The sequence below is a fragment of the Schistocerca americana genome, chromosome 6, assembly GCF_021461395.2.
Source record: "Schistocerca americana isolate TAMUIC-IGC-003095 chromosome 6, iqSchAmer2.1, whole genome shotgun sequence".
In the NCBI taxonomy this organism is placed as follows: Eukaryota; Metazoa; Arthropoda; class Insecta; order Orthoptera; family Acrididae; genus Schistocerca; species Schistocerca americana.
Genome location: NC_060124.1, coordinates 44,864,720 through 44,936,808, shown reverse-complemented (window position 1 = coordinate 44,936,808; position 72,089 = coordinate 44,864,720). Strand labels below are relative to the sequence as shown.

The window sequence follows — 72,089 nt, the reverse complement described above, 5'->3', positions numbered from 1 at the left end:
ATGTGAATGAAATATTTGATATGTCGGTTCTCAAAGAAATTTTTTCAAACTGTGTGAGATGTATTCATTGTAGTGAAGTTGGTCTGGAACTCTCCATAATAAAGCACGTAGGACTTGCTAGTGAAATACAACTGAAATGTGATAAGTGTTCATACATAACCACCTTTTGGAACAGTGTTGCAGTAACTGCAACTGAAGAAAATGGTAGCAAAATCTACGAACACAACAACGAGCGATGCTTGCATTAGACAAGGAACGCCTTCGGGCTGCAGACAGGGCTGTAAAGAGTCTAGAAATACAAGCAAGAGTAAACAGGAGGAGTAACAAGAGGAAGCTGGAGGAGGAGTTTGCAGAGGATGAAGTTAATCCATCCTATGGACCTGGAATGCACTAAAAAGTTAATCCAATCTTTGTCGCTCGATTCCCAAAACTTTTATTTTCTCATACTAATTACATATTTTCTAAGGATCTTCCAAACATATTTGTTTCAAACTTTCAGTAAATGTTACACAGTACCTTCTGCATAATTTAACACAGCCTTTTTCCAAAAAAATGTATATTTTTGAAAATATAAATAAAAAATTGCAAAAAACTTGTGAATTTTCATTACAATTGAAAAAAAAACATCTTTAATAACTGAACTAAAATTTTGTAAAATCCCTGTGTTAAGTTGTAGCCCATATTCCAATAAATAATCTGTAAAGAGTTCAACTTCCTACCTCAAATAAGCGTTATTTTAACATTGCAAGTATAGGGCGTTCCGGAGCCCCTTAATCAAACATCAGGAAGGAACGCTATATAGGTGTTCAAAAAGGTGTTCAAGTGTGTGTGAATTCCTAAAGAACCAAACTGCTGAGGTCGTCGGTCCCCAGACTTACATTTTACTAAAAATAACTTATGCTAAGAACAACCACACACATGCCCGAGGAAGGACTTGAACATGAGGCGGGAGGGGCCGCGCAATCCGTAACAAGGAGCCTCAAACCGGGCGGCAACACTGTGCGGCTTATAGGTGTATGATTGGGATGAAATAAAGTGTGAACCAGTTTCTTTAAAGTTCAAGAACGATTATTAAAACACAGTTTAAATTCATGGCTCACGCTGTACAAAAGTAAAATAGAAAAAATTCTTATCTGGGGACTGTAGGCGTGGGTTTGGCGAACAGTTATGGCGGCTACACTACCCACAGTACGGCCTGCAAGTATATTGCTGTACGGGCTGAATTTCTCTTCTTGGCGTCGTTCAGATTTACATACAATAGTCCAACAACTCGTAGGTATGCCGTAAGCGTTTCCAGTTTTCATCCGAGGCAAATTTGCAGGCATACCTTCTCCTCCTACACAAGAATGTTGCCTCAATCACTGCTGCCTATAATCTGCGCGTCTCATTTCCCGCGCTTGCTCTAGTCAGCGCCCCAACTCGCCCTTAGCATCTTTTCCTCTGCCCAGAGCCACTTTCGTTGCAAACAAAAGCGCATTGGCTTCTACGTAACATCTATTTCATTATTTTTTTTCTAAGCGTGCCTATTTCTTACAATTGTGAAATTTCCATCAAAGTGAACAGTTTATATACACCAATATTTTTAAATACAAGATGTCTTAAGAAAATTATTTAACGTAATAAACAATTTACATAGTATTTTTATACATTTACTACATTGCAAAGAACGTCACCCAAAAGTATAGCAGACTTGGTTTACATATACAGAAGATATAGCATCAATATGCGAAAATGTTAAAGCAAATATATATATATATATATATATATATCCCTCCTGGAAATTGAAATAAGAACACCGTGAATTCATTGTCCCAGGAAGGGGAAACTTTATTGACACATTCCTGGGGTCAGATACATCACATGATCACACTGACAGAACCACAGGCACATAGACACAGGCAACAGAGCGTGCACAATGTCGACACTAGTACAGTGTATATCCACCTTTCGCAGCAATGCAGGCTGCTATTCTCCCATGGAGACGATCGTAGAGATGCTGGATGTAGTCCTGTGGAACGGCTTGCCATGCCATTTCCACCTGGCGCCTCAGTTGGACCAGCGTTCGTGCTGGATGTGCAGACCACGTGAGACGACGCTTCATCCAGTCCCAAACATGCTCAATGGGGGACAGATCCGGAGATCTTGCTGGCCAGGGTAGTTGACTTACACCTTCTAGAGCACGTTGGGTGGCACGGGATACATGCGGACGTGCATTGTCCTGTTGAAACAGCAAGTTCCCTTGCCGGTCTAGGAATGGTAGAACGATGGGTTCGATGACGGTTTGGATGTACCGTGCACTATTCAGTGTCCGCTCGACGATCACCAGTGGTGTACGGCCAGTGTAGGAGATCGCTCCCCACACCATGATGCCGGGTGTTGGCCCTGTGTGCCTCGGTCGTATGCAGTCCTGATTGTGGCGCTCACCTGCACGGCGCCCAACACGCATACGACCATCATTGGCACCAAGGCAGAAGCGACTCTCATCGCTGAAGACGACACGTCTCCATTCGTCCCTCCATTCACGCCTGTCGCGACACCACTGGAGGCGGGCTGCACGATGTTGGGGCGTGAGCGGAAGACGGCCTAACGGTGTGGGGGACCGTAGCCCAGCTTCATGGAGACGGTTGCGAATGGTCCTCGCCGATACCCCAGGAGCAACAGTGTCCCTAATTTGCTGGGAAGTGGCGGTGCGGTCCCCTACGGCACTGCGTAGGATCCTACGGCCTTGGCGTGCATCCGTGCGTCGCTGCGGTCCGGTCCCAGGTCGACGGGCACGTGCACCCTACGCCGACCACTGGCGACAACATCGATGTACTGTGGAGACCTCACGCCCCACGTGTTGAGCAATTCGGCGGTACGTCCACCCGGCCTCCCGCATGCCCACTATATGCCCTCGCTCAAAGTCCGTCAACTGCACATACGGTTCACGTCCACGCTGTCGCGGCATGCTACCAGTGTTAAAGACTGCGATGGAGCTCCGTATGCCACGGCAAACTGGCTGACACTGACGGCGGCGGTGCACAAATGCTGCGCAGCTAGCGCCATTCGACGGCCAACACCGCAGTTCCTGGTGTGTCCGCTGTGCCGTGCGTGTGATCATTGCTTGTACAGCCCTCTCGCAGTGTCCGGAGCAAGTATGGTGGGTCTGACACACCGGTGTCAATGTGCTCTTTTTTCCATTTCCAGGAGTGTATATATATATTTAGATGAACCGTACACTAGTAGTGCTATAATCTGGCATAGTTCGGTACTCTCACGTAGTGACAAAAATACGAGCATAAGAACTATCAGATCAAATCTATGATTAGATCGAGCAGTTTGTGGCAAACAGAACACAGCACGTCAGCAGGCTTCAGACAGAATAGTAACTTGGGACGTGCACCAGCCGAAAGTTATGGGGCTATTACTTTTCACAATATGTATAAGTGACGTAGTAGAAAACGTTAGAAGTTTCATGACATTTTTCGCAAGTGATGCTGTTGTATACAGAGAAATCGCAACTATGGAAATGGTAGCGAAATTCAGCAGGACCTGCAGAGGATTCGTAACTGGTGCAGAAAGCGGCAATTAACCCACAACATAAACAAATGTACCGTATTGCGAATACGTAAACGAAATACCGACTGCAGAACAATCACTGGAAGTCGTTACTTCCACAACATATCAAGCAGTACGAATACGGAGCAGTTTGGGAGAATGATTTCATAAAATTAATTGCGGATAGAGGAGACGTCATACTGAGATTGATTCGAAGAATTTTCAAGAAATGTAGTCCATCAACAAAGGAAATAGCTTACAAAATACTAGTTCGAAAAAAATGGTTCAAATGGCTCTGACCAGTGTGGGACTCAACATCTTAGGTCATAAGTCCCCTAGAACTTAGAACTACTTAAACCTAACTAACCTAAGGCCATCACACACACCCAAGCCCGAGGCAGGATTCGAACCTGCGACCTTAGCAGTCCCGCAGTTCCGGACTGCAGCGCCAGAACCGCACGGCCACCGCGGACGGCTACTAGTTCGACCAACTGCTGAAAACTGCTCGCTGTTGCTTGAGCGTTACGTGGCAGGGCTGCTGAGGAAATAGAGAAGACCCAGAAAAGAGCAGTGCGCTTAGTTACAAAGTCCCCAAAAGAGCAATGGATTTAGTTACACGTTGATTTATTAAGCACGAAAGCGTCGCAGAAATTATTAACGAACTTCAGTGCCAGACTCTGCAAGAGAGGTATTCCGCATACGATGTGGGTAATTGTTGAAGTTCCGACAGCGTATGTCCCTAGAACAGTTAACAAATACATAGAAGGGAAAAAAATCACAACACCAAGAAGGAGTTGTAAAAGATAAATGACAGCTGGAAAGTGTGTTTCTGCCATTCGGATAAGAGACGACGTCATTATGAAGATGCAAATCAGATAGGCTTTCAACACGCGCTTTAACGATCGTGAGCGTTTGTTACCTTCGTGGTTGGACGTAGTGAGTTGATGTTAGCGAAGAATGATTTTAAGACACCGACGAAGCCATTATCAACAGCTAACTGAGTTTGAACGAGATCGTGTAATAGGGCTACGAGAAACTGGATGCTCCTCCTGCGATATTGCAGGAGTACTTGGCAGAAATGTAGCCACTGTACATGGTTTCTGGCAGTGGTGGTCATGGTAAGGTACGGTAGCATGAAGACTGTGCTCCAGAAGGCCACGTGGCACTACCGGGAGGGAAGACCGGCGTGTTCAGCGTGTGGCTGTGGCGCATTGTACTACAGTAATTCGAGCAGCGGTTGGGACCACAGTGACACGGTGAACTGTGGCAAATCGGTAACCTGAAAGACAGTTCCGAACCAGACGTCCTGCAGTGTTCATTCCACAAACTTCAAACCACCGCCCTTTGGGACTTCAGTGGTGTCATGCGAGAGCTCATTAGAGGACAGGCTGGAGATGTGTTGTGGTTCAAATGGCTCTGAGCACTATGGGACTCAACTGCTGAGGTCATTAGTCCCCTAGAACTTAGAACTAGTTAAACCTAACTAACCTAAGGACATCACAAACATCCATGCCCGAGGCAGGATTCGAACCTGCGACCGTAGCGGTCTTGCGGTTCCAGACTGCAGCGCCTTTAACCGCACGGCCACTTCGGCCGGCAGATGTGTTGTGTTTTCTGACGAAAGCCAGCTCTGCTTCGGTGCCAGTGATAGCCGTGGGTTGGTTACAAGAAGGCTAGGTGAACGCCTGCAGCGCACTTATCTGCGCCCTAGACACCCTGGACCTACATCTGGGGTTATGGTCTGAGGTGCGATTTTGTGTAATGGCAGGAGCATTCTCGTGACTATCCCACGCACTCTGACTGCAAATCTGAACGTCGGTCAGGTTATTCGACCTGTTGTGATGTCGTTCATGATCAGCATTCCAGGATGCGTTTTCCAACAGGATAGCGCTCGCTCACCTATCCCTGTTGTAACCCAACATGCTCTACAGATTGTCGTCATGTTGCCTTGGCCTTCTCGAACATCAGATCTGTCTCCAATAGAGCACATGTTGGTCATCACCCAGCGACAACTCCAGTGTCATCCACAACCAGCATTAACGGTTGCTGTCTTAACCAAGCTGACATCCGGCACCTGTACGACATAATGATGCACATTTTCATGCTTGCATTCAACGTTTTGGTAGTCACACATGTTATTAATGTACCAGCATTTCACATTTTCAGTGGTTTATCTTGAGCTTTCATTAACCTGTGATCTTGTAAATTAATCACTTAAGTATTTTAGCTAGACAAATTTCTTCCCGAAATTTTAATCACCACACATTAAATAATTTTTTGTGTTGCCGTTTCTTTTCGTAAATGTGTATTGCTTCCTCCTATGCACATCTCGTGAGAAGAGCGTGAAGATAAAATGAAAAAGATTCTAGCCCAGATGGAGATTTACTGGTAATCGTTCTGACTCCGAACTATCCGCGAATGTAACAGGAAAAGGAGGAGATGACAATGGGACATAAATTTCCGTCCACGACACACCGCAAGGTACTTGTGGAATGTAGATGTAAATTTAGATGTTTGTCTACGTTTCATTGACGTTAGAGTGTGAATAGATTGACCGAGAATGGTTCGGGAGCCTATTAACGCTTGGTAACGACACTAAATAGCATTAATGGTCATTCTACCCATCACAGAGAATTGCAACTTCATTCATTGAGATATACGCTAATGGTATATACACAGGGTGGTCCATTGATAGTGCCCGGGTCAAATATCTCACGAAATAAGCATCAAACGAAAAAACTACAAAGAACGAAACTCGTCTAGCTTGAAGGGGGAAACCAGATGACGCTATGGTTGGCCTGCTAGATGGCGCTGCCATAGGTCAAACGGATATCAACTGCGTTTTTAAAAAAATAGCAACCCGCATTTTATTACATATTCGTGTAGTCCGTAAATAAATAAGAATGATTTCGTTGGACCACTTTTTTCGCTTTGTGATAGATGGCGCTGTAATATAGACAAACGTATAAGTTTCACGTAACCATGCGCCATTGCGGACGGTGTTTGCTTTGTGATACATTACCCGTGTTAAAATGAAGCGTTTACCAATTTCGGAAAAGGTCGATATCGTGTTGATGTATGGCTATTGTGATCAAAATGCCCAACGAGCGTTGCAATGTATGTTGCTAGGTATCCTGGACGACATCATCCAAGTGTCCTGACCGTTCGCCGGCTAGTTACGTTATTGAAGGAAACAGGAAGTGTTCAGCCAAATGTGAAACGTCAGCCACGACCTACAACAAATGATGATGCCCTAGTAGGTGTTTTAGCTGCTGTCGCGGCTAATCCGCACATCAGTAGCAGACAAACTGCGCGGGCATCCTGATTTAGGTTTTCCGTGATTTCCCTAAATCGCTCCAGACAGATGCCGGGATGGTTCCTCTGACAGGGCACGGCCGACTTCCTTCGCCGTCCTTCCCGGATCCGACGAGACCGAAGACCTCGCAGTTTGGTCTCTTCCCCCAAACCAACCCCTAACAAATTGCGCGAGAATCGGGAATCTCAAAAACGTCGGTGTTGAGAATACTACATCAACATCGATTGCACCCGTACCATATATCTATGCACCAGATATTGCATGGCGACGGCATTGAACGTCGTGTACAGTTCTGCCACTGGTCACAAGAGAAATTACGGGAAAATGACAGATTTTTTGCACGCGTTCTATTTAGGGACGAAGCGTCATTCACCAACAGCGGTAACGTAAACCGGAATAATATGCACTATTGGGCAAAGGAAAATCCACGATGGCTGTGACAAGTGGAACATCAGCGACCTTGGCAGGTTAATGTATGGTGCGGCATTATGGGAAGAAGGATAATTGGCCCCATTTTGTCGATGGCAATGTAAATGGTTCAATGTATGCTGATTTTCTACGTAATGTTCTACTGATGTTACTACAAGATGTTTCACTGCATGACAGAATGGCGATGTACTTCCAACATGATGGATGTCCGGCACATAGCTCGCGTGCGGTTGAAGCGGTACTGAATAGCATATTTCATGGCAAGTGGATTGGTCGTCCGAAGCACCATTCCATGGCCCTCATGTTCACCGGAGCTGACATCCCCGGATTTCTTTCTGTGAGGAAAGTTGAAAGATATTTGCTATGGTGTCCACCGACAAGGCCTGACAACATGCGTCAACACATTGTCAATGCATGTGCGAACATTACGGAAGGCGAACTACTCGCTGTTGAGAGGAATGTCGTTACACGTATTGCCAAATGCATTGAGGTTGACGGACATCATTTTGAGCGTTTATTGAATTAATGTGGTATTTACAGGTAATCACGCTGTAACAGCATGCGTTCTCAGAAATGATAAGTTCACAAAGGTACATGTATCAGATTGGAACAACAGAAATAAAATGTTCAAATGTACCTATGTTCTGTATTTTAAATTAAAAAGCCTACCTTTTACCAACCGTTAGTCTAAAATTGTGAGCTATATGTTTGTGACTATTACAGCGCCATCTATCACAAAGCGAAAAAAGTGGTCCATCTATAACATTTATATTTCTTTACATACTACACGAATGTGTAATAAAAATGGTGGTACCTATCTAAAAAAACACAGTTTATATGCGTTTGACCAATGGCAGTGCCTTCTAGCGGGCCAAGTATAGCGGCATCTGGTTTCCACCTTCAAGCTAGACATTTTTCGTTCTATGTAGTTTTTTCGTTTGACGCTTATTTCGTGAGATATTTGGCCCGGTCACGATTAATGGACCACCCTGCATATGTACGAAGTTACACTGACATCGGACCAAGTCTTCTGGGTGCTTCACATTTTTTGTCAGGCAGTGTAACACGAAGAGTCACGTTCGATAAGTCGCATAGCGATAATAGCTGGAGGCCCGCTCATTGTCTAAATGAACGAAAGGCTCGTCTGACGAATTACACCGAGCCCACGTGTGGGAGCCGAGCGGGGAACAAATGTCGGGTTCCGCCACAGAGGGGCGCGCGTCACGGCCTCGTACGTACTGAGCCGTCAGCGGGGCGACGCGTGCTAACAGCATTAGTTTCATTACGGCGAACGTGCTCGGCATGCCGCAGCCGGCGGGCGACAAGTTGGCGCGGCCTGCGCGCTTCATTGGCCGTGACGCGGACCGCCGCAGCGCGCTAAGAGGATTCCGCCGCCAGCCGCGACCTGCGGCCCGGACAACGCGTGCCCGGGAGCACCGTGCGTCGCAGCCGGAGGTGGGGGGGGGGGGGGGGAGGCGCAGGGGGGGTAGGGGATCACGAGGGCACGTGAGCAGCGCGCATAAGCGTGAACCGCGAGGGATCTCGGCGGGAACCGAAACGAGTCCGACACACTTTCGATAATGGAGAAAATTATAGGTACATCCCAGTCTGTAAGATCTCTTGGATGTTGTCACTGAAGGTAAAACACTTTCTGTGTTGTTGGGCCACGTCGCATGATCGACGTTTCGACCCTTCTCCCTGGGATAATGTTCAGGATATTCTGGTGTCCTCGGTTGACTGGTTGGTTGGTTCGTTTTTTCGAATCGAAGGAACCAAACTACGAGGTCATCAGTCCATTTATCCCATATTGAACCAGTTATAGTCCTCAGAGGGAGGGTACAAAAGGAAAATCGTGGGAAGTCCGATTGTAACCTAGACACAATAAGACAGAGGTAAAAGCAAGGAGAACTACGATAGCCACTCAGCGCAGAATGCAGTTATAGGGCCCCAGAGCATGGTATGTAGTGGGAGATGCACCCTCTGCATCCGATCAGTACTACCTCGCCTTGCCCTCTGTTACTCCATGAAAACGAGCAGCACGGACAAAATGATTAAATTGAATGAAAGATAAACATTGAAAAGAGTAGTAGAATAAGGAGTATTAAAAGATGGGGAGGTTAGTAGCCAGAAGAGACCGCCGAGTAAGGCAGTCAGGGATTCCCCGGACCAGAGCAGGCGAGGGGAACCCCGTCAACCCCTCAGGTGGTCAGTGTGTCTCACTTAACAGAGAGGAGTGGAAACCACCTTCGCGGGTAAAAAGTAAAACGCGGTCATCCTCTCTGGCATTGTCCACTAGCAATAGAGGGGTCGTGTCAGGAAGTTTAAGATAAAGCAACAAAGCGGTTAAATTTGGGCAGTGTATCTGGATGTGGGCCACCGTCAGGTGGGCTCCATATCGGCAGAAAGGCGGGTCCTCACGTCAGAGAATGAGCCCATGGGTCAGCCAAACATGGCCAATGCATAGCCGATAAGGAAGCGCGACGAGACAACTGCCACGTGGACCTGGTTCCTTATTTCTCTCAATTTGTTTGGGGACTGCAGGGCAGGCCATTACAAGTTCCACACGTTTAACACTTGAAGGCGTATAGTCGATCGAAATTCCAGATGTGGGACTTCCATCATCTCCAACATAGGTATCCTGGTTGCTTGTCGGCATGTACATTCCCTGAGATCCCGGCATCACCAGCGGCCCAAATAAAGACGACCGGCCATCCAGATTGATCGTGAGAAGGAAGATCATGCATAGTCGTGGCTAATAGGGGACGACTGTACCACTGGTATGTCTACATCTACATCTACATTGATACTCCGCAAGCCACCCAACGGTGTGTGGCGGAGGGCACTTTACGTGGCACTGTCATTACCTCCCGTTCCTGTTCCAGTCGCGTATGGTTCGCGGGAAGAACGACTGTCTGAAAGCCTCCGTGCGCGCTCTAATCTCTCTAATTTTACATTCGTGATCTCCTCGGGAGGTATAAGTAGGGGGAAGCAATATATTCGATACCTCATCCAGAAACGCACCCTCTTGAAACCTGGCGAGCAAGCTACACCGCGATGCAGAGCGCCTCTCTTGCAGAGTCTGCCACTCGAGTTTATTAAACATCTCCGTAACGCTATCACGGTTACCAAATAACCCGGTGACGAAACGCGCCGCTCTTCTTTGGATCTTTTCTATCTCCTCCGTCAACCCGACCTGGTATGGATCCCACACTGATGAGCAATACTCAAGTATAGGTCGAACGAGTGTTTTGTAAGCCACCTCCTTTGTTGATGGACTACATTTTCTAAGCACTCTCCCAATGAATCTCAACCTGGTACCCGCCTTACCAACAATTAATTTTATATGATCATTCCACTTCAAATCGTTCCGTACGCATACTCCCAGATATTTTACAGAAGTAACTGCTACCAGTGTTTGTTCCGCTATCATATAATCATACAATAAAGGATCCTTCTTTCTATGTATTCGCAATACATTACATTTGTCTATGTTAAGGGTCAGTTGCCACTCCCTGCACCAAGTGCCTATCCGCTGCAGATCTTCCTGTATTTCGCTACAATTTTCTAATGCAGCAACTTCTCTGTATACTACAGCATCATCCGCGAAAAGCCGCATGGAACTTCCGACACTATCTACTAAGTCATTTATATATATTGTGAAAAGCAATGGTCCCATAACACTCCCCTGTGGCACGGCAGAGGTTACTTTAACGTCTGTAGACGTCTCTCCATTGATAACAACATGCTGTGTTCTGTTTGCTAAAAACTCTTCAATCCAGCCACACAGCTGGTCTGATATTCCGTAGGCTCTTACTTTGTTTATCAGGCGACAGTGCGGAACTGTATCGAACGCCTTCCGGAAGTCAAGAAAAATAGCATCTACCTGGGAGCCTGTATCTAATATTTTCTGGGTTTCATGAACAAATAAGGCGAGTTGGGTCTCACACGATCGCTGTTTCCGGAATCCATGTTGATTCCTACATAGTAGATTCTGGGTTTCCAGAAATGACATGATACGTGAGCAAAAAACATGTTCTAAAATTCTACAAGAGATCGACGTAAGAGATATAGGTCTATAGTTTTGCGCATCTGCTCGACGACCCTTCTTGAAGACTGGGACTATCTGTGCTCTTTTCCAATCATTTGGAACCCTCCGTTCCTCTAGAGACTTGCGGTACACGGCTGTTAGAAGGGGGGCAAGTTCTTTCGCGTACTCTGTGTAGAATCGAATTGGTATCCCGTCAGGTCCAGTGGACTTTCCTCTATTGAGTGATTCCAGTTGCTTTTCTATTCCTTGGACACTTATTTCGATGTCAGCCATTTTTTCGTTTGTGCGAGGATTTAGAGAAGGAACTGCAGTGCGGTCTTCCTCTGTGAAACAGCTTTGGAAAAAGGTGTTTAGTATTTCAGCTTTACGCGTGTCATCCTCTGTTTCAATGCCATCATCATCCCGTAGTGTGTGGATATGCTGTTTCGAGCCACTTACTGATTTAACGTAAGACCAGAACTTCCTAGGATTTTCTGTCAAGTCGGTACATAGAATTTTACTTTCGAATTCAATGAACGCTTCACGCATAGCCCTCCTTACGCTAACTTTGACATCGTTTAGCTTCTGTTTGTCTGAGAGGTTTTGGCTGCGTTTAAACTTGGAGTGGAGCTCTCTTTGCTTTCGCAGTAGTTTCCTAACTTTGTTGTTGTACCACGGTGGGTTTTTCCCGTCCCTCACAGTTTTACTCGGCACGTACCTGTCTAAAACGCATTTTACGATTGCCTTGAACTTTTTCCATAAACACTCAACATTGTCAGTGTCGGAATAGAAATTCTCGTTTTGATCTGTTAGGTAGTCTGAAATCTGCCTTCTATTACTCTTGCTAAACAGATAAACCTTCCTCCCTTTTTTTATATTCCTATTATCTTCCATATTCAGGGATGCTGCAACGGCCTTATGATCACTGATTCCCTGTTCTGTACATACAGAGTCGAAAAGTTCGGGTCTGTTTGTTATCAGTAGGTCCAAGATGTTATCTCCACGAGTCGGTTCTCTGTTTAATTGCTCGAGGTAATTTTCGGATAGTGCACTCAGTATAATGTCACTCGATGCTCTGTCCCTACCACCCGTCCTAAACATCTGAGTGTCCCAGTCTATATCTGGTAAATTGAAATCTCCACCTAAGACTATAACATGCTGAGAAAATTTATGTGAAATGTATTCCAAATTTTCTCTCAGTTGTTCTGCCACTAATGCTGCTGAGTCGGGAGGTCGGTAAAAGGAGCCAATTATTAACCTAGTTCGGTTGTTTAGTGTAACCTCCACCCATAATAATTCACAGGAACTATCCACTTCTACTTCACTACAGGATAAACTACTACTAACAGCGACGAACACTCCACCACCGGTTGCATGCAATCTATCCTTTCTAAACACCGTCTGTACCTTTGTAAAAATTTCGGCAGAATTTATCTCTGGCTTAAGCCAGCTTTCTGTACCTATAACGATTTCAGCTTCGGTGCTTTCTATCAGCGCTTGAAGTTCCGGTACTTTACCAACGCAGCTTCGACAGTTGACAATTACAATACCGATTGCTGCTTGGTCCCCGCATGTCCTGACCTTGCCCCGCACCCGTTGAGGTTGTTGCCCTTTCTGTACTTGCCCAAGGCCATCTAACCTAAAAAAACCGCCCAGCCCACGCCACACAACCCCTGCTACCCGTGTAGCCGCTTGTTGCGTGTAGTGGACTCCTGACCTATCCAGCGGAACCCGAAACCCCACCACCCTATGGCGCAAGTCGAGGAATCTGCAGCCCACACGGTCGCAGAACCGTCTCAGCCTCTGATTCAGACCCTCCACTCGGCTCTGTACCAAAGGTCCGCAGTCAGTCCTGTCGACGATGCTGCAGATGGTGAGCTCTGCTTTCATCCCGCTAGCGAGACTCGCAGTCTTCACCAAATCAGATAGCCGCCGGAAGCCAGAGAGGATTTCCTCCGATCCATAGCGACACACATCATTGGTGCCGACATGAGCGACCACCTGCAGATGGGTGCACCCTGTACCCTTCATGGCATCCGGAAGGACCCTTTCCACATCTGGAATGACTCCCCCCGGTATGCACACGGAGTGCACATTGGTTTTCTTCCCCTCTCTTGCTGCCATTTCCCTAAGGGGCCCCATTACGCGCCTGACGTTGGAGCTCCCAACTACCAGTAAGCCCACCCTCTGCGACTGCCCGGATCTTGCAGACTGAGGGGCAACCTCTGGAACAGGACAAGCAGCCATGTCAGGCCGAAGATCAGTATCAGCCTGAGACAGAGCCTGAAACCGGTTCGTCAGACAAACTGGAGAGGCTTTCCGTTCAGCCCTCCGGAATGTCTTTCGCCCCCTGCCACACCTTGAAACGACCTCCCACTCTACCACAGGTGAGGGATCAGCCTCAATGCAGGCAGTATCCCGGGCAACCACAGTCTTAGTCCGATCAGGGGATGCGTGGGACGAGCTGGCCGTCCCCGACAAACCCCCATCCGGACCCCCACAGTGATGCCCATTGGCAACAGCCTCAAGCTGTGTGACCGAAGCCAACACTGCCTGAAGCTGGGAGCGAAGGGATGCCAACTCAGCATGCATCCGAACACAACAGTTGCAGTCCCTATCCATGCTAAAAACTGTTTTGCAAAGAACGTTTGAACTAATCTACAGAGAGCGCAAACAAATCGACAAAATTTAAACGGTTATTAAAATACAAGATTGCCTAGTAAATGCAGTAATGCTGCTACTTGCGCACTGCTGACACTGCTCGGCGGCGGAAGGAGACTAAGCGAAATTACACTATTGAGGTACTAAAACACGATGCTACACTCTCAAATACTATAATACGCCCAAAATTTATGAATTAAACAATGCAAGTACCAAAAACACGCAAAGAAATTAAGAATCAAACTATGTAGCAAATGAGTGAGCTAGGAGTATACGACTTGCTGCTGCAGCTGCTTATCCAACGGCGGCAGGGAGCACACTGACTGCGACCAACCGACACTGGCCGTTCAAAACAAAAACAGTAGACAAACGACTACGCGAATATACACTATTCAGGTACTAAAACGCGATGCTACAACTCTCAAATACTATAATACGCCCGAAATTTATGAATTAAACAATGCAAGTACCAAAAACACGCAAAGAACTTAAGAATTAAACTATGTAACAAATGAGTGAGCTAGGAGTATACGACTTGTTGCTCAGCTGCTTATCCAACGGCGGCAGGGAGCACACTGACTGCGACCAACCGACACTGGCCGTTCAAAAAAAAAACAGTAGACAAACGACTACGCGAATTTACACTATTCAGGTACTAAAACGCGATGCTACAACTCTCAAATACTATAATACGCCCGAAATTTATGAATTAAACAATGCAAGTACCAAAAACACGCAAAGAAATTAAGAATTAAACTATGTAACAAATGAGTGAGCTAGGAGTATACGACTTGCTGCTCAGCTGCTTATCCAACGGCGGCAGGGAGCACAGGTTGAAGATCGCTTAAGGAGTCACTGCAGACAGAAAGCATCTTGTTGGTGCAAGGACGAGTATGGCTGTGGGCTTGTTTGATGGCCACTTATTCAGCAGTGAAAACACTGCATCCATTCTGCGGAGAGCATAGTTCACTGCAACTTACATGTCTGCATACAAAACCGCTTCGTCCATCAACCGTTGAGCCGTCGGTGTAACGGTTGACTGAACACTGTCAGAGACCAGTGTCGTGCTCTCTTGTGAAAGGGGAGTTTCTTCAATCTTATTCTGGGGAAATGGGAATATTAGGTAAAATCCCTGTGACTACTGGTATGGTGTCCATGGGTACCAGCTGCAACACACATAACGCCTATCACGCGATACCCATACCAGCCACGCGAGGTTTTCAAGTATGCCGCCAGACAGCTAGGCGGTGCACCGAAAGATACAGACTCCAGGAACCTCGCCAGGCCACAGCAAGAGGTCACTGGCCTCATAGCAAAACCACGCCAACATCTGGCCACGAATTAATAGGGGCGTCACAACTCTTCTTGGAGAAAAGCTATTTAAGGGACCCCAAGGATCACTGCGGACATTTCCCGTCAACGAGAGCTTGTCCACTCATGCACCGGCTCAATTAAGTTCTGGTCAATGTGCCAATGGTGACGACAGCCGAGCTCCTATAATGAGGCTTCTACACTCAAAAAGAACGTTCATCGAGTGTTAGTTTTTTCAGTGTTCAGTTCCGGCTCCAAGGAGTTAGGTGGATTCAAATCCAAAGAATTGTATTTTGTTTAGAACCGCAGAAGAGGCGGAGTTCATTTGTAATTATAAACTGTGACGAAAAGAATTTTCGCTTTCGGAAGGACAATAGAGACGCCATTGTACTGATAATTTGACTGTCTTTGAATTAGAAGAAACAGACAGATTTTGCAGCTACTATCGATGGGCCACCGTCGTTAGACAGAAAGTTGTTTTTCCCTCACTTATTCTGGAGAACAGTGATTGATTAAAATTCTTCCCGCTACTAATGGTGGGCCACCGTTAATAGTTAGAAGCGAAACGGGGAGAGCTTGAGATATGCGAATGTTTACCAAAATTATTATTTTCCCCAGAGTTGGCTTCCTGGATGTTGTTTTTATTGGTGGCACGCCGTGGCCACGTATTAACTTCCTTCATGACGGGAAGCCAGGCAGCTGGAACACTAAAGCCTTCGTTTTGTATTGAAGTTACAGTCTTTCTCAGAAATTTCAGTTGCTTCACTGATTTTTCTTTTATAGATGTCAACAAAAGTTTTGCATCACCTCGGTTCCCACAGTTCCGGAACCGGTACAGAAAATTGGAACAGAGATCAACACAAACATCATTTCTGCCCTTTTTCTTGCTCATGAAAACCACACATTGCTTGTCGTATCACCATACAACGAGGCCTTCAGAGGTCGTGGTCCAGACTGCTGTACACACCGGTATCTCTAATACCCAGTAGCATGTCCTCCTGCAATGATGCATGCCTGTATTCGTCGTGCCACACTATCCACAAGTTCATCAAGGCACTGTTGGGTCTAGATGGTCCCCTCCTCAACGGCGATTCGGTGTAGATCGCTCAGAGTGGTTGGTGGGATTTCAGTCTATCCCAGTCATCTTCGACAGTGTTCATGTCTGGAGAACAGCTGGTCACTCTAGTCGAGCGATGTCGGTATCCTGAAGGAAGTCATTCACAAAATGTGCACGATGGGGATGCGTATTGTCGTCCACGAAGGCAAATGCCTTGCCAATATGGTCCCAATATGGTTACACTACCGTTCGGAGGATGGCATTCACGTATTGTACAGCCTTTCCGGCACCTTCCATGACCACTAGCGGCGTACGTCGGCCCCACATAATGCTACCTCAAAACAGCAGGAAATCACCACCTTCCTGCATTCGCTGGACAGTGTGTCTAAGGCGTTCAGTCTGACCGGGTTGCCTCCAAACAAGTCTCCGATGAAGGCATATGCGATACTCATCAGTGGAGAGAACGTGATGCCTTTCTTGAGCGGTCCATTCGGCATATTGTTGGGCCCATCTGTACCGTGCTGCATGATGTCGTGGTTGAAAAGATGGACCACGCCATAAACGTCGGGAGTGAACATAACTCAGTCTATTGCGCACAGTTTGAGTCGGAATACGACATCCTGTGGCTACGAGAAAAGCATTATTCAACATGGTGTCTTTATTGTCAAGGTTCCTCCGAGCCATAATCCGTAGGTAGCGGTCATCCACTGCAGTAGTAGCCCTTGGGCGGCCTGAGCGAGGCACGTCATCGACAGTTCCTGTGTCTCTGTATCTCCTTCATGTCCGAAAAACATTGCTGTTGTTTACTCCGAGATTCCTAGACACTTCCTTTGTTGAGAGTCCTTCCTGGCACAAAGTAACAATGCGGACGCGATCGAACCGCTGTATTGACCGTGTAGAGATGGTTGAACTACAGACAACATGAGCCGTGTACCTCCTTCTTGGTCGAATGACTGGAACTGATCGGCTGTCAGACCCCATTCGTCTAATAAGCGCTGCTCATGCATGGTTGTTTATATCTTAGGGCGGGTTTAGTGACATCTCTGAACAGCCAAAGGGACTATATCTGTGATACAATTTCCATAGAGAACGAGTATCTTCGGGAGATTTGGGAACCGGGCTGACGTAGAACTGTTTTTGATGTGTGTACATTACTGAGATCAATGTCAAGCCGGTATTGCCACGATGTTCTGCTACCGTCATTTTAGCACTCCCTTAATTTGTTCTTTAACAGTCTTTCCTGTTTCCCCCTTACACACTTCGCGTCAGCGCAAATCATTTCATAGACAACCGCAGTGTGAAGGTAATCAGGTGCATCTAATTTGGAGCATCCTATTCGCGTCGGAAATATCATTTATTTTGTTTTGACTGACGAAAGGGTAAAGAATTCTTCTTACGTGATCAGTGACCCCAGAGACAAATGATAGTCTAACAGAGTGAGAATGCAGTTCTTCAAGATTACTATCAACAAAATTAATTTTTCATTCGGAAGTCGTACATACCGGAAAACATAGCAACTGGATTTCACTGTCTTCTTTAAGGAATCGAATTACAAGTTGTTCCCGTCGATGATACGGAAGGCACGTGTAGACATAGTGCTGAGCACTGCTGGTCTCTGGGCTGGGTGATGGTTCAAAGTGACATCTACTACGTAAATACATATTTTAATGGGCTTTTTATACGCTCTGTGCCCTAAAGTGTTGTCAGATGTTCTCTATAGCAACACATCTAGAATCGGAAGACTGACCTCTCTCTCAGCTTCCAAGATAAAATTTATTTTGAGATGAATCTCACTTAAGAAGTTATGAAAAGCTCTTGTTTTATGTTTGGTCATGTAACAAGCGCGTCAATCACATAGCGGAGTCAACAGGAAGGCTTTAAAGGCCTTACTGCCTGTTGCTCAGAATGACCCATAAAAATGTCAGCTGCAAGTGGCGACAATGGCGAGCCTAAGGCTACACCGCGAGACTTCATATAATTCTCCTCTATGTTTACAAAGACATTAGGGTTATAGCTTGGTTGACAGCCGTGCCATACGCTTCAGCCATGTAGCCGGTTATATCGGTACTTGGTTCCCTGAAGTTAATGCACCGTGTCTGCATTGTTAATGTGGCATTTCACGTCGGAGTGTGAAAGGAAGTAAATTAACAACAGAAAACACGGGAGTATAAAAGCACATTTTCTGAATCCGTGTTGTGGCGTCACCGCCAGACACCACACTTGCTAGGTGGTGGCCTTTAAATCGGCCGCGGTCCGTTAGTATACGTCGGACCCGTGTGTCGCCACTGTCAGTAATTGCAGACCGAGCGCCGCCACACGTCAGGTCTAGAGAGTCTTCCTAGCACTCGATCCCAGTTGTACAGCCGACTTTGCTAGCGATGGTTCACTGACAAATTACGCTCTCATTTGCCGAGACGATAGTTAGCCTAGCCTTCAGCTACGTCATTTGCTACGACCTAGCAAGGCGCCATTATCATTTGCTATTTATCTTGTGATGCATGTACCGTCCGACCGATGTTCACCAATTATGGATTAAAGTTAAGTATTCCAGCAGCTATGTACCTTTTTTACTAGACTCAACTCCTTTAACTGTTCCAGACCTCACGCCAGCCTGCGTGAGCTTAAACGCGTGCCTTTCGGCTACCTCGTAGTGGCTTTGCTGTCTCGCCAAGTCACAACACGTGTAATGCCAGGGCGACGTCTGCGTGCAAAGATTAATCTGTGATCAAGGCCACACATGTGAGCAGTGGTGGTCATCCACATACCATATCGAAAAATTTCAGTATTTTCACCAGAACTTGTCTCCCAACCAGTTTATACTCTCTTATTTTGATGATTTCCCAGACGGTACGGTAACAGCTAAACACTAAATGAAAAATCTAAATGCTAAATTCCAATCGAAAGCAATAACTGTAAATTTTAATAACGAGGGTAACCCTAGAAATCAGTTGTCAAAACTGACCGAAAACATTAAGCGTTAAGGCTTAACGTCGATGTTACGGCATACAGGCCACATCAAATTTGTGTTTCTGTGTGGTTGGTTATCCATTGTTCCTAAGTATGCAGTTAGTTTGTTCAGTTACCATCACGCTTCGGGCTTACAGCTTAAAACATTCGTGCGAGCTGAGGGAACTGTTGACCTCTGTTAACAATAAATTTATGCTCAGGACTTCAGTGTTAAAAAGTCAACTAGTGGCTGGGGATTATTAACTGATAACACTCCGTCACCAGTCACAAACTATTTTTTAATTGACTTCAAAAACGTTTGGGATTCCATCTATATTGTCGGGGAAACATTGCCTTGTAGATCTGTATTACAAAAAAGTTTATTCAGAGGTTTCCGGTGTAAAAAAAGTCGAATAGTGGCTAGGAATTATTAATTAATAACACCACGTTATCAGTCACAAATTATATATTCAATTATATATTCTAATTGTTGTCCAGCGCTTTTCGGGTTTACAGCTCTATTTTCAACGACTGTAATGGATATACTAGGAGCTATATCTGCTTCAGTTTTTACCTACGACATGACTTTCGTCTTTTGCGTTGACGAAAAGCTACCACGTTTGCAATTACATTCTGAAAATGTTTAACATATTTATTATGGCACTACATGACATGTGACAAACTGAACCAAATGTAACGTTCAGGATATCCATATAGTCCTTGAAAGTGAAGTTGTAAATCCGAAGCGCGTTGGACAGCAATTCCATCATATAATTTGTGACTACTGACGGAATATACAATCAAAAAAAGTATTGCCTCAGCTCGGTTCATAGAGTTCCTGAAGCTGTACAGAAAATTGGAATGGAGATTAACATATACATCATTTCCGCCTTTCTTATTGCTCATGAAAACCACACTTTGCATGTTGTACCACCATACAGCGACCCTTCAGTGATGGTGGTCCAGATTGCTGTACACACCGGTACCTCTAATACCCAGTAGTACATCATCTTCCATTGATGCATTCATGTATTCGTCGTGGCATACTATGCACAAATTCATCAAGGTACTGTTGGTCCAGATGGCCCACTCCTCAACGGCCCGGTGATTTTGAGGAGATCCCTCAAAATGATTGATGGGTCACGTCGTCCATAAACGGCGCTTGAAAAGCATGTTTGATAGGCTCCATGTCTGGAGAACATGCTGGCCACTCTAGTCGAGCGATGTCGTTATCCCGAAGGAAGTCATTCACAAGATGTGCACGAAGGGGGTGCATATTGTCGTCCGTGAAGACAAATGCCTTGCCAATATGCTGCAGATATGGTTACACTACCGGTCGGAGGATGGCATTCAGGTATGGTACAGCCGTTACGGTGCCTTCCATGACCACCAGCGGCGTACGTCGGCCCCACATAATGCTACCCCAAAACAGCAGGGAACCTCCACCTTCCTGCACTCGCTGGACAACGTGTCAAAGGCGTTCTGCCTCACCGGGTTTCCTCCAAACACGTCTCGGGCGATTGATTGGTTGAAGGCATATGTGACACTCATCAGTGAAGAGAACATGATTCCAATCTTGAGAGGTCCATTGGGCATGTTGTTGGGCCCATCTGTACTGCGCTGCGTGGTGTCGTGATTGCAAAGATGACCTCGCCCTAAACGTCGGGAGTGAAATTTGGTATCACACAGCGCACAGTTTGAGTCGTAACACGACGCCCTGTGGCTGTACAGCCGTTACGGCGCCTTCCATGACCACCAGCGGCGTACATCGGCCCCACATAATGCCACCCCCAAAACAGCACCGAACCTCCACCTTCCTGCACACGCTGGACAACGTGTCAAAGGCGTTCTGCCTCACCGGGTTTCCTCCAAACACGTCTCCGGCGATTGATTGGTTGAAGGGATATGTGACACTCATCAGTGAAGTGAACATGATGCCAATCTTGAGAGGTCCATTGGGCATGTTGTTGGACCCGTCTGTACTGCGCTGCATGGTGTCGTGGTTGCAAAGATGACCTCGCCCTGAACGTCGGGAGTGAAGTTTCGTATCATACAGCGCACAGTTTGAGTCGTAACACGACGTCCTGTGGCTATACAAAAAGCATTATTGATCATGGTGGCGTTGCTGACAGGGTTCATCCGAGGCATAATCGAGGTAGCAGTCATCCACTGCTGTGGTAGAATTTCCTTCATGTCCAAACAACATCGCTTCGGTTCACTCCGAGACCACTGGAACTTCCCTTGTTGAGAGCCGCTCTTGGAGCAAAGTAACAATGCGGACGCGATCGAGCCGCGGCATTGACCATCTAGGCATGGTTGAACTGCAGATAACAATATCCATGTACCTCCTTCCTGGTGGAATGACTGGAACTGATCGGCTGTCGGACCGCCTCCGTCCTATAGGCGCTGCTTGTACATGGTTGTTTACATCTTTGGGCGTGTTTAGTGATATCTATGAACAGTCAAAGGGGCTATGTCTGTGATACAGTATCCACAGTCAAAGACTATCTTCGGGTGTTCTGGGAACCGGGGTGATGCAAAACTTTTTTTGATGTGTGTGGTTAATTAGTAATGCCTAACCTGGAAGTTACAGTCATGGAAAGCTCACGACTTAATGTCTACAGGATTAAAACTAGCGGTTAATTTCATTTGCGTTCGACTGCGCAGATTTTGGCTATCGGCACTCGTATGGTGACTTTTCTAAGGCTGTAAAATTGAGACACTGAACAATAAGACAGATTATCGCTGGCAACATCTCTAAAAACTTGCAAGTTGGCTTTTTTGTTTGCGCATTAGTTAACATACAGTACATTTACGGAAAATTTACAACTCTGTATTAGTTAGCGATTGCTACCAACATAGTTTAGAGCAGTCTGCTAGGTGTTCTGGAAGAGTTGAGTCGCACCTTAGCGGACCAGTAAGGTCCACAGGTGTACACATTCAGCTTGTAAGATGCCTGACGGAGGCACGCTGCAGCACGTGATCAGTAGAAAGTGCAGGCTGGTCTATTCCCATCGAAGTCAAGCTATGACCAATCCAAGCAGACTATAGAAGCCTTGCTCTCCTGTGTGTCTTACCTCTGTGCTGAGCGACGAGCAGTTCATTCCGTACGCTTGCACTGTAGTGTTAACAGTAGGGTTCGGAAGTCGATGAAAATATCCGAGTATCGCAAGACAACTCTTAATGAAATATATATTCATTTTGGGTCACTGGAAACCGCAAAAGGGCGGACCTTGTTTGTCCTTCTTTTCCTTTTTTTGCGTATTTCGGGCATTTTCATTAATTTTCTCTGCGACTTCAAGCTTTTTCGGCCAGTACTGGCCATTTTCAATTCGAACCATCACCTCACCTCTAATACATGTTTTCTGTAATAATGAGAACCCTCTCTGAAAGTCGAGATCCTTTGCACATAAGAACCTGATGATGTCTATTGTACTGCAATGGCAACTGATGTTTTCGGTGAATACATTGAAAGTGGCCAAAACCGTTCTTTCTAAATTCCCCAAATGCATTTTAGCGAACACGAAGTTTGTTTTTCATATTACGTTAAATCTAAAAGATCCATGTCTGAAAGAAGAAGCTTTTCATTCATACTAAGCTTTCTTCGCACTACGTTGCATACCGCCAGGATGTGGTTTTTCATATCCGTTGTGCCACATTTTTTATCCCATTTAAATCAACGTGTTTCCTGAATTTAGAAAGCACAAATACTACCAAGTGGCCTGAAGTCCTTAGCACGTATTTTCATACACTTTTCAGCAACTAAGTCTTTGTCGTCTTTCAAGACATTTACTGAGTGAAGAAACTGCCTCTCAAATTTGCAAACAGTCATAATATACTCGAGGTTCCCGAAAAAGTATTTAGCTACTTTTTACACAATTTACATTGCGAGACACCTGTCGATTTATTTGGAGTTGTCTCATAAACACGCGACACCTTTTGCCCCCTGGACTTGCACTTTTTTTCATGACTGTTATGTCTGATAACGACATGCTTACTCTAGTCGATGCACAAAATAGCAGCTTATAATAAGTAATATTTATTTACGACAGACCGTTTCGGCTTTATCGCCATTTTCGTGTACGTCTAGATTGATGTGACGTCCATATTACGACGTTAGTGGATTGACTTATAACTGTCACTGTCTTAGTAAGATGGTAAATGATGTAAAGATGTAGAAAATAACATGTTAATTACGATGTGACAGTAGTTTCATAGTTCCACTCTTACGACAACCATGTCGTTATCAGACATATAAAACTCTGCTCGCCCTAAAGAAAAAAAATGACTGGTATGTATTGCACAACTCTTAATTTCTACTCAATGCCCTTTAGTTTGGTTTGTTCATTTTGTTGCACCCATCATTAAGATAAATGAGTCGCAGTGAAAATTCTTACTGAAACACATCGTATACCTGACCAGTCACGTTGGGCTGATATCATAACCTGTAGTGAAGCGCGGTAGGGTGAACGCGTCTCATGACGCTTGCGGCAACACAAGAAGGCCTGTTTCAAACCACTATGTTTCAGTACACATGTACTCTTGTGTCACCGTAGCATCTGGCTAAGCTGCTTCAATTGTTGTGCGCAGATAGGGGCAGGCAGGTAAGCTGGAAGGAGAATTTGTACACTTCTGGTGAGGTCCGAGCCCACCTCGCTGTAAACGCTGGATAGCGAGTGCGAATACACTTGTTGTTCTGATGTGCTTGTTTGGCAGCCTGATGGGCATTTTACTGCTTGCAGCTCTAAGGTATGGAAGATGCAGTTTCGTTACGTGTTAGAGGAACACTTTTGCAATACGACGTTGTTATTCAATCACAAAGGTCCTAGAGGTCACCCGAAATTATTTCCTTGGTTCCGTAGCAGTGTGGCTGACTGATATGCAGAGGACCGGTACTGGCGGGGATGTTTCCTTGGTGGGTGGTCTAGAACGGAATGCACTCAGCCTCAAGATGCCAACTGAGGAGCTACTTGACGTAGCAGTAACGACTCAAGATCCCGAAAACAGACAACGGCCGGAAGAGCGGCGTGCTGACCTCACGACCTTCCAACCCGCATCCAAATAATCTACTGGCAGAGGATGACAAGGCGGTCGGTCGGTACCGATGGAGCCACCATGGCCTACCAACGAACAAGGAAATCAAGAGCAGAATAAAACTGGCCAAAAGTTCTCTACGAAATAGAAACATATTCAGCATGCAAATCAGCTTTCACACTCAGAAAAAATTTGTAAAGAACTTTGTGAGGAATGTCCTAACATATGGACGTGAAAGCTGGACGTTAGCGGAGGAGGACAAATCTCACCTCGAAGTTTCGGGAATGTGGTTCTGGAGGATAATTGCTGGAACTACCTGGAATGACAGAAAATGGAGTGAGATGAATCTACAGGATATTGTAGGGGCCGGCCGGAGGGGCCGAGCGGTTCTAGGCGCTACAGTCTGGAATCGCGCGACCACTACGGTCGCAGGTTCGAATCCTGCCTCGGTCATAGATGTGTGTCGTGTCCTTAGGTTAGTTAAGTTTAAGTAGTTCTAAGTTCTAGGGGACTAATGACCTCAGAAGTTAAGCCCATAGTGTTCTGGGCCATTTTGATATTGTAGGGAAGAAAGAGCTACTAAGAGTTTGGCCAATGGAAAGCAAATCTTGTTGGACACTTTATCAGAGATGGTATTTCTTCTGTAAAACATTTTGTAAGGCAATAACGCAAGGATGAAAACGAGGGGACGACCGAGAACATTCTATATAAAAAATACTATTCGCGAGACAGGATATTCTTTATGCGTGGAGATGAAGAGGACTGTTGAAGAGATGAAGCTACGGCTGCAGAGACAAGGCTTAGTCTTTTAAAGGAAGGATAATAAAATCGAGAAATACTTCTCATTAATGTATTTAATATTCCAGGTGTTAACCATTACTCTACTACATACAAGTGGTAAGTAAATAAATTCAAATTAAGAAGTATCATCAAAAATCAATTACAAAATAAAAACATTCTGAATTAGAAGCTACAGGCAACAAATACAAATTAAAAAAAAGAGAAAACTGTTAATACACTAAAGAAAGTCAGTTCATTCGCAAGTATCACGTGTTCTACGGTAGAATCTGTTCTCGTTTAAAGGTTCAAGATGATGCACGACTGGACGCAGTATGGCTTAACCATTCATGCCTTTTTTTCTAGTTTGAAAAATATAAGAATTTTGCAAACCATAAAACTCTATAATTAAGAATTAAAAATACCCACCACGCAGGACTTAAATTTGCTGCGCAACCTTATATGCCACAACAAACAAGAACAGCAAAAAATTCTGGAAACCGCTTATAACGGATTTTAGTGCTGCATTTTATCATATGATTCTAAAATCTGTCATTAGATTGAAACACCAGCCCGGAAACATCATGCCTTCCTAGGTACACTATCGTCCAGGTTCGCCAGTGTCCCCTACAGTATCACCAATGACCGCACATGGCGAACAGCGTTTCGCGGCCAGGAATCAAACGGCTTTCACTTCACGACCGATACGCGACGGCACCACCGCCGTTTAACAGCACAGGCGCAACCAGCCCTAACGGTAAGTCGCTTCCGCGTTAGCCCCAGCAACGCCAGCCAGCGTAGATACGGACAATGGCAACCTTCCTACTACGGGCCAATCACGCCATGTCACGCCGACGCAGGCTCACGAGCGTTCTGCGTACAAATGCGCGCGGACGACAGTGAGAAGTCAGGCTACGTTCTCACTAAGGTTTTGGACTCACCGCTTGTAAATACGACCATATGCAGACTTGAAGTGACAGTGTTGTATGATTGCGGAAGGGACTCAGAGTTCAATGCCAGCTGATATTCATATCGTGTGTGAACTTCAGATGTTAAACATGTTTCTCCCCTCACGCCTCCAGTCTTTCTTGTTCCGTACTTCCCTGATGCAACATCCCCTGCTTATAAAGTTTTAATTGTTAAAAAAAACTCCTCCCGAACAGGCCACGAAGTCCCAAAGGAACCGACCGGCCGCCGTGTCATCCACAGCCAACAGGCGTCACTGGATGCGGATATGGAGGGGCATGTGGTCAGCACACTTCACTCCCGGCCGTATGTCAGTTTCCGAGACCGGAGCTGCTACTTCTCAATCAAGTAGCTCCTCAGTTTGCCTCACAAGGGCTGAGTGCACCCCACCAACAGTGGTCGACAGACTGGATGGTAACCCATCCAAGTGCCAGCGCAGTCCGACAGCTCTTAACTTCGGTGTTCTGACGGGAACCGGTGTTACCACTGCGCCAAGGCCGATGGTTTTAATTGTTAGCTCGAAAAAGACAATGTTGCATATACTTCTCTTTTCTTTTTTTTCTTTTGTTTGTGTTTATTTGTTTTCAGGTATACCACTGCGTCCCTCTTACACATTGCAGTCCCGGATCACAGAATCGCAGCATCCACACAGTAGCGCCAAAACAAAGTGGCAGCACTCTAACACAGTGAAATATCAAAAACTAATTCGTTTTCTACCATTGAAAGGGAACCCGCCACGTTGAGTTTGGTGAAGTGTATGGGAACAATTCACCACTAAACAACAAAGTGGTGGAGTGGCGCAAACGCTCCCAGTATGGTCGGGATTGTCATGGAGTGATACTATCATATTGTGCTCCTAAGCGACGAACCATCATAGAATCATACTAACTGTTGTGGGTTGGCAGGAGAGCCAGCACCAGGTTACAAGAGGAAGCCGAAAGGCACGCGTTTTAGCTCACGCAGGCTGGCGTGAGGTCTGGAACAGGGCAAGGATATTAGAATTTAGAAAAACGAACGTAGCTGGTGGAATACTTAACTTTAATCCATTAATGGTGAACGTCGGTCTGACGGTACAAGCATCACAAGATCAATAGCAACTGATAATGGCGCCTTGCTAGGTCGTAGCAAATGACGTAGCTGAAGGCTATGCTAACTATCGTCTCGGCAAATGAGAGCGTATATTGTCAGTGAACCATCGCTAGCTAAGTAGGTTGTACAAATGGGGCGAGTGCTAGGAAGACTCTCTAGACCTGCCGTGTGGCGGCGCTCGGTCTGCAATCACTGATAGTGGCGACGTATACTAACGGACCGCGGCCGATTTAAAGGCTGCCACCTAGTAAGTGTGGTGTCTGGCGGTGACACCACACTAACGAAATCTCCTAGGTCACAAGGTGTCGTGAAAACTGTCCAAAGAGGTGATCTTTCTGCACGACTACGTCCCAATTCATTCCGCACGGGACTCTGACTCGTGCTGCTTTTCTGGCTGTCAAATTTAGCCTCACTCGTCGCATTCTCCACACTGTCACCTAATGATCCCCTCCTCTTTCGTCGGATCAAGATACCATTGCGAGTCAATCACTTCCAGGATTACGATGAGGTGATATTCGATTTGTAACGCATATTGAACAGCCTAATCAAGGTCTCTGTCAAGTCATGCATCATTGGTAAAAATGTGTCACATCGCAGGGTGAATATTTATAGTAGCATTAAAACCATCGCTACGTTTCATAGTCACAGCTTCTTTTTTTTTCTTTTTCCAAGCTATAAAACTGTTGACTGAACATCGTATACGCATCGGAGCCGACAAATATGAATGCTGTATTCTTCTTTATTTTCTTCTTCTCCTTTACCTACTGTTTATTGCTGACCGAATGTCTCCCTCATATTGCTCTGCTGCAGTTCATTCTGTATCGTATCAACGTGTTCCAACAGCCTTTTTGTATTCTCTGAGCCATCTCTTCCAGTCCTTCTTTTGTGTCCCATCTCATTCATCCAAATATTGGTATCTGCCTGTCTACTTGGCCAGATTGCATTTCCGCCCTGTGACTCTCTCCAGAATGTCATCTATTTAACTTTCTGAAGCTGATGTCCAATACCCGTCTTACATGGTCCTTTCTGCATATTGTAGTTATGAGCGTTCACCTTTGTCAATCTGCATTGCATTCCAAAAATTGAATTTTGAATTACGTGAGCATATTATTTCGTCTAACTACTGCAAATGGGATGAATGAGGGCAAAGGAGATTAATTACAAAGTTTTTATTCAATTTGGCAATAGGATCTGTTTCGGTGATTCCCTGTAACTTGCGTCATCCGCACATTATTTAAGCAGAAGGTATATAAAAAGACTAGCGCAAAGCATTACTTTATTCGCATTACCCTTAGCGCTTTTGAGCGACGCTTGTGTGGTTTGAAGGACAGTGTTTCAGAGTCGTAACTCTTCGTGACATAGATGAAAGTGGTTACCTGCATTACAGATATTATTGTTTACTTATGAGTTACACTACTCTGTTAATTTAGATTGGACAATAATTCGTATCATTTAGTCCTATATCTTGCGGTTCCCCAGTTCCATTAAAGAGGACAGAGAGTATGTTAGGTGAATGAAAACCAGAACCCGAGAGTTGCCCTTCCGAACGAGCGATAAAGTTATAAGGTGATAACGTATTGTGAGATAGCGGGTTTATCAACTCATGCACTCAGATAGCGCAACACAGACACTAAAGAATGTACACACTTTTATAACAGCTGAATTTCCCCTGTCACTGATAACGGATGTAGCAGATCGTTTTTCTTTCTCAGACCACTATTCCTGGAAGTCACACTGCTGAAAATACATGCTTCACGATCATCTCGCCTTCAACCGTTGAACATTTTCTTGTTCGGTCTGACTTTGAGAAGTTGTGTACTTCTTAGGAGAAAACAGCATTTTTAATTAATATTTCCCTAATTAGGGCTGAATCACACACAGTTTTCTTTGTTCTTATTATAACTCGCAACACGAGCAAGGACGTGAGTTCTCCCATCCAACACCCCCATCCCCCCCTTCACACTCCAGACATTTAAGTTCCTAACAGTTTAGTTCCTGCGTAACGAAAGGCAGTGTAGATTGACAGTATGAGTTAAGGAAATGTCTTCAGATGTCCATAGTTCGCCATTTGAAACGTTTTTTTGTTGTTTTTTTGTTTATAAATCCCAAATTCGTTGGTAACCTGTTTTTACCGTATTCCGATTCAACTTCTTCTCCTACGTAATCTTTTCATCTTAGAACATCGTCAGCAATATTTGGTGCAGATATTCTAGACGATATTCTTCTACAGCTTTTTCCCTCTATGCTTCCCTGTAGTACCAGGGGAAGCTATTCCCTGAAGTCTTAAAATACGCCTTACCATTCTTTCCATTAGTTATGTTCCTTTCCTCATCCATTTTCTGGAGATTATCATTTTTACCGCATCAGTACACATAATGAGATAAAGATGTTTATTATCAATATATTGTTTCATTAAACTTTCGCTCTCAGTTGAAAATAGTAGCTGTTTTTCTTCCAGGAAGAATAATGTGATCCACGGCAAGGCAGGAATTCACGAGGTCCAGTGCGAGTGCATATGATTTAATGTATCAGACAGACGACGCGGGCAATAGATGGAAGATGCACAAATCATTATTGGCATCACATTGACAATGCAGTCACACACCCTTAAGAATTTCATCGACTGAACATCTAATTTACACGTTGCTCTTGTCTAGTTTATAGTGCATGACAGCGTCAAAATTCTGGCATTAACTTCAGCCTTCTAATATGTGGTTTTGAAATAAGCTGAATCAATTTGCCTGGCGAAGTATTTAATAAATCCCGATAGCAGTTTCAGCCTCGGGAATTGTGGGATGCGAATCGTGCTTGGATTGTCTCTCCGAATGTTTGCTACACCGCCGCTTTCCTTGATGCACCGATATTTAAGAATGTTTCGAACATCTGGCCACGGTTTAGTTACTCTCATAAATTCAACAAGTTCATATAAACTTCTTTGCTGCCCAGATAATAAGCATCTGTGATGATATTCTGTGGCTGCTTATGCGGCAGCACAGGCCGCAGGTTCGTATCGGTTCCAGTCGGAAGGTGATTGGGAGATACAAGCTACGTGAAAAGTATCGGGAGCAGATATGTAGTTTCTCTGGCTGTATTCTGTAAATCTAGTAGGTCATCTCACTAACGCCTGTTTTTTAGCACCAGAAGGCACAGTTTGTTGAGCTTATCTGTAACGCTTTCGCTCTTCCTCGTACTAAACGTAAATGTTTCGGTTAATTGAGGTAAAGCATCATCGGCATTCAGTAATTAAACATATTTTCAATTTGATTTGACTTTAAGATCGAAAAAGAGTTCGTTGACAATTTATTGGCTTTTTCTTCCGTTGATTTCTGCTTAGTTTCTCGCATACATCAGGAAATGCCATCTGCTAGCACGTCATTTGTGTCTTTCTTCATTAGACTCTGATACCTGCAGTGTAAATTTTCGTCGCTCTGCAGAACTTGCATTTGTTACGTTTTACACAGCCCACTTTTTCGAACACCAGTGTTTAATGTTTGTTGCCTCCATTTCACTCTCCATCACATTGTTATGCACTTACCTCCACTCCCAAAATAAAAAGCCATTCAGTCGCTATTGCTTCACTACTCTTACAGTGTATAAATACAAAGCAACATAACTAAAGAGAATAACACACATATAATCAACTAAAAAAGAATTTGCGTCAAATACACAATAGTGGCAATGTCAATCTGGCAACACTAGAAAACGCAAGATACAATTACAAGTGTGAAAATGAAACGTAAACAGTGATGTACGGAAAAGGGTAGAGAGTAAAACGTAAAAAATTCTTAGTTCTACTGAGCAACCAAAAATTAGACTACATATATCAGTAATTAATGAAGAAAGGCGTCAGAGAGGTGCTGGCAGACGGCATTTCTTGATGTAGGCGAGATATCAAGCTGTAATCAGAGAGAGTAAAAGCCAACACATTGTTAAACAACTGTTTACATATCACAAATACGAATCATATTATAAATATCTTTAATTACAGGCCATTGGTCATGCTTTACCTCAATAAAGCGAAACCCCTCTGGCGAGATGAACACGCATTTTCTTGTAGTTGTAACGACGGAACGAAAATACTCTGAGGAGTTTTAATTTTAAGTTTGAAGTCAGATAACAAATGAAAAAAGAATTTTTTCATTTGATACAACAAAAAATTCACATATTCTCTGATTTTTTTTCCCTTTATTTTTACGGGGAGCCTTGATTCTTTCCTAGTATCAAGGTTTTGTCTCAATGGAAAGCACCTTATAACTTTAGATGAGTGAGTTTACGAGTATCCAAATATGTGGCAGAAATGGCCATGTCTGTTGACTGCATTAAGTTAGAAACTTCAGTTTTTTAACCCGCGAAGGGACCATAGACCTTGACATTTGACATAAAGTTCAACTTGATTCGGCTACCCGTTCCTAAGGAAAAGGCGTCTTAACAGACGTGTGGGCTCAACAAACGGATAAAAAGTGACAAAAATGTTTTTTCGTGTGCTTTAATTGCAGACCATTTACTTTTACTGTGAAATCTTGCTTGTTGCCAAATTTCACGGTTTCGGGTCAACGGGAATACGCCATACGTTATAATTAGTGTGTTTGTGGATTTCCAAATATGTGACATAAATGGCTGAATCGTGTGACTGCATTGAATCAGAAGCTTCAGTTTCTTACACAGCCGAGGGACCACAGAACTAAGTACGTGACTTAAATTTTGACTTAATATGTCAATCCTTTTCCTAGAAAAATGCTTTTTAAAAATCGGACAGACGAATGGACGACGAGGTGATCCTGTAAGAGTTCCGTTTCTACCGACTGTAGTACAGAAATCTAAAAGACCTCAGTCGGAAAACCGTACACGGTGTGAGAATATGTCCTTTGCACAAACATGAAGCATTCATTAACGTGCTAGTCATTAAACTGCCATCTCGTACATCGTCCAGTCCATGACGAAAATTTCAGATAACAAGACAGGTTATGAGTTCAATTTGATTATTGACTGGTGAAATACTCAGAAAATTCAGCTGTGACGTTTTACACTGGTTACAGAAGAGCAAATGTCTTGAACAAATGTGAAAACAATCCACCCCAATTTACTCACTAAACAAGGGTTTATTTACTGTACGTGTGTGCGCGCCGATCCATTTACGGAGGAAACAGACCTTTGGTTGGCTCGCAAAACAAGAGAGGATAAATGGAGCATAATTTACCACGAAACATCTGGAAAATTAGATTAAGTTGTCAAGTGAAGACACATTCACATGATTCATATACGCAATGTTCTTCATATATGTTCATATACGCAATGTTCACTGAACAGTCTATGACTTCACTCTCCGTGTTATCTTACTAGTCATCTGATTATGAAATGTGATAACTGACCATGGTAGTGGAGTTTTGTCTGGAACCCACGGTAATTACCTGAAGTTTTATCGTGCTCTGCTGCGCCGTCGATATCTCTGTTCCCAACATAACGATTCTACAATAGCTTTCTTCCGCAACAGAAGCCGTTCACAAGGTGAGTGGGTTCTTGCTGAACCTTGGGACTTACCAGCATATGTTATCAGAATACTCCATAACTAATGATTCGTTATCTGCAATTCAAAAATAATGTAAGCACTGAAAACACCTAAATGGGGCCATCAGATGTAAGAGGACTAGTAACTAAGCGGAAATCTATTTTACAAATTTTCTTCAAGAAATAAAATGGCTATTATGGCTCATTACAACTGTCTTTGTTAAGAAGATGCATCTTACTGATGCAAACAGACGCAACTGCATTGGATCCTCCGTACCTTGTAATATCTAAAAGACACAATCCAATGCATATATTTTTAGCGCTTTTATTGTACGAGGGTCATTCAATAATTAAAGAGACAAACTGGTCTGGAGAGAAAAGCGTTTATTTTAACTGAACAATACTTTTTTTGCTTTTCAACGTAATCCCATTGAACATCTATGAACTTGTTCCAACTGCTACAAGTTTTGTTATTCTGGCTGCAAAAAAAAACTTTATCTTGATGTTTGAACTAATTTCCCCCAAACGTTTTCACGTGCTCGTTGTCGTGGAACCACTTCCCAGGTAATGCCTCCTTCAGTGAACCAAACAAATGTAAATCACTAGGCGCTAAATCAGGACTGTAAGGGAGATGAGGCAGTACTTCACAGCCCATTTTTCCGATGGTTTCAAGGGTTAGTTGAGCAATATGAGGACGAGCGTTGTCTTGTAGGAGAATCACACCTCTCCTCTGATGTACAAGACGTCTCTCTTTCTCACATGTCTGCCTTCACCTCGTTTAAAAGCAAACCCGAATAGTATTGGCTGTTCATTGTTCGCTGCTCTTCGAGATAATCACAAAAAACTGGACCTTCAGCATTCCAAAACACCGTCAACATGACTTTTTCCGCTGGTGCTTGCGGTGCTTTGAGTTTCGCCGATGACATTGTAATTCTGTCAGAGACAGCAAAGGACTTGGAAGAGCAGTTGAAAGGAATGGACAGTGTCTTGAAAGGAGGATATAAGATGAACATCAACAAAAGCAAAACGAGGATAATGGAATGTAGTCAAATTAAATCGGGTGATGCTGAGGGAATTAGATTAGGAAATGAGACACTTAAAGTAGTAAAGGAGTTTTGCTATTTAGGGAGTAAAATAACTGATGATGGTCGAAGTAGAGAGGATATAAAATGTAGACTGGCAATGGCAAGGAAATCGTTTCTGAAGAAGAGAAATTTGTTGACATCGAGTACAGATTTAAGTGTCAGGAAGTCGTTTCTGAAAGTATTTGTATGGAGTGTAGCCATGTATGGAAGTGAAACATGGACGATAACTAGTATGGACAAGAAGAGAATATAAGCTTTCGAAATGTGGTGCTACAGAAGAATGCTGAAGATAAGGTGGGTAGATCACGTAACTAATGAGGAGGTATTGAATAGGATAGGGGAGAAGAGAAGTTTGTGGCACAACTTGACTAGAAGAAGGGATCGGTTGGTAGGACATGTTTTGAGGCATCAAGGGATCACAAATTTAGCATTGGAGGGCAGCGTGGAGGGTAAAAATCGTAGGGGGAGACCAAGAGATGAATACACTAAGCAGATTCAGAAGGATGTAGGTTGCAGTAGGTACTGGGAGATGAAAAAGCTTGCACAGGATAGAGTAGCATGGAGAGCTGCATCAAACCGGTCTCAGGACTGAAGACCACAACAACAACAACTTGGGTTTTCAATTGTTTATTGACATGTGAGTTGGTGTGCTTCCACTCCATGATTTCTCTTTTGATTCTGGCTCATAATAGTGAACTCAAGTTACATCTCGAGTTATAATTTTGTTGAGGAAGTGATCACCTTCTCTTTCACGTTCCTTTAGCTCTGTGCACACTCTCAACCTTGTTTTTTTCTGTAGCTGCTCCAACTGCTTTGGGACCCATCTTGTACATGTTTTGAGGTACTTCACCTTGTTACCGATAATGTTATGAACTGTACCAGTACTAACTATCATTTCCACAGTCACACGGCGGTCGGCACGAATAATTTCATCATTTCGACTTTAAGTGAGGGAGTTGGAACTGCAACTGGTCGGCCAGAACAGTGTTCGTCAGTCAATGAGTAGCGACCATTTTTGAACTGCTCTGCCCACTTGTAAAAATTTGCACGATTTGTACAACCTTCACCATAAACTTTAAATATTCTGCAATATATATTCACTGGTTTCTCGCCTTCAGCAAGAAAAAAAAAAGAAACGAATAACAGAACGTTGTTCAACTAATGAGGACATTTCAAGCGGACGCACCACCTTGAAATGTATTTTTGAGGTTACAGGCAAAACAATGTTGATGCAACAGCTGATCAGGGCTCATCCCAGGGATGCTAACTTAAAGCCATAAAAGTACCAAACTTGCATAACTAACAGCTTTTTTCCTCAGTCCAATTTGCCTCTTTAATTATTGAATGAGCCTCGTCACAGTCTCAGTCGAAATTAGTCACACTTCATTACCTGTTTCGATCACATCTAATGCTCATCTTCAGAATATTAGAAAGTAACTATTTTTGCAGATAACGCATATAGAATTCACTTAAACTTTAAAAATTGTTAAAATGTTACCCCAAAACCACACAATCATAAGTTGTACCATGAAAGGAACAAGACGGAAAGGCATTAATGACATTATCTGACAGTGGGCTTCGACTTAAATCAAAAGAAATTAATGCCAGACGTGGATTCGAACATGGGCCTCTTACTTACAAGGCACTTGCGCTGACCACTGCACCATCTATAGACAGCGGTTATCGCAGCTGCACAGACTACCCTAACACGTCTCCCGTCAGATTTAAATTCTAAACATTTTCACGTACTACTGATGTAGTGGCCCTTACCCATTGTCATCATTACTCTTGGCATTTCGCCAACTGTCGTAAGAGTTCGAGCATGGTATGCGTCCTCAGTGAAGTGACCATGACTGTCTTCGGATTAATTATCTATGTGGTGGTCTGTTCTTTCGGACACGTCTGAAAGACCACCCTCTTGATCTTGCAACCACTATTATTGAATAGGCATGTTAGGGTGGTTCGTTCAGTTGCAATAACCACTGCGTCCAGACGGCGCATTGGTCAGCGCATCTGCCTTTGTAAGCGGGAAACCCAGCTTCGAATCCCAGTCCAGGACAAATTTTCAACTTTCCCCATTGATTTAAATCAATGTCCACTGCCAGCTAATTTTATAAAGTCTTTTGAATCTTGATTCATAGTGGTTGCAGGTTCAAAATGGCGCCTGTTATTTCGGACCTCGGAAGTAACTGACACACAAGTACAGGATAACACAGAATGACGGGAATGTTTGAATGAGTAGTGGCAGCCATGGGCAGGTGCCAGCACTGCGAGTTCGTGAGAGCGAGCAATCAGTTTTCCATTTCAGTAGTCATGGATCAGTGGAACTGACCACAGCGTGCGTTAGCCATAAAAATATTTTATAAAAACAGTGATAGTTTGGTGGCGGCGCCGAGGGAGTTTCAACGCTTTTATATTTTAGGACCTCATGATGCCGTTCCGTCGAAACACGCGACAAAATGTTGGTTTAATACCTCGTAACTTTAAAGAGATTGGACCTGCCCTCACGAAGAAACCAACAGGACGCCCAAGAAGTGTGCGTTCTCCAGCGAACGCTGATGTTGCACGCTAGTCTGTCTTATGTAGCATACGGCGTTCAATTCCTAAGCTAGGAGAGTGTCCCGGCAGAGTGTTCGCAGAATTCTTCATCCTGATTCAAAACTTCAACCGTACAAACTACAGATGGTGCAACAATTGAAGGATAACGATTAACGATTACGATTAGGACTCTGTCAACAAATGATAACAGAGGTTGTAACGTCCTCTTAGGAAAATTATGAATGACAGGACTGGAAAACCTCTTACATTGTTTGACTTTCTAACAGCTGAGCAAACTCAACGTACTCAAACAGTTTTATCTTTACTTATTCTGATCTTCACTACAATTATCATTACCAACATAAAAACCTAAACAGCCTACTTACAAGGTAAGCAATGACGATGAATATCTAAACATGCTGTGGACGTCAGCTGAGGCACATTTGCACCACACAAATTCTGTGAATATCGTAAATAGAACTACCGTTACTGGGCAAACAAAAATGTTAATGACTTTCATGAGTGCCCCGTATACGCTAGTAAAGTGACAGTATGGTGTCGTGTTTCACCACATGGTATTATAGAACCGTATTTTTTCGCAAATGTACAGGGAAAGGCCGCGCGGGATTAGACGAGCGGTCTAAAGGCGCTGCAGTCATGGACTGTGCGGCTGGTCCCGGCGGAGGTTCGAGTCCTCCCTCGGACATGGGTGTGTGTGTTTGTCCTTAGGATTTTTAGGTTATGTAGTGTGTAAGCTTAGGGACTGATGATCGTAGCGGTTAAGTCTCTAAAGATTTCACACACATTTGAACATTTTGAATAGGGAAACTTAATAACTGTCAATGCCGACCGATACCAGGAGATGTTACGAAGTTTCGTCACAGCTGCATTGGACAATTTTCCAAACGTCCAACAAGCCTGATTTCAACATGACGGAGCGACATCACACACTTCATTGTAGTCAGTGGCGTATGTGCCAGAATTGTTTGGCAACCGTGTGATCACATGAATGGGCAACATTCCCTGGTCCCTAGATCGCCAGATTTATGTATTTGTGATTCTTTTGAGGGGCTACTTCAAGAGCAAAGACTACACGACCCGATCAAGAACCTTGGATGTGTTAAAACAGAGATTTCTGGATGCAGTTCACAGTATCCTAGCTGAGATATTGCAGCGGTCAATTTGGAATCTCAACAGTAGATTTCACTAATGAATTCGTACTCGAGGACAACACCTAAAGTACGTAATTTTTAAAAAAATGAGAAATGACACCAATGTTTCGTAAATGGCAAAGTTGTAGGTTTCAATTACTATGAATGCAATTTCTTTCGTTCATCACTTCTAGTTCTATTGTATTGTGGAAATGTTCCCGTTGTTCTGTGTCACCCTGTATAAAGCGAACAGTGCAACGATACACTTGTGACAATATTGCGTGGCAGCAAGCATTTTACCAAACCCACTTACAATAAATAAGTGTTTCTGCACAGGACGCCACGGTAGAGGTTGAAATGAAACACACCCATTAGAACGCTGAGTAAATTTATTTTGCACGAGCTCATGTAGAACAGAAGGCGCTGAACGCCATTGGTATTGCCATGAATGTGTGCCACCTGTCTCCGGAATGTCGTGAGGACATTCGTCTTTGCAAAGCGCCTCCCACGTAATGGTTGCCTCAGTTGTGGAATTATGGCGATGTCGCATGAACTGTGAGGCCTGGTGAGTAGTGTCTGTGTGTGTGCGGTGAGAGGGGAGGGGGGGGGGGGTGGAGGGAGAGGATCCATCTCGTTGCACGACCAGTCTCACACTGAATGTTTCAGGCACTGATACCGATGAATACTTGCTTGTGGTAGCAATCTCTCGGTTGATTTCGGTAACGTTTGCCACGGGCTTCCGAATGTATTTACTGAGATTAAAATGATGCCCTACGTTTGCAGGATGTCCCATAGCTGCCATACGTTATGGAATAACCCTCGTAAAACGTCGTGTTGAAATTCACAGACAAATTAAAGTATTGATTTGAACGATCTAATGTACACTGTTTTACCAGAGAGCACACGCAGTGTGTGTTTACCCCTGTGTACGTAGGCTCGGTCTTCCTGCGACCACACCGCGACTCATTCACACTGGCAGCAAGCGCGAATAACAGGTACCACATGTAACAGTATGAAACAGGGCTATAGTTGCAATAATTACACGTCTGTTGTTTGAAACTGATAAACAATATCTTGTTCAAAATAATCTTCATTGCTATTTAGCAATTCTCCCACCTCTCCGGCAGGCAGTTAATGCCACGGCAGAAAAAGCAGTTCTTCTTTTGAAGCGAACTAGTCAGCGAGCTATTTTCGTTCATTTTCATACGAACTGAAGCGTTGTTCAGCGATAGCGTGAACCAGTGATGCAGATATATGATAACCGGACGGAGCCAAGTCTGGAGAATAAACCCTTTTTGCTGTGTGTGATGCGGCGTTACCATGTAGCAATATGACTTCGTGTTGCCTTTTTCCATATTCCGGTCGTTTTTCACCTAATGCTCGACTAAAATCGATCATTTGCTACCGGCCGGAGTGGCCGAGCGGTTCTAGGCGCTACAGTCTGGAACCGCGCGACCGCTACGGTCGCAGGTTCGAATCCTGCCTCGGGCATGGATGTGTGTGATGTCCTTAGGTTAGTTAGGTTTAAGTAGTTCTAACTTCTAGGGGACTGACGACCTCAGTAGTTAAGTCCCATAGTGCTCACAGCCATTTGAACCATTTTTTTTTTATCATTTGCTGTTGGTAGCAACTACAGTTTAACAGTTTCACCAGGTGTTAGCAGCTCATAATAGATGGCACCTCTGTGATCCCACCAAACGCAGAGCACTGTCTCCTTTCCCGAGCGATGTGGTCTCGCAGTTGATGTCGATGGTTTCCCTGGCTTCACGCACGGTTTACGACGCTTAGGATTCTCAAAATACATCAGTTTTTATCACCTGTCAATATTCGATGAAGAAACGGCTTTCTTTTGTACCTGGCTAGCAGATTTTCACAAGATGTCTTCCGATTTGCTTGCTGTCTTTCAGTCAGTTGTTGCAGAACCCATTTTCCCAATTTCTGCACCTTTCGCGCAGCTTTCAACAATAGAGAAACGGCTTTCTGAGTCACATTCAGTTGTTCCGCGAGTCCCTGTTGTGTTTGAGTACCATCTTCATACAATAAGGCCTGCAATCCGTCGTCTTCGAACTTTCCCGCACTCGTCTTTTCTCACGTCAAAATCACCACCTCTGAATTTTTTAACCACTCGGAACACTGCGTTTTTCCAAGAGCATATTCGCCGAAATCTTCGACAAGAATTCCATGCGATTCTGCAGAAGTTTTCTTCAAATGATAGCAATAAAACCAATACCGCCCGCAAATCGCAATTTTTAGACACAAAACTCGACAAGTTTATGCTTTTGAAACACATACCTATGTATGGAGCTGGGGTTACCATGTGTTGACTTCCGTCGTCAGCCGTTACAGGAAGCAGATGGCGTTGCAGACGCTGTCTCGCTGGCCCTACACTGACGGCCAGCACCACCTATAGGGAAATTACGGTTTCATACTTCTACACCTGCTATTTACTTGTATTCTGCCTGATGGGAACGCAGCGAAGCTGCAGAGCTGCTGCGAACTGAGCCGTCCCAGTACGTCATAACAGCTCTTGAAATAAACAGAGTTCCCACCACCACCACCATCACCACCACCACCTCGATCACCTCATTTACCAATGACGTAATGGTGTCACCTATATAAGGTCAAAAATGTACATACAATTCCTTAGAAATACCGTCGAGTCCTGGTAATTTTTTGCAATGGTGAATCAACAACAAGGCGATATATTTCGCAAGTGAACTCACGTAGAAAGTCATCATTTACTGCGTGAATAATCACGCAGTCGGGGAGATTAGTAAACCCAATAGGGACAACCGTATGAAGAGTAGAGTCAGCATAGAGATCGGTAGAGTAATTACAGATCGTGAGAAATGTCACGTCGGGGTGTCAGTGTGTGACAATCATCGGTGTCATACATGCTCGTTTGCTGCGCGTCCTCAACCGGATAAGGTGATACAAGGAGGTCAGTTCATCCCTTAGGAAGGAGCGGGGTTTTGACCGCACCCTGAGTGTTTCCAGTTGTTGCTTCTTTAGCTGAAGAAGTTTCGCCTTAACATGGCTGACATTCATAATCCGTAAGGGAGCTTGTTTCGCACCGTCATAAAGTTGACGCAAGGCGGAATAATAAAATTCCTGGGTTCGACGGAGACCCGTCGCCCTCTCAGCACCGTAACGCACTAATGCTTTCCGGAGCAAACGTTTGACATGCCCTGACGACCATTCCATAAGAGAAGGATAACGGTCCTGCGATGCAAGCTACGTGCCCGAACCTGTCGAACGATAGTCTCGAGGGATGGGTCCTTTAAGAGGGATGTGTTCAACATCCAGAGAGTTTTACTGGTTGCGGCAAAGGACTTAAAGTTACAGCTACGGCACACTTATCAGTAGAACAAGCGGGTATCACATCTATCGCTAACAGGTGTCCGCATAAAGAGTCAGAAAGGTAAAAAAGATAGAGCCTGCTGCTGGAAGTAGCTGTGAAATGAGCGTACCTGACGAGAGAGGGATATTGACATATCCACGCAGCAAGTATTTCCTATGAACGCAGTAATTCGTCTAGTTCCTTACTGAAATTGAAATTAGGGTTGTGATTCACATGACGCAAAACACAATTAAAATCTCTGTCTAACAGAAATTTCTGCGGAGTTTTACGAAACAAATAAACTATATCCTCTTCATAAAAGCGAGAACGATCAATGGAACGACGCGGCAAACAGAAGAATGCAAGTAAGGTCACAAAAGGTGCCGCCTAATCCTCGGCCGTTGTCAAGAACTTCGAAATCAGTCGGTGGTATGCCCTCTCTGTAAAATAACAAAATACTAGTAGATGGTTCAGGAGCTACATTAAGGAAAGTAGAAAATCCAGGAACAGAAAAATTATCAAATAACATTTCTAGCAAAAATATCATGTCTGCACAATGAATCGTAAACAAATTATCGCAGCGCCCCAAGCCTAAGGTCGGAACTATTTCTGTTCACCTTCAACGTAAAAAAGGTATAGGCCTGCATCTATTGACTACCAAACCTATGCAGTTGATTGCTTGCAAATAACCGTTAACGGTCCCTGGCAGAGTCAACGGATGAATCTGAATGCAAGGAAGTGGATCCCTCTCTTCCATCCTCTTTGTTTTTTCTCTCTTCGCAACGCCGCGCGATCATGTTGAAAACGTTGTTTGTTGCATTGTTGCAACTGTGAGGGAAGGCGACTGCAGCAAGGGGAGAAGGAAGTGTGCTACGAAAGTAATGGAGTCAGAAGAAAAAGAGCACTGGGAAAAACAGTTACTATCTACTGAGATAAAAGATGAGCACTTCTTACTGATAATCCTTCATTATTTCGAGTGCAACATTAATTTTTCTATCTTTAACTAAGTGTACTGAGTCATGCACTGATAGTATCTCCACTCACAGCTATATAGAGGCACCAACGTTAGCTTGTGCAGCAGTCACGAGCAATCTCTCGTTCTCCACTCGGTACAAGTATGACGTCATTATTTTCCTCAGTATTCCTGCTAGCCGTCGCCCTGACAGACTACACGGTACGTTCACAACCTGTACCATAGTTCCGCTAAGGGATACGTTGATCTTTGTCTCGCCTTAACAAAATATTATTTATGTATTGCTGTCAAAATTATAGTATTTTCTACTTCAAAAGTCACAAAATACACTCTAACGTCGATTCAGATATCCTTTAACCTTTAGAATTTGCTTATGCATCATCTGTAATCCAAACGTTCCAAAGGCTTTCCATTATAAACTTCGTCATTCTTGACCATTTTAATTTTCGTATTTCTTTTCGACATTTTGGGTATTTTCAGTTTAAATCTATCAGAATGGCAGGTATCCCCACTTTCTACTAGTCACTTTCATGCAAGCGTCTCTTCCACTTTCTTTATTCTTCGTGTTCGTCCCGTTTTTTTCCCACTGTGAGTTTCTGTCTACATGTATGCAGATCTTCTTTCATCCTGAATGCTTTCCTATCTCATGAAATCACCCTTCCATTAGACCTTCGTATCGATTTACCTCTCTGAACAAAAACCGAGCGAAACGCAACAACGATAAGACACTTGACTCGCGTTCAAATCCCCGTTCTGATTTAAGTCATTCGTGAGTCACCTAAGTGACTTAAGGTATGGTTTTACTTCGAAAGTGTCGGCCAGTTTTCTTTCGTTATCTTTCACCAATACCAATTTGTCTTCTTTCTCTAATAGCCTGGTTATCGGCGGGAGTTTCGACAGTGATCTTCTTTATATTCTCGTTGAGCAAATAACTTAATGATCCGTCTACCAACCATTCTTTTGACTACATGCTCCTGCAGTAACGACTGCGATGGGGTTGAACGCACTTTGAAATTAACGAACCGCCGGTGTCACCACTGTGCTTCGTAGAGCCGCAACCGTAGCACAATGGCGCTGCCAATGAGATGTAAGCATCCCTTCTCCGGAGCTCCAGCGGCGGGCGTACCTAAGTTCGAACATCCATACACTCACCCCATTTTGTGTGTCCGCCAGCTGAATAACATTGACAGACTTCCATACTGCTCAAGGCTCGACATCTTCTGAATAGACATTGCACTGAAGAGTGACAGATTTATAAATCTTTTGTGTCTGCATATGTTTCGACATTCGAAGCTACTGTTAGCTACTTATGTTGCATCTACAGCAACAATACATGTTTACTAGGAGAATAAAGTAATATGTGAAACCTTTGTTCATGAACAACATTGTTACTCGCTGCTGCACCTACTACAGAATCGCACAGCGTGCAAAGGAAGTCATAACAGACTGGCGACGAGGATTGGACAGATAACAGCTCCACTCATATGCAGTTCATACTGATGTCTTCAACCTCAATATCTTTCCTTAACTATTTGTTTGTTACTCTGTTCCAGTTCTGCTAGGAATATTCACATCCATTTTCCTGTTGTACGTCGAGACACCCTCAGTTGTCTAATAATTATCACATTAATGACACAGGTGACAGCACCATAAGCCACAGCTGGTATGTATTGCAGATAAAGCTGAAACATTCTTAAGAAAAATTGTCCTGGGAAGCCAGTGGGTATGGGACCACACTTCTAAATCCAAATGGATAAACAAAAGAAATGGAGTCACGTAGAACGAGATGGGGGATAAACTGTTAATCTTTGTCACCAACATGTTGGCCACTTTGAAAACCGGTATCATGGATGCAACTAATAATTTTCCATTGTAAAGGTGGTAAAGGGGGTCATTGTGAAACACAATACAGGGTGATTCAAAAAGAATACCACAACTTTAAAAATGTGTATTTAATGAAAGAAACATAATATAACCTTCTGTTATACATCATTACAAAGAGTATTTAAAAAGGTTTTTTTTTTCACTCAAAAACAAGTTCAGAGATGTTCAATATGGCCCCCTCCAGACACACGAGCAATATCAACCCGATACTCCAACTCGTTCCACACTCTCTGTAGCATATCAGGCGTAACAGTTTGGATAGCTGCTGTTATTTCTCGTTTCAAATCATCAATGGTGGCTGGGAGAGGTGGCCGAAACACCATATCCTTAACATACCCCCATAAGAAAAAATCGCAGGGGCAAGATCAAGGCTTCTTGGAGGCCAGTGATGAAGTGCTCTGTCACGGGCTGCCTGGCGGCCGATCCACCGCCTCGGGTAGTTGACGTTCAGGTAGTTACGGACAGATAAGTGCCAATGTGGTGGCGCCTTGATACGTTTACCTTTTCCTTCTTCTCTAAAAGTTTGTATCATCATCGCGGAGTCACCCGGTATGTTGTCAACCTAAATACACTGTGAAGTCTTTCCTGGAAGCAAGTTAAGTGCCAATGTGGTGGCGCTCCATTCTGCTGAAATATGAATTGTTGTGCTTCTTGTTCGAGCTGAGGGAACAGCCAATTCTCTAACATCTCCAGATACTGTAGTCCAGTTACAGTAGCACCTTCGAAGAAAAAGGGACCAAAAACTTTATTGGCTGAAATGCCACAGAAAACGTTCACCTTAGGCGAGTCACGTTCATACTGAGTTGTTTCCCGCGGATTCTCAGTGCCCCAGACATTGTGACGGTTGACTTTCCCGTTAGTGTGAAAAGTTGCTTCATCACTAAACACAATCTTTGAAACGAAAGATTCATCTGTTTCCATTTGAGCAAGGATAAAATCACAGAAATCGATTCTTTTAATCTTATCACCTGCAGACAGTGCTTGAACCAATTTCAGACGATAAGGTTTCATAAGTAACCTTTTTCGTAGGACTCTCCATACAGTTGATTGTGGAATTTGCAGCTCTCTGCTAGCCCTGCGAGTCGATTTTCCCTGTGCACAAACACCCATTCTCTGTAAACTGTTTATATCAGCGTTTAATACACCACCTATCAGGAGGCTTAACACCATACTTCGTTCGAAATGCACGCTGAACAACTGTCGTCGATTCACTTGTGCCGTACTCAATAACACAAAAAGCTTTCTGTTGAGCGGTCGCCATTTTAACATCAAGTGACGCTGACGCCTAGTCAACAGCGCCTCAAGCGAACAAATGTACAACTAAATGAAACTTTATAGCTCCCTTAATTCGCCGACAGATAGTGCTTAGATCTGCCTTTTGTCGTTGCAGAGTTTTAAATTCCTAAAGTTGTGGTACTCTTTTTGAATCACCCTGTATAGATAATATCAGAGAAAAACCAAGGTGTCGATCATCTGAGTATAGCTTTCTTAATTCCCGAGTAACACCGCATTTCGTACAGAACTAGCCTAATGCTGCAGATGACAAATAAAAGCTACATGATGTACCTGTACTGTTGTCCAAATCTGGGGAGCGTAGACACGTGAGGTCAAAATTCTCATTACTGAAGTACGGCTCGTCAAAGTGTCCTCAGACACGAGGCGACAATTCGCGCTCTAAACTCTTACTGAACGATATAGGAACAGCAGCTCATGTGGCTTCATATGTAACCGTTTCCGATCGTCTGGTTATCGTTTTCGTTGCGGCTCAGCCTGTTTTCACCGTTACATGAAAAATTCCACCGCCGTATTTTGGATAACCAGATGGTCTGTCTGGGTGGCGTTGTTGAAATCTTCTGCTATAATACTGATGCTCCTCTCTTGTGATTTCAGTATATTCAGATTATGTTAAATCCATCAGCTCACGTCACCTGTAAGGAAGAAGTATATCGAAATTCGACAATGGATAAAGCTATGCTCAAGTAAAGGCACGATCGTTTCCCTCATATATTTGTGCATCTGGTAGGTATGTCATATGATTCCCTTTCCGTATGGAAATTGCGAATTGCACACAAAATGGCGGCTTCCAAAATGGCTACCATGTTGGTAACATAGCATCACGAGTTTTTCCCCGTATCTATTCCCTGCAGCTTGAGCTTTAATTTCGTTTATCCAACCTGATTCTCTGCTTATCCACCTGTTTCGTTTTTAAAATGCTAATTAACGCCTATGGACCACGCTATATTTCGTTTTCTAATTGTGCCCCTACCAAACATCGTATTTAATTACTCTGCAGCACTGGAGTGTGTTCCGTATCGATCTCTCCCGCAGTGTGCTCTTTTCGTAGGTGGGGCAATTCTTGTACGTGGATGTTCAGACGACGTACGGAGTTCTTCGTGGAGAGGCTAACATCACAGTCAACGGAACGTCGTACTACCAGTTCTCCGGCGTTCCATTTGCGGCTCCGCCTGTCGCTGAACTTCGCTTCAAGGTGAGTGCTCTGAGTCTTTGAAAATACGAAGTGACACACCAAAAATCGCGGTCTTACAAAGAACAAGGCAGCCTGTGACTCTTATCAAAATTCAGAAGTGGAAGGAAATAGCTATGCGCCTACATATCACGGCTCTTTTGACCAATCAATTTTTGTACCAAACGCACCAGGGTGATATCAATTTTAGATTCTTCCATAGTACTGAAAAATCAGAGATACTTCAGGACCGGTGCAGATACTAATACGACGAAGTGTTGAAAAGTGACGCCTCCGAATTTTCTATGTGAAAACTCTTAAGGCTTTTTAAACAAAACAAATTTCGTTAACAGCCTGCATCCTTATTCTTCATTTCTACATATTATCTCTCAACACAGTCACCCGGGTGACGAAACGTTTCTCCTAGTTTGTTCAACTGTAGAATGCTTGACTTTGATCATGGAGGCCCAGCCTCATCACGGCTTGCACTGCTGCATCACTATGAAAGCGAAGTCCAAGAAAGTGTTCTGTAATTCTTATAAACAGATGAAAATCGGAAGGGACCAAGTCGATGTAGTCTGTCGGTAAACTGAAGAGCGAGGGAGCAAGTCCCCACTCTGCCTACCCATCTACGTCACAAGGCGCTTCTACAGGCTGTTTCACAACGTAGTGCCGGCCCTGCCGCGGCGCGCACATTAAATCTGTGGCGGCGCCGTGTATAGATAAGTCGCGGCTGCGTTTCTTTTTAGACAAATGCGTTAAGACCATAAGGAATACAAAAAACGATAGCTTCTTTCTTAACGCAACACTATAGAGTAAATAATATTAACATAAAATCGTAAGTCAGGATTCTACCACAAACATTGGTCCGAATGACTGTTCTTCATGTGAATGTATGTTCCTCTATTGCTATTCATAGAACGAACCCCATATAATGCAAACAATAAGTATAATTTAAGGCTTGTTCCTACTTTGTGTTTCTACTAAAAGGTAGAAGTTTTCTTTGAAGGACTGCATTGAAACGTAGCGGCGTGGCGCAGTGGCTAGCATAGTGGACTCACATTCCGGAGGGCGACGGTTCAATCCCGCGTCTGGCCATCCTGATTTAGGTTTCCCGTGATTTCCCTAAATCGCTCCAGGCAAATGCCGGGGTGGTTGCTGTGAAAGGGCACGGCCGACGTCCTTCCCCGTTCTTCCCTAATCCGATGAGACCGGTGACCTCGTTGTCTGGTCTCCTCCCCAAAACAACCCAACCCCTACCCAACTGCGTTGAAACTTAAAAATTCTAGCAACAAGAAGAGTGTTTAAAAAGTAAGCAGAAATTTATAATTTTGTGTGTTGTATTAGTCCGATTGGCACTACCTTTTTATAACTGTCTTCGTAAACATGTCTCAAAAGCACGTGTACAATGTTATGCGTATTGGGTGTTTACTCTATTGTCAGCTGTCAAAAAGATTACATGTGTTGTGGTAGCATCAACTAATATTTGTTTTGTATAAAAATAGATAAGAGAAACTGCATTAAATTAGGTCATAAGAATGGAATAAAGTGTATGAAATTTTGGTGAACCTGTTACGAGTAAGCCAAGGGCATGCAAGTGGTACAAAAATTTCAAAGCAGGCCTTAAATGACAGCGGTTTTACAAGCATGGATGAGATTAAAAATGCACAGTTAAGAGACCTGTAAACTATCCCGAAGAAACAGTTCGTGAAGTGTTTCGGGAATTGGAGAAAGCACTGGCATAAGTGTACAGTATGTGATGAGGAATATTTTGAAGAGGTAAATTTGCTGTACATTAACAAATAAAGTTCTTACCAAAAAATAAAAATTAATATGTGAACGCAGCTCGTTAGTCAAGCTTTTTGCGTAGAAATCCAGAATCGGTATACATGTTTCGAAGAAAATTTCAGCAGTGTTTGGAATAGCTATTGGGCACATGTTTTAAGCAATTTGTCTTAGAATCAGGTGAATAGTGACCGAGATAGAGATTTAGCGTTCCATAAGCATCAAAGGGTTTACATGATTTTGAAACTGTCTATAACGATGGATTTTCTCCCAAAATTATTAGTATTCCTTCGTGGCGATTCCAGTAAACCATGCAGCTTATTTTCACGTTCCTTCCTTATGCGTCCTATTGCACGAGGCTGACGTTAACATGAATTGCCGCCCATTGGTTGGGACTGGTAATATTATTATAGTTATAGTACTTTTTGGGTCGCCTCTTTAATACACGCTGTAATAACGTTACAGACGACTGAACGCTCGTTACTCCGCAAATACCTCCTCTTCTTCGTATTCTACACATTTCCTTGCAATGCTAGACGATTATCTATCTCCTCCGGATATCGAAGCATATCAGTAAGTATGCAACGTTAACTGACTGACACTGGCAACTAAGATCTCACGAACAGAAACGACGTATATCACCGCACGCCGACCTACACCGCTAGACAGGTAACGGGCAACAGATTTTGGGTGCCCCTGTATGCCGGTGGCAGCGTTCTTCCGGGAAGGGCCGCTTCCCCCACCAAAAGCGTTGCTCGTTCTTCAGTTTACAGACAGACTATAACGTGTGGAGGATGGCGGTGAACCCGGTAGTCGGATTGTTGCAGGTGTTGCAACGGTCGTGTGCGGTCTGCCATTGCCATGCTGCAGGAGAGGGTGCTTCACGTGTGGAAGAAGTCTTCGAACTTCGAAAGTCGACTACAGTAAATTGGTTCTGACGAACCACATAATTACGTTACACAACAAAGTGTTACATGTTGCAGTTCGCAGACCTTTCCTGTCAAGGGCATGCAATATGTGACATGAAAAATAAAGATGTAGAATGTTTATTACGTTTTGTTTGTAAAAAGTTTTAATAGTTCTCACACAAAAAATTCGAAGGCCTTTCTTTTCTTACTCGTACATCTGCTGGCAACCACTACACCTACGACAGTTAAAAGTCTACATAGAATTATCTCAAACCAGTGCCCTTCCTGTGTTCGTCATAAGTGTCTCGAATCCGAATCCATAGAGCGGGGAAACCCTCAAGTCACAATTAAGGCCTCGCTTGGTTTTTGGAAAAGGAATAGGTAACTTGTGAATAATACTACTCGTCAATACGGCAACGCTTATATTAAGAGGACTGACCGCTGCGTACAGGAATGACGTGCCGTGCACTAATAGTGAACCACTGAGTCCCCTATTGTGTATTGTGTGCTGTGAATTGAACCGGGGACCTAGAAACGACGGGGAGGCTTCGTTCCGCAGTAGACCTCAGTGGTTCACTGCAGGCCACAGAAGTCCACCCACCCCACTGCCGCCCCACACTGAACCCAGGGTTATTGTGTGGTTCAAACAGTGTGGACCGCCCCCTCCCCCTCCCCCCCCCCCCCACTACCCCCCTCCCACCGCCCCTAGAACGTCTCATACCAGACGAGTGTAACCCCAAATGTTTGCGTGGTAGAGTAATTATGGTACACGCGTATGTGGAGACAGTGTTTGCTCAAGGGTTATTGTGTGGTTCAAACCCTGTGGACCGCCCCCTCCCCCTGCCCCCCCCCCCCCCAAGAACGTCTCATACCAGACGAGTGTAACCCCAAATGTTTGTGTGGTAGAGTAGTTGTGGTACACGCGTATGTGGAGACAGTGCTTGCGCAGCAATCGCCGACATAGTGCAACTGAGGCGGAATAAGGAGAACCAGCCAGCATTCGCCCAGGCAAATGGGAAACCGCATTAAGAACCATGCACAGGCTGACCGGCACACCGAACCTCGATACTAATCCGCCGGGCGGATTCGTGCCGGGAAGCAGCACGTTAGACCGTGCGGCTAGCTAGGCGAGCTGAGTCTTCTATTACTGAACACTTCTTTCCTACTTGTTATTAGATTTCCATAGTGTTGCAATCTCGAACTTCACGTCATGTTTGTAAAATACAGTTTTCACGATAACTCTAGGAATATAGGAATACTAGTAGCGAATAATGGAATCACTGCATAGCTTTAGGCATAGCGTAATCCTAATTCTCCTCCCTAATTTGCTTCCAGGAAAGACTTCACAGTGTATTTAGGTTGACAACATACCGGGTGATTCCGCGATGATGATACAAACTTTTAGGGATGAAGGAAAAGGGTAAAAGTATCAGTTTGATCCTGGTCAGGAAACGCCCGAATCGGAAGTTACAAGCGAATATGTACCTCGTCTCTTTGTATTGCACATTTTGGAGGAGGTAGTACGGCCAAAACAAGAAAAAACTATCTAGCCAACATGACCTCAAAATTCATAATTTAAGAACTAAAACCGCGTGTTCGGTAGATGTGTTTCACAGTGATAAAGATGAACATGTGTTTATAGCTCGTAAGCTATGCACTTTAGAGCCCATGTTTACTTGGAATTTTCCTTGTTTTGGTCCATACTAACCTTCTACCAAAATATGGAAGGCAAAGTGCTTGCAGTAGAAGAGGTTCACCGTCAAAGATGCTAGAACGAGTTTTGCTTATAGCTTTCGACCCGGTCGTTCCCGAACGGGGGTCTCTGCCCTGAAATTAATGCATTTGCCCTTCTCCATAATCCTTGAAAGATTGTAAGGTCATCACGGAACCACCCTGTATAATTTACTGCTGTTTTGAAGGCACACATAATGTCGTAGTCATTTTCAATTTTCTTCGTTTACCTCTATGAATCCATACATATTATTTTCTTACTGACAGTCCGTGTAAAAGGATGAACGGTAATGTGTTTAGCGCTTACTACTTTCACGCTGTTCATGCAGTAAAAGTACCACATGAGGCCTGGCGTTATAATTTATTACTACCTGTACTCAGGCCCTTTTTTTCACGCAATATGTACAGGAGCCACTGAATGTAAGTGCAACGTTATATCGTTCTACGACACATAGTCCAGGAGTTATGACGTCATAAACAATGAGATGCGTGAGAAACTGCCGCATCATGAATAACGCTTAAATTATTACTTCGTTGCTACTAAATACTTTCGCAACACATTATGTAGACAACATCTACATACGCCGCTGAATGCACCTACGTAATTATATTACTGTACGACACATATTTCAAGAGTAATGACGCCATAAACATTAAGCACAAGGCAAGACGCTACCTTGTATGGGCGTGGTCGCACAGTTATAAATAAATACTTGAGCAACACCATATGTGAAAAATATGCTCGCTCTCTCTCTCTCTCTCTGAGAATGTGAAAGTCTGACGTGTGGGAAGTTAAACTACGAAGTCAACTGCTCAGGCCATAGATATTAAGAAGGGTGGCATCCGGGAAATAAATCGACTTAGACCCAAACTCTCTTACACCATTCCGTAATGTTTTCCTTTTCACAGAAAGATTTAGATGACAGAATTCTGCGTTTCCGGAGAGCTATAAGGATTTTTTGTTATTGATGATTAAGAGGAGAGGCTAGTTCACAAAGCGACAGTTTCAGCTCCAACCCCCCTCCCCCCCCCCCCCTCCCCCCCCCTCCCCATCTTTATGTACATGTACTTGATGCCTGTTGAAAATGACACTGTATGAAGTCGAAACCGGACGTGATTTTGAATTAATAGTAATGTTTGTTACTGCCACCGTATGACATTCCGCTGCGACGGTAAGTCATCAAACTGAGGTCATTGTCGACTTCACATATTTATCTCCTTTAATAATCTTTATCAGCGCTTTCCTAGCCTTATTTTTGAATGAGATAAAGTCAACAAATTATTGTCTTCTTGTTCACTGTGGAGAGCAGAACGCTACTCCTGATTTCGGAAATAAGTGTCTTCCGAATGTTCGAATGTTGCGTAATTCGTGTTCAGTAAGAATGATTTAGCTGGAACGCTAAGAGGAAATTCTCGAGAAACATTTCTGCAACGAATGCATGAGTCTCAATTCATCCTAAATAAATTGACGGAAAAAATGCAACCCCAGAAAATAATTTGTGAAGAGTAATGAAATTTCGGGACTACATTTGACTATGTAACGTCCTTAAGTGACTAATATTGCAAGATCACTGATTAATGTAAGCAACGAGATAAGCTACTGCAAATGTGAAATGCTGTTACATCAGTAACCCGTGTAACCGCCAGTATGTTGATTGGAAACATACAACCAGGCATGCATCGTGTTGTATAAGTTCCAGATGTCAGTTTGTGGAATGAAATTCCATGCCTGTTGCACCTGATCGGTCATTACAGGGACAGCTAATGCTGGTTGGGGATCACGCTGGAGTCACGGTCCGATGATGTCAAATATGTGTTCGATTCGAGAAAGTTCTGGCGATTGAGCGGGCCCTGGCAACACGCCTACCCCCTGTAGAGCATGTTTGGTTACAACAGTGTTTTGTAGGAAAGCGTTATCCAGTGGAATACTTCCAGAATGAGATTTTCACTCTGCAGCGGAGTGTGCGCCGATATGAAACTTCCTGGCAGATTGAAACTGTGTGCCCGACCGAAACTCGAACTCGGGACCTTTGCCTTTCGCGGGCAAATGCTCTACCATCTGAGCTACCGAAGCACGACTCACGACCGGTACTCACAACTTTACTTCTTCCAGTACCTCGTCTCCTACCTTCCAAACTTTACAGAAGCTCTCCTGCGAACCTTGCAGAACTAGCACTCCTGAAAGAAAGGATATTGCGGAGACATGGCTTAGCCACAGCCTGGGGGATGTTTCCAGAATGAGATTTTCACTCTGCAGCGGAGTGTGCGCCGATATGAAACTTCCTGGCAGATTAAAACTGTGTGCCCGACCGAGACTCAAAGTCGTGACCTTTGCCTTTCGCGGGCAAGTGCTCTACCATCTGAGCTACCGAAGCACGACTCCCGCCCGGTACTCACAGCCAGTACCTCGTCTCCTACCTTCCAAACTTTACAGAAGCTCTCCTGCGAACCTTGCAGAACTAGCACTCCTGAAAGAAAGGATATTGCGGAGACATGGCTTAGCCACAGCCTGGGGGATGTTTTCAGAATGAGATTTTCACTCTGCAGCGGAGTGTGCGCTGATATGAAACTTCCTGGCAGATTAAAACTGTGTGCCCGACCGAGACTCGAACTCGTGACCTTTGCCTTTCGCGGGCAAGTGCTCTACTAACTGAGCTACCGAAGCACGACTCCGCCGGCCGAAGTGGCCGTGCGGTTAAAGGCGCTGCAGTCTGGAACCGCAAGACCGCTACGGTCTCAGGTTCGAATCCTGCCTCGGGCATGGATGTTTGTGATGTCCTTAGGTTAGTTAGGTTTAACTAGTTCTAAGTTCTAGGGGACTAATGACCTCAGCAGTTGAGTCCCATAGTGCTCAGAGCCATTTGAACCATTTGAAGCACGACTCCCGCCCGGTACTCACAGCTTTACTTCTGCCAGTACCTCGTCTCCTACCTTCCAAACTTTACAGAAGCTCTCCCGCGAACCTTGCAGAACTAGCACTTCTGAAAGCAAAGATATTGCGGAGACATGGCTTAGCCACAGCCTGGGGGATGTTTCCAGAATGAGATTTTCACTCTGCAGCGGAGTGTGCGCTGAAATGAAACTTCCTGGCAGATTAAAACAGTTTTAATCTGCCAGGAAGTTTCAGTGGAATACTGTTCATAAATGACTGCACAACAAGTCCAATCACTTGACTGACGTACACATTTGCAAAAAAATGGCTCTGAGCACTAAGGGACTTAACTTATGAGCTCATCAGTCCCCTAGAACTTAGATCTACTTAAACCTAATTAACCTAAGGACATCACACACACCCATGCCCGAGGCAGGATCCGAACCTGCAACCGTAGCGGTCGTGCGGTTCTAGACTGTAGCGCCTAGAACCGCTCGGCCACCCCTGCCGGCACACACATGCAGTCAGGGTGCGTGGAATAACTACGAAAGTGCTCCTGCTGTCATACGAAATTGCACTCGAGACCACAGCTCCAGGTGTAAGGCCAACGCGTCTACCACGCAGGCAGGCTGGCTGCGGGCCGTCAATTGGCCTCCTAACCAACGCACGGCCATCTCTACCCAGCTTTTATGAGAAAACACAACAGACCTGCACCTTGTCTTCCACTGAGCTCTCGCTTGGCACTACTAAAGTCGCAAATGGCGGTGGATTGGAGTTAATGGAATGCGTGCTACAAGGCGTCTGCCTCGGAGCTGTCGTTGAAGTAACCGATTTGTAACACTTCTTTGTCTTGCTGTGGCATCAGCTGCTTTTAGAATAACTGATGCAGATGCAGTACGATACGCCAGAGCCATGCGCCAAACACGACGGTCTTTCCTTTCGGTAGTGCCACGTGGCCGTCCGAAGCAGAGTCTTCTTGCGACCGTACATTCTTGTAATCACCGCTATCAGCAATCTTGGACAGTGGTTACATTCCCTCCACGTCTTTCTGCATTAGTACAGAAGGAACATCCACCTTCTCGTAGCCCTGCTACACGATCTGGTTCAAACTCAGCGATGTGTTGATAATGGCATCTTTGTCACTGGCGACCGACAGAGCGTGTATTTAAAGCAAACATAATTTGCATCCTCAAAGTAGCGCAACTACCTCCATTCTCATGCGACTGCTGCGAAATCTGAATAGAAATCATCTCTAAGAAGCAGAAATACCCCTACCAACTTTTACTTTTGCCGCGCAAGTGCTTCTTGGTGTTGCGATTTTTTTTTCCATCAGTGTATTTGGTTTGTAAAGTTCTTCTTCTTAGTAATGTGAAGAGTCAGAGTCGGTGGCTGTATTTAGGGATAAGTTAAGACCTGCCTTCGATGATTTGAAATTTCTGTGGTTCTCCACTGTCACGCAACAGGACAAGAGGTTTTGACGTGTAAACTAGGTGAAGAGGTACTTAAAATTTTGTCAGAACTATTATGTTGCACAAATTGATTTTTAATGTTTCTAAAAAAGAACCGAAAACCATCAAGACCGTATCATCCTCAGTCAACAACAACAACCAAAAAAAATCACCTTTAGCTTCCTGCGTACTGCATAGTACTTTCGTCAGCCAAATTTCAAGAGGCCATCATCTGACTTTTGCAGCTCGGGTGGAAAGCAACTGACCAACACCTCATCCCCCAACCTTCCACTATGGATGGTGCAAGAGCAAGAGGCTGGAGACTATTGTTTTTCTTACTTTACATGGTCTGTCAGCATTTCCGGTGTCCTACGTGAGTAATCTAAGGAATATTACAGTAACCATTAACGACAATGAGATTAAATTTAGTAGTGAAAAGCTAAAAACACAGTTATAAGGTATAGTATGTACCTGGGACGTTAATAGGTAGGTATACGCACAGTGAACGCTAGGTTTACTGCTATACGGAAGATTCAGGACTTACGCCTTCTTTTACCGAAAATGGAGGTATATCTGTCGGTGATCCGTACGAATAATGACGTCCATTTTCTGTAGTTACTACTGTGGTAGGTGTGTATCTCCACATTTGATCAGAAAATGAAATTCAGACTTCAGCTTTCATACAAGGAAAAATTCCACAGTTACTGTGATATCTATTACAGTAGCCACGAAAAAAAAATGGTTCAAACGGCTGAGCACTATGGGACTCAACTGCTGAGATCATTAGTCCCCTAGAACTTAGAACTAGTTAAACCTAACTAACCTAAGGACATCACAAACATCCATGCCCGAGGCAAGATTCGAACCTGCGACCGTAGCGGTCTTGCGGTTCCAGACTGCAGCGCCTTTAACCGCACGGCCACTTCGGCCGGCAGCCACGAAAAACATTCTTCAGATTATAACGGAAGTGATGTTAGGTTTAATCCCCAGCATTCAAGCAGCTATTCACTACATATGAAGCAAGCACGCCTCTACAAACAAACTGTTTTCACAGCCGCCGCAGCCGCCTGCTCCCTGGGACGGAGTGAGGGAAGCGTTGGAGGAGGTTGGTACTACCTGCCACCAGATCAGTAATGATGGCCTCATCTCCGGAGAGGAGGACTGCCTCTATCTCAACGTCTACACACCCACGGTACGTCCGCCAACTGCTGAATTTTTACTGTATTCATGAGCCCTGCAAATTCTTGTGGTGATGCAGGTGCTTGCTCTTCTTAATGTCACATCACAACATCTGTTTCTTCTGGATATCTGTAGACTTTCATGACCGTTGTCACAGGATGTAAAATCTTGTACATCGTTAGGCTGCATCGCATTCCTCCTGAAACTGCTTCTTCACAGTCGACGTTTCGACCCCTCTGATGGCATATTCTTCGAAATCTTAAGCTGTCGATTGCGAAGTAGGAATCGGAGGAATAACATGATGCCGACTAACAGTCTAGAAGATTGTACCGTTGGTTGTTTCTTAGCTTACAATGACTTAAACATACATGATGGTAAAAAATTGTTTTTCCATCGGCATATTAACTTCAGTAGTAATTTACTTATCTAGTATCAATAGATTATAGTCGATAATTTATTGTCTCAGTATAGGAAAATGTACAGTTCAAGTATACAAGGTACGTGCGATTGGTTCACGGAATTTTCGACACGGTCACGGGAGATAACGAAAGAATAAGAATTTACTTTAATTTCTGTAATAATGTGTCACATCACCAACATGTTCAGTCTTGCTATAATTAAGAGCTCCTTTAAGCCATACGGACACAGACACTGACTCATTTATTTTACGATGATTCCTCGTCCCGAGAACCAAAAGCATTGTAGAAATATAATAAGATGTACTTCTATCTTTGTTATAGATTTCACATATCAGAAATGCTCTATAAGCAATAATTTCTGGACTGTTAAAAGCCTCCGGCCCAGCTACAGTGTCTACTTTTGGACCGTGTACTACAAACCAGTCATTACCACGTCCATTAGCGACTGCCTCCGTAAACGTGAAATTCAATATGCATCCACAAAAGACTGAAGCGCCATTCAAAATCACTTGTGCACCTACTCCATTCTTCGTACTAACTGCTATATTATCAGTAGCATTCTATACTGCAACGTACGAACGCCTTCTCCTCCCATAATAAAGCAGCAGCACTAGTCCTTGTCAACCTGCCATGTGACCGCTGCTGCAACACTCTTGATATATATCTTCGACATAATAGTACATTGTGCCATCTGCGATACTCAGGAATATGTCGTTGAATGAGCCAGCGCTTCTGGCGGAGCTGACTCATATTCCTTGAGATCTGCCGGGCTAAAATTCACTTCCGGTGGAACTGATAAGCCCGCTGCCGTTTGATAAGGAAGTGCTATATAAGCGACGTTTCTCTTAAGACGGCGTGGGCCGTCGAGCAGCCGCATTTAAAGCAGCATTGGCACAGACTATTGATGCCGCGTCATTACAGGACGAGAAGGCGTTCGCGCCTTACAATGTACGAAGCTATTGACAATACAGCTATTAGTACGAAGAATGGAATAGGTGCCCAAGTGATTTTGGACACTGTGGCGCGTTACCTACGAGGTGGTAAAGATGTATTTATGGAAACTGAGAAAGGGGGAAGAGGCCTTTATTTCTGTATATCCCTCCCATTAACTGTACTAAAGATTTGAATATTCCAGGTAGCTTGTTGTTGTTGTGGTCTTCAGTCCTGAGACTGGTTTGATGCAGCTCTCCATGCTACTCTATCCTGTGCAAGCTGCTTCATCTCCCAGTACGTACTTCAGCCTACATCCTTCTGAATCTGTGTAGTGTATTCATCTCTTGGTCTCCCTCTACGGTTTTTACCCTCCGCGCTGCCCTCCAATACTAAATTGGTGATCCCTTGATGCCTCAGAACATGTCCTACCAACCGATCCCTTCTTCTAGTCAAGTTGTGCCACAAACTTCTCTTCTCCCCAATCCTATTCAATACATCCTTATTAGTTATGTGATCGTCCATAAATCATAAATGGCATACATGGCTACACTCCATACAAATACTTTCAAAAACGACTTCCTGAATATATATATATATATATATATATATATATATATATATATATATATATATATATATATATATACGTATATGTGTGTGTGTGTGTGTGTGTGTGTGTTTGTGTGTGTGTGTGTGTGTGGGTGGGTGGGTGGGTGGGTGTATGTGTGTCACGAAAGTCCATGGGAAAAGGAAATAAAACAGCTTGGGATTAAAAAGAACAGAGAATTAGGGTGAAGTGTCTGGCTTTCGCAGACGATGTTGCCATTCTAACGAACAACAATAGTTAGGAAACCAAACTTGCATTCGAAAAACTACACGAAATCTCACAGAAACCTGAGCTACAAATCTCCTACGAGAAAACACAGTATATAGAAAACAAACCTGTATATAATCTCCCCATTACTACTCAGTACGAGAAAGTGGCACAAGTTGCCCACTTCATATATCTGGGAGAGGTAATCCAACCATCAGGACTGAACTCAAGAGCCAATAAAGATAGAATCTCCAGATTTAAAAAAAAAAAAAAAAAAAAAAAAAAAAAAAAAAAAAAAAAAAAAAAAAGGCATACAAGCTCACTTGGAATCAGTATAATAAGAAATCTATTTCTGTCAATGCGAAACTAAGGCGTTACAACATAGTAGTCCTACCAGAAGGACTTTATGCTGCAGAAACTACAGTGAGTCATGGTCATACTAAGATCAGAGAGATTGAAAAGCAGGAAAGAAAAATTCTGAGGAAAATATATGGACCAGTGTTTCGGGAAGGAATTTGGATGAAGAGGTCAACTAGAGAGATTTACAAAGACATAGAAACAATACCAGACACCATTAGAAAGAGAAAGATGAAATTCTGAGGACATATCAGCAGGATGAATAAAAGCAGGCTCACAAAACAAATCTTTGAGATAGTAAACAAGAGCAAAAACCAGACAAAGTGGATCACTGAATCCGAACAAGACATTAAAGAACTGGGGATCACATAAGGCAACATAAACAATAGAGAACAGTGTAGAAACATCATACAGAAACATACACTTAAACAAGAACATATGGAGAACAGAACAGGAAAAAGATGGTCGGAAGAACGCAAGAGAGATCACAGTGAACATATGAAGAGAGTTTGGGAAGAACTAAGAAAGAAGAAGAAATCGTAACTACTCAAGTTCAATCGCTTTCTCAAAAGGGAATAATCTAAAATAATAATAAGTGTCACGAACGTAGTATATTACATTTAACAGTTAGAAAATATTTTCTTGAAGTATTTGGTTAGTGCTATTTGGAAATGAGACACTGGCATTACACAATACAGAAAAGAAAAATATAGAAGCTACTGAAAATTATATCGGTAGTTATGGTAACTGAGGTACTGAATAATACTCGGAAGAAGAACTTAAAGCTACAACTTGAAAGAAAGATGCCAGACCAGACAGTTGCTCATTTTGCGATACTTTAAATCCTCCAACTCCTCTTTTGAACTGAGTGAAAATACCTTGAATATATTCTCCTTTTTAAGCCAAATTCTGGCACAGGAATGAACATTCAAGGCGATTTGACTTCGATGGCATTGATACATTCAGAAGCAGTAAGTCCTTTCGTACTGCAAGGAGAAATATATCAGAGGAGATTGACCATATGTTTAACTTATTGCAGCGTTATAGTCACCCCTATTTCTTGCCCAAGTATATGTAGTATTCGTGTCATCATATAGTAGGGACACGTGCATGAGAGCGTAATATCTCATTTTGAAAGCCTAGAACGTATTTACAAATGAACCTACACTACAACAATCACTCCAGACGTATTCAGGATCAGGATGAAGTCTCTAAGTTCATGGATACGTTAAAGTACCTTATAGTAGCTGTAAAATGCACGAAAAGGTTTGGAAGTTATTTCTGGTGATGGCAATTTCTTTGAACAAACATTCAACCGAAAACATAGTGAATTTATTAGCTTGAGCTCAAATCAGTGACAGATTCGCGTAAGAGTAAAATAACACAAGCGAACAGCCCTGAAATACATCATATATATATATATATATGAATAATTTCCTTGTCTACTAGAATGGATCAGAAAATTCAACCTGCTGGCCTCTAGAAAGTTGTCTTGGACTATAAATAAAATGACTGAATTTCGAGGTATTCACACTAACCAACGATTTCGTTCAGAACCGAAAGAGAGCCCAGTAACAAAGTCATTGTCTCCAGACTCTGCTGTGGCTAAGTCTTTAGACAGCGGAGGCAGCGGCGTCGAACAGAATTGTAAGATGAATACAAAGTGAGCAGTTCTTGAAAATTCCGCAGCTCGTGGTGTAGTGTCTAGCTTTGCTACCTCTGGAACAAGTGCTCCCGGTTTCGATTCCCGGCCGGGTTGGGGATTTTATTTGCACAGGGACTGGGTGCTTGTGTTGTCCTCATCATTTCGTCGTCATCATCATCATCATCAATCGTGACATTGGATAGACTGTTCCGTGTAAAAAATTTGGGACTTCGTATTATGACCCCGCAGTTGAGCGACCCACAAGCCAAACATCATCATCATCAATTCTTGAAAAGAAGTAACCAGCTAAGTCTCAACAACAGAGGATAATGGAACGTGGTCGAATTCAGTCAGGCGATGCTGAGGATATAAATTAAGAAATGAGACGCTAAACGTTGTAGATGAGGTTTGCTACTTGGGCAGCAATATAACTGAGGTTGGCGGAAGTAGAGACTATATAATATACATACTGGAATTAGCAGGAAACTCATTTCGGAAAGAGACAAATTTGTTAATACTTAATGTAAATTTGTTATGGAATATTTACTGAAGGTGTTTGTTTGGTATGTCGCCTCGTACGGAAGGGATAATGTGAAAGACAACAAGTTCAGACATGAGAAGAAGCTTTCGAAATGTGGTGCAACAAGACAATGCTGAATAGTAGATGGGTAGATCGAATAATTAATGAGGATATAATGAACGGAAACGTGGAGCAATGAAATTATTGGAACAACCTGACTTAACCAAGGGAACGGTTGACAGGACACATACTGAGGCATCAAGAAATCGTCCATTAGATAATGTAGGGAACCAATATTTTAAAAGGAGACAAATTAAATTAGTCGGACGTAGCAGTGGTTACTCATAAATGACGAGCATGGACACCTACATCAGACCAGCCTTTGGACTGAAGATCGTACAGCAACCACGATATCTTATGGCAGTAGTTAAAAGACCTCTGATCACTTGTGTCCAGGGAAATCTTAAGACAAAAAAATTTTCTTCATAATCTCACATTTCAGAACTTGCATGAATGATCAAGTGATAAAAATTTAAGTACACTACTGGCCATTAAAATTGCTACACCAAGAAGAGAAGCAGATGATAACCAGGTATTCATTGGGCAAATATACTATACTAGAACTGACATGTCATTACATTTTCACGCAGTTTGAGAGCATAGATCCTGAGAAATCAGTACCCAAAACAACCACCTATGGCCGTAATAACGACCTTGATACGCCTGGGCATTGACACAAACAGAGCTTGGATGGCGTGTACAGGTACAGCTGCCCATGCAGCTTCAACACGATACCACAGTTCATCAAAACTAGTGACTGGCGTAGTGTGACGAGCCTGTTGCTCGACTACCATTGAACTGACGTTTTCTATTGGTGAGAAATCTGGAGAATGTGCTGGCCAGGGCAGCTGTCGAACATTTCCTGTATCCAGAAAGGCCCGTACAGGACCTGCAACATGCGGTCGTGCATTATACTGCTGAAATGTAGGGTTTCGCAGGGACCGAATGAAGGGTAGAGCCACGAGTTGTAACACATCTGAAATGTAATGTCCACTGCTCAAAGTGCCGTCAATGCGAATAAGAGGTGACCGAGACGTGTAACCAATGGCACGCCATGCCATCACGCCGGGTGATACATCAGTATGGCTATGACGGATACACGCTTCCAATGTGCATTCACCGCGATGTCGCCAAACACGGATGCGACCATCATGATGCTGTAAACATAACCTGGATTCATCCGAAAAAATTACGTTTCGTCATTCGTGCACCCAGGTACGTCGTTGAGTACACCATCGAAGGCGCTCCTGTCTCTGATGCAGCGTCAAGGATAACCGCAGCCATGGTCTCAGAGCTGATAGCCCATGCTGTTGCAAACGTCGTCGAACTGTTCGTACAGATGATTGTTCTCTTGCAAACGTCCCCATCTGTTGACTCAGGGATCGAGACGTGGCTGCACGATCAGTTACAGGCATGCGGATAAGATGCCTGTCACCTCGACTGCTAATGATACGAAGCTGTTGGGATCCAGCATGGCGTTCCGTATTACCCTCCTAAACCCACCGATTCCATATTCTGCTAAGAGTCATTGGATCCGGACCAACGCGAGCAGCAATGTCACGATACGATAAACCGCAATCGCGATAGGCTACAATCCAACCTTTGGCAAAGTCGGAATCATGATGGTACGCATTTCTCCTCCTTACACGAGGCATCACAACAACGTTTCACCAGGTAACGCCGGTCAACTTCTGTTTGTGTAAGAGAAATCGTTTTGAAACTTTCCTCATGTCAGCACGTTGTAGGTGTCGCGACCGGCACCAACTTTGTGTGAAGCATATTCTTCCTGTTGGTTAAATTTCGCGTCTGTAGCACGTCATCTTCATGGTGCAGCAGTTTTAATGGCCGTTAGTGTACTAACATTACAAATGTCTTTACCTTCACGCTGCCACTTTATGTATTGTACATGTATCGTCAGTTCAGTCACTAATGAGAAAGGACAATTTTTTTGTTTTGTATTTTCTAATGGTTCAAGTGGCTCTGAGCACTATGGGACTCAACTGCTGTGGTCATAAGTCCCCTAGGACTTAAAACTACTTAAACCTAACTAACCTAAGGACAGCACACACATCCATGCCCGAGGCAGGATTCGGACCTGCGACCGTAGCGGTCGTGCGGTTCCAGACTGTAGCGCCTTTAACCGCTCGGCCACTCCAGCCGGCTGTATTTTCTAGTATGGGTGTGAGGCTCACGGATCCTCACATATTGGGACAAAGTTTAAGTCACGTATAAATATGAGGTAATTTGTTGAAACAAATTACGCAAATTGGTTGATGGGTAGAAGCGTACAGTAGTATGAGACTGGTGTGTATGAAATGATGTAATTAACGATTATTTTTAATATACCAGAAAAGAATAATAATGATCAAAATTGTGTCTTTTGAGTTTTACGGCGGCATAGTTAAATAAAATGAAACAGCGTCTATTCAGATAAAGTTCTTAAGCTTTCGGCAAGTGTCTTCACCATGCTTCTCAGTGGTTAAAACCTCTCACGGCCTGGGTGGGGTAGGCAAGGTGATAGCAGTCAGTGTTCTGCGTTACTGAGGTCGATTGTGGTGACAGCTGTCGAAGGCTTGAGGATTTTATTCCAGGTGAGACGACTTGAAAAGCAATAACGTTTTATCCAATACTGATAAATGATTTCAGTATACCATACATTATGATAAGAAACTTGATTGCTCTAAGGCGAGACGGAAGGCAATGTTTACACCCATTCTGCCAATGCTATTTCACCCATTAACAGGTACACTTTTTAGAAGACAATGAAATTTTTACTTAATGTATGTAGCATATATCCCTGCATTTACAAGTAAAGTGAACAAAATACCTACTACAGATTTGAGGGATTTTTTTTTTTTGATCTTTCACTAATAAAATTTCACTTTTTCAAATACATTAATTATTATAAAACAGTTTCAGTTGGGTTTCTGATTCTCAGTTCCCTTGTAATAACTTACTACCATCCTGAGTATAAATTGACCAAATTTCATATTTCTAACTCAATTAGTTTGGAAAATAATAGTACCTGAAGATAAAAACATAGTATTGAGAAAATTAATTTAAAATTTAGTATTGCAATTTTAGTCTAGTTCTTGATGAGAATTACTTTGCACAAATATTTTCCTGCACTATACTGAGCATCATATGAATTATACTGATCTTCTTTTCTTCTCTTGGTCCCTCTTCTTTTCTGTCTAGCTTCTTTTGCGCATTTTAAATTAGCAGTTTCCGATTTAGGGATTTTCTCCTCACCTATTTGAACCAAGGATTTTCCAATATATCACTAAATTTTCTGCCCAATACATCCAAAAGATCTAGTTTTCTTGTTATACCGTCATCGAAGCATAAAATAGCGTCATAGACATCTAATGTGAGGGTTGTAATCTGAACAAGTATAGTTTTCCGTAACCGGGTCCAAATGACAGAATTCACAAATTCATTTAATTTTTGCGTTTTCCCTTGAAGAAATTTCTTGAACAAAGTTCCTTTACAACTCTAACCAAAGGTTTAATTTCGTTCATTTCTGCTGCAGGTAAGGAATTTTTGTTGTCATGTGCTGCACTTCTCCAGTACTTGCGCCAAGTGTAACGCTCATAGGGGCAAAAACAGTGCTCAGGATTTGCATTTGTGGACATCTTATGGAAAAAGATAAACTATACGGTTTTTTCATGTATTCTAAATTAACATTTCTTTTTATGGTCAGGCTATAATAATTCTGTATTCTATTTCAACATTTGTCAGGCGACCTTTACCACGGTCTGAAACAATAACAAGCACGATCAGATCCATGAGTATCGGTAGTAGATGCAGGGTAAGAAACCTTGACAATAGAACAATAGACGCAGGTAATAACGTGCAAGGAATAAATGAGACCTGTGCATTATCTCTGCATGGTGCAAAAAATAAGACGTGGAACTTGAATGACCGATAGCACAGAGCGTCAGGAAAACTATCATAACTCACGAAAAGGTTATCGTATTTTTATGAAACAAAAACTGTTTTACCCAGGAAATAGCGGGCATTTAAAATACGCAAAAATCTAGAAATCGATTACTTGAGCCGATTTGCCTTCCGTCTCCCCTTAAAAAATTCAAACATATGTCTGAATGTATGTATGAACTTCCTACGATATTTCTGCATACGACAGGTTTCGGAGGATGCGCTGCTACCGGTCATGGTGTGGATCTTCGGCGGTCACTTCACCCTCGGCAGCAACTCCAAGGAACAGTGGGGGCCCGACTTCCTGCTCGATGAAGGCGTCGTTGTCGTTCTGCTCAACTACCGAGTAGGGGTTATGGGTAAGTCTCGCTTCCGATAAGTAGCTGCGCTGTCAAGTGCATTGTGGCGAAGGTGATGGAAAGGGTTGACACGATACGGTTGACGCGCACCTGATAGTGTCAGTGTAATGGTAATGCCTCAGCGAATTATGTTAAGTGGTAATCAGTATTACACATAATTAACTGATCTGTTGACAAGGCAACGAGACGTGTACGTAAACTTGGATTTTCTCTATTAACATACAACTATAACGCATGAAGCGCCTTAGGAATGTACAAGTAGACGTTAGTGAGGAAGTAGCCTATCCTTTGTACAAGCTTCCTCTTCACTGGAAACCAAGCAGGATGCTGAAAGTGCAGGGTGATTCAAAAAGAATACCACAACTTTAGGAATTTAAAACTCTGCAACGACAAAAGGCAGAGCTAAGCACTATCTGTCGGCGAATTAAGGGAGCTATAAAGTTTCATTTAGTTGTACATTAGTTCGCTTGAGGGGCTGTTGACTAGGCGTCAGCGTCAGTTGATGCTAAGATGGCGACCGCTCAACAGAAAGCTTTTTGTGTTATTGAGTACGGCAGAAGTGAATCGACGGCAGTTGTTCAGCGTGCATTTCAAACGAAGTATGGTGTTAAACCTCCTGATAGGTGCTGTATTAAACGTTGGTATAAACAGTTTACAGAGAATGGGTGTTTGTGCAAAGGGAAAAGTTCTGGACGGCCGAGAACGAGTGATGTAAATGTAGCACGCATTCAGCAAGCATTTGTTCGCAGCCCAGGAAAATCGACTCGCAGAGCTAGCAGAGAGCTGCAAATTCCACAATCAACTGTATGGAGAGTCCTATGAAAAAGGTTAGTTATGAAACCTTATCGTCTGAAATTGGTTCAAGCACTGTCTGGAGCTGATAAGATTAAAAGAATCGATTTCTGTGATTTTATCCTTGCTCAAATGGAAACTGATGAATCTTTCGTTTCAAAGATTGTGTTTAGTGATGAAGCAACTTTCCACACTAACAGGAAAGTCAACCGTCACAATGTCTGTATATGGGGCACTGAGAATCCGCGGGAAACAACTCAGTATGAACGTGACTCGCCTAAGGTGAACGTTTTCTGTGGCATTTCAGCCAATAAAGTTTTTGGTCCCTTTTTCTTCGAAGGTGCTACTGTAACTGGACTACAGTATCTGGAGATGTTAGAGAATTGGCTGTTCCCTCAGCTCGAACAAGAAGCACAACAATTCATATTTCAGCAGGATGGAGCGCCACCACATTGGCACTTATCTGTCAGTAACTACCTGAACGTCAACTACCCGAGGCGATGGATCGGCCGCCAGGCAGCCCGTGACAGAGCACTTCATCACTGGCCTCCAAGAAGCCCTGATCTTACCCCCTGCGATTTTCTCTTATGGGGGCATGTTAAGGATATGGTGTTTCGGCCACCTCTCCCAGCCACCATTGATGATTTGAAACGAGAAATAACAGCAGCTATCCAAACTGTTACGCCTGATATGCTACAGAGAGTGTGGAACGAGTTGGAGTATCTGGTTGATATTGCTCGTGTGTCTGGAGGGGGCCATATTGAACATCTCTGAACTTGTTTTTGAGGGAAAAAAACCTTTTTAAATACTCTTTGTAATGATGTATAACAGAAGGTTATACTATGTTTCTTTCATTAAATACACATTTTTAAAGTTGTGGTATTCTATTTGAATCACCCTGTATATTTTTCGCGATTCTGACTATGGCGATTTTGACTATAGACAGGGTATACGCACTACTTTTGGTAAGAGATGACACTGATATCTGCGTCTATTAGATTCGGCAATTATTGTAATCGTTATTAAATGTCAGGACAGCGTGGGGTAACATATCACACCGCCCTTGACTATGGACAACTCTTTATGTTTAACTTTGGGGCGTTAGATATTGTTTTCGTTTGTATATTTTTTTATTCGTTAAGTATTCCTTTATCAATGAGTGGCACTCATCTGAGAAATATCCATCTCTGCAGCTTGCTGATTTTCATTTCTCGCAAAATTAATGACGATAGGAAAAGGCACCTATTTCCCCTCTTCTCCTGGTAGCTGGAGGATAGTTGGACACAAAGAGGGGAATGCTCGCGTCCTTGTACCGTATATAACAATAAAAACTGATGAGCCTTTGTTGTAAATGACGTGGACTACATTCTCACTTTAAAATTGCTAACCATTTCACATTTTGTTAAGGGGGAGAAAGAATATTATGCAGTCAAAAGATTTCATCCGACAGTCTCAGCAGCATTAACAGAAAAAATTATATCAGTATACGAGAATAAGCCCGCGCTGCTTCTCGAGCGGGAAGGTGTGCCGTTCCCCGGCACAGCTCGGCCCGGTGGATTAGTTTCGAGGTCCGGTGTGCCATGCGTACGTAAAAATTTGGGATACTCTCGTCTGATATAAGACGTCCGGGGGGGGGGGGGGGGGCACTGGAGATCGAACTGCACAATAATCCTGAGTTCGGTGTGGGGCGGTGGTGGGGAGGGTGGACTGCTGTGGCCTATCGTGGGGTTGTGAACCACTGAGGCCTACAGCGGGACGAAGCCTCTCCATCGTTTCTAGGTCCCCAGTTCAATACACAATATACACACACAAAGGGGCAATATTAGTGGAGCTTCTGGAAATTCGTTTGCTCAGCAGAATTCTAACCTAGGCCATCCCGGATTGCGTGCTACACGAGCAGATTACAACATGTAATTGAGACCCGCCTGATGTCTGGGTTTCAAGTTCAGAACGAACTCTACTCAGAAAAGGTTCCTGTTCTTTGGCGTATGTATTACAATGTAGTGCATAGTGAAGTTCTACAATTAATTCAATTACTTATCATTTCCGTGCAGTAATTCTTTAAAATGTCCACTGCCACGATTAGCACAGAATATGTTATTACCGTTGTACTTGCTTTGTGATTCAAATAGAGGGGTGCCATGGATACAGAGACCACAGTACCCGCAATTTTGAACACCTATCGGAAACCGTAGGCTTGTTAATGTGAAAACTCTGCGAACATCCCTTTCCGAACGTATGGGAACAACACTGCACCACCACACTTTCACACCTCCGACCTCATTTCACTATGTGTCACAAGAGAATATGTATCATATTTCTTAAACAGTCCGTGTGAGAATTTTCCATCGTCCATCTCTTTAAAGTAAGTGTTCTTTATAGCCCGGTTTCAGTACTTTAATCTCCATTGCTCATTTCCGATTTCACTCCAGTAGAATGCTGAATACACTTCAATCAAAATTTGCTCATGGTAAAGCGCGGTTTAAGAGAATCATGTCTGAATAAAAAATGTTATTGTTAGTAAATACACGTACTCCTTGTAAGACTTTTTTTTCAACATACATCTACACTAGTTTGATCGTTGGCGCTTGTTCATCAGGTAGACCGAACTAGTATTTAACACTGGTGCCTCATTCCTACATTTAGTGTTCTATCTTTCTAGAATAAAGTTGCAGTTTTTGCAACAGTCGATATATTTCTTATGTAGATTCAATAACGTAACACTAGCGTTGCTAGCTACGGTGATGTGAGCGTCGTTTGTTTGTTTGTCTACCTCCTTATGAGGCCAACTAGACACTAGCTGTATTTCTGGCAGCATTCATTGCGTCGACTTTCACTTTCACCTAGTGACATTTACTTCCAACATATGTTTCTATATGTCCAATGAGAAGTTTAACTTTCAAGTGTTTCACATTTACATCTTAATATTTTTATGTTCGCTTAATTTTCTTCGTAGGAAACAGCCGTTTAAGGAACTGTCTCCGAATGACTTAAATTTATCTACAATAAATACGTCTCCTCGGCAAATCGGGATAATGTATAAAAGTGTAACTTCTTCCTTACTAACATGGAGCCACTTTATATCAGTATACCTACTGTTGATGAACCCATTCTGTATCTGCGTCCCTGTACTTGTGTAACGTTCCTTGCTACGACCGTATTACGTAATGTAACCGAGTTACGCATCGATAAGACACTGGACTCCCGCTGGAGTGGATAACGATTGAGATCTGCGTCCAGCTACCCACGTTTTCCTAATTCGCTAAAGTGGATGGCTTCCTTGAAACGACTTTAGACAATTTTCTTCCACATTCACTCCCAGGTCAGTGGCAACTCATTTCGACTTCGACAGGACGTTAAACATTAATATTTCTTCCTTCCTATGTAATCTTGTTTGAAACCTATGTGTCGTACTCATTTTTGAAAGCTAAGCCGTCGTCTCTGTTCCCTTTTACTACTCCTCGTAAGTTTTTCGTTAGTTACGTTCAGCTTAGCCCAAGCTCCGTGACAGGTCGCCCATTCCATATAACATTTTTCGTATGAGCTCACATGCAATCTGTGAACTTTCATGTTGGTGTAATTCCTTATACGTTTATCTGTCTTATTCTTGTTTCACTGTTCAAATTTTCATTTATACCTTTAAACAAGTTGTGAAATTGGGACTTGATTTTATACGAGATGTTTCGTGTGCTGTGCAGGGCTGCTGAGCCTGAGTGACCCGATCGCCATGGGCAACAACGTTTTCAAGGACCAGGCAGCTGGCCTGCAGTGGGTGCAGGACAACATCCGCGCATTTGGTGGCGACCCGGACAAGGTGACGCTCTTCGGACAGAGCTCCGGCGGCATCAGCGTCGAGATGCACATGTACTCACCGCTCTCCAGAGGTATGCATCTAGCGTCGTTTCAGAAGCTGTGCGAACTTCGTATTGGTGCATTTGTCGGACAGTCAACGTGGGCTAGGCGTTTAGAGATTCGACTCACGTTATTTGCTTCACAGATGTTCCAAGGAGAGTGTCGGCCATATATCATGATCTATTAGACACCTGTTGAATACCAGAGAAAATCGCTTTTAACTTCACGTTTAACTTGTTCGTATTTAAGAGGAACTGCGAAGTTACGCTTCCCAATGGAAGTATAGTTCGGTGAATATTTATAGTAATACATAGTAACAAATCATTGAAGTTTTATTAGTGTATTATGTAACGTCATTTGTTTTTACTGTAGTCGGAATAACGAACATCTGTCGGTGGAAGGTATGGCGGAAAAAATGTTTTTAATTTCCCGGTCATAACGCATTTCACGAAATATCTTTTTCTAACTATGTAACCTTTTCTTTTACTGCTGGAGCAAAACTTGCAATACGCTGAGCTCCCTAAATCCATTTCATCTAATACTGGTATTTCCACCAGAGCTTTTGCGTCATATCCATGAAACGACGGTCAGAAACAATATCGTCTCTGAGCTAGGGTGCCGGAAAGTGTTCACACTGTGGAAGGTTTGCCAGAAGCTAACAAACGTTGGGAATGGTACATCGTGCTCTTCTTCGAGACATAATTTTCTTACGCTTGTACAGAGAAATGGTGTTTTGATAATCATTTGATCATCGTAGTAACCACTGCAAAAATTATCGTTGTCTGGAAAACGCATCTCAAATGCAACTCACCTCATCCAGGAACAAAAGGGAACCATATGAGTCGTTGTATGAGGCGTTTCTTGGATTCGAGACAGCAAACCCCATCCTTTCCAGTCACAACTGTGACATAGTCGACAGTAAAAACAATTACCCAGGAGAACGAAAAACCAGTCCAAGTAGCAATTTTTTCTTTATTCATTCGGACCGAGATCCATTTTCAAATCATCAGAACGTAGTCGAAAATGATATTTCCGAACATGTCAAAAATGTGCAATGAACATTTACAGTGCGTACAGATATTTGGATGCACTGTAAATGCCCATTGCACATTTTTGACGTCTTTGGAAGTGCCATTTTTGACTATGTTATGATGATTTGAAAATGGGTCTCACCCCAAAACTAGTCATCAGGTGAATAAAAAGTGAAAATTTGAAACTTTGACTGGTTTTTCGTTCTAATGATCAACAGAAGTTGCTGACACAAGCTACTCCTGCGTGCTGGAAGTTAGTGATTACCCAGGACGCTGTGATGTTTCTCTTCACTCTACCAATAATTACTCTTATCCTTATCTCTGATGAACTGTTTCGTCTTCTGACTGGTAGGATACGGTCCGCCACGAATTCCTCTCCTGTGCCAACCTCTTCATCTCAGAAACTAGGGCCGGCCGGTGTGGCCGAGCGGTTCTAGGAGCTTCAGTCTGGAACTGCGTGACCGCTACGGTCGCAGGTTCGAATCCTGCCTCGGGCATGGATGTGTGTGATGTCCTTAGGTTAGTTAGGTTTAAGTAGTTCTAAGTTCTAGGGGACTGATGACAGATGTTAAGTCCCATAGTGCTCAGAGCCATTTGAACCATTTTTGCAACCTAGGTCCTCAATTATTTGTCTTCCTCTACAGTATCTGCCCTTTACAGTTACCTCTAGTGCCATGGAAGTACTGACGTCTTAACAGATGTCATATCATCCTGTCCCTTCTCCTTGTCTTTGTATTCCACATATTCCTATCCTCTCTGATTTGCGCAGGACATCCTCATTCCTTATTTTATCAGTCTGCCAAGTTTTCAACATTCATCTGTGTCGTCACACCTCAAATGCTTGGATGCTTAACGAAGGGTTGTCACGCCTGACAACGGGTGTATTTGATCTCGTATTGATTGAGATTCAGCAATGCTGAAACACAAAGGGTAGGATTTGTTTCTTTTATTCCAGTCTGTGACCACAAAGCATGTTCTAAGACTATCGATTTTATTTCGTCAATTCTGGCTTTACTATATTAGAATACAATTTAAACACGTAGAACATGGCCACCACTGACCGAAATCGAAAGCATGAATAGAGCTTTTGTGATGACAGACTGAAATAAAGGAAACAAATTCTCAACTACGAAATAGTAAATTTATTCTGTTTTCCGGTTTGTTGCTTAGAGGCGCCTTGCATAGTTTGTGATGGATAAAGAACACATGAGCAGTTGCTTTCCCTTGATTGCCTTAAGTTTCTTATAGTTGATCCTGGATTTGTTTTGCTTTTGTACTCTTGACTGTTCCTAATTTCAGTGCTGCAAGTTTTTATTAACCCTACAAAATTTTATCAGCTGATTTTTTATACTGCA

At 43.5% G+C, this 72,089-nt stretch overlaps 1 protein-coding gene across 1 annotated transcript; it reads left to right on the top strand.

Annotated features, from left to right (window-relative positions):
- The first annotated feature begins 41,860 nt into the window (after positions 1 to 41,860).
- On the top strand, positions 41,861 to 69,901 carry LOC124619948 (juvenile hormone esterase-like). Its single transcript, XM_047146611.1, has 6 exons — positions 41,861 to 41,943; positions 45,971 to 46,114; positions 55,889 to 56,026; positions 64,909 to 65,059; positions 69,550 to 69,735; positions 69,849 to 69,901. The coding sequence occupies exons 1-6, from the start codon at positions 41,887 to 41,889 to the stop codon at positions 69,899 to 69,901; spliced, it is 729 nt and encodes a 242-aa protein (XP_047002567.1). The 5' UTR covers positions 41,861 to 41,886.
- The last annotated feature ends 2,188 nt before the right edge of the window (positions 69,902 to 72,089 follow it).

Excerpts from the sequence above, each read along its gene's own strand:
- LOC124619948 (XM_047146611.1), top strand. The coding sequence starts at position 41,887 with ATGACGTCATTATTTTCCTCAGTATTCCTGCTAGCCGTCGCCCTGACA. Across the intron at positions 41,944-45,970 it reads TCGCCCTGACAGACTACACG|GTGGGGCAATTCTTGTACGT; the intron begins GTACGTTCACAA and ends CTCTTTTCGTAG. Across the intron at positions 69,736-69,848 it reads GTACTCACCGCTCTCCAGAG|ATGTTCCAAGGAGAGTGTCG; the intron begins GTATGCATCTAG and ends TTTGCTTCACAG.